Source organism: Chanos chanos, chromosome 14 (genome assembly GCF_902362185.1).
Source record: "Chanos chanos chromosome 14, fChaCha1.1, whole genome shotgun sequence".
Lineage (NCBI taxonomy): Eukaryota > Metazoa > Chordata > Actinopteri > Gonorynchiformes > Chanidae > Chanos > Chanos chanos.
In genome coordinates this window covers 19,020,653-19,092,741 of record NC_044508.1, presented here as the reverse complement: position 1 = coordinate 19,092,741, position 72,089 = coordinate 19,020,653, and the positions used below count along the sequence as shown (strand labels likewise).

At 40.4% G+C, this 72,089-nt stretch overlaps 1 protein-coding gene and 1 non-coding gene across 2 annotated transcripts; one reads left to right on the top strand and one right to left on the bottom strand.

Moving 5' to 3' along the window:
- Positions 1-8,270: 8,270 nt before the first annotated feature.
- On the top strand, positions 8,271-8,341 carry trnag-ccc (transfer RNA glycine (anticodon CCC)). Its single transcript has one exon. It is a non-coding gene; the product is annotated as a tRNA-Gly (tRNA).
- Positions 8,342-50,577: 42,236 nt separating this feature from the next.
- Positions 50,578-66,698, bottom strand: brinp3a.2 (bone morphogenetic protein/retinoic acid inducible neural-specific 3a, tandem duplicate 2). Its single transcript, XM_030791639.1, has 7 exons — positions 66,505-66,698; positions 61,750-61,940; positions 60,179-60,369; positions 55,759-55,864; positions 55,160-55,396; positions 52,851-53,073; positions 50,578-51,694 (listed from the first exon to the last, which is right to left on the bottom strand). Exons 1-7 carry the CDS (start codon positions 66,696-66,698, stop codon positions 50,578-50,580), a joined length of 2,259 nt encoding a protein of 752 aa, XP_030647499.1.
- Positions 66,699-72,089: the final 5,391 nt, after the last annotated feature.

The window sequence follows — 72,089 nt, the reverse complement described above, 5'->3', positions numbered from 1 at the left end:
ATGTCATCTGGGAGGGCACAGAATTCATTAATGAAAACACTGCCCCCCGTTCAGACACAGAAAATGAACCTTGAGACATGTGCCACTGAACACACAGTATAAAACACGCCTGTGAATCACAGCAGGCCTTTACTCCTCATCCTCCAACATGATCCTGCTTTGAGGGCTGATACAGGCTTCTGATGATGCAAGATCATCTCTAAGCCATCACTGATAACAGGAGCAGCGTGACTGTCAGCTGGATGGAGAGGAATGGGTTAACAGGCTTGATTTATAAAATATTCTGCTGGCACGGACAGACAGATTCTGAGACAAATCAAACTGATGAAGAAAGGGACCACTGCAATCACCAATTAAAGATGTTTTGATAAAACATTTTAATGTGTGACAGCCAGGAAATGAGAAAAGCTGACAGGTTTAAAAAAAGAAGCAGAGAGACACTTCAGAACATTGTATTTAATAATTAGGTGGTAATTAGAACACTGAAAAGAATCTAAGTATGTAGTGCTGTGCTCAGTTAACAGGAATAGCCATCTCACAACCAAATAGCAACGGTGGAAGGAGGACAACAATAGTATTTTCTCTATCAAATAAATAAATAAATAAATATAGATGTGTTTTTTGTATACATTATTCTCAGCTTTCACTGTTTGAAACCATGACTCATATAACATGAGATGTCAACTCTTTGTGCGTGTGTGTGTGTGTGTGTGTGTGTGTGTGTGTGTGCATTTGCTTGTGTGTCATTGCATTGCATTGAGGATTTTAAAAGCATAAGGATTTGCATACACACTTTTGAACACCTTTCCAAATTCAGCGCCATATCTGAATTTCAGTAGACGTTTTTGTTTTGCCTCTGTCTTTGTGCTGTATTTGCTGCAGATGAAAGCAGCGTTGAAGATTCCCGGAGAGCTAAGTGACAATACGAAGTTGAAATGATTCATAACATTGCAGACTAGTTTCCAATAATCCCAAAATAATAACAGCCCACGCATTTTTCAATATCTCTTATTGCCAACCACGAGGCAGAGGGCACAGTTCGATTTCTTTAACAACAGCTAAAGGGCACTGTTTAAGCTGTTCTCGTCTCAAACTTTCACTTCATAACCAGCAATTCATTTTTCATAGTGTTTCTTTGTCCATCTAACAATACAAGCATCAATTTTTTTTTTTTTTTTTTTTGTTTTCTCAGTTAATGTTGAGAAGTGTGGCTTGTTCTCGACATCTTTGAGATGTGAGCTGCAGTAATATAAAATTCTGCACCGGCTATGCTGAATAAATAATTAGCACTGTAGGGAACATTATGTTATGTAGCAATTACCTTGGCCAATAGCTTGATTAGCATAGCAAGCTTTCCTCAGGTTCAGAAAGAGCTTGACTGCTGTGTGCTGCTCTAGTTCAGCATTCATTAGCCTCTTTGAGTCCAGAACCTGGACTAAGGCTCATTAAAGGACCACATCTAATTGCTGTGGGAAGGGAAGGAAAAAAGAGAAAGAATGAGAGAAAGTGGCTATATACTTCACGAAAGGTGCTTGTAGTTTTCAAAATCTTAAATGGGCTTAGCACGAATCCTCTTTTGATATTTTGGTCACCATGTCTATTCCCAATGTAGCTTTGAAGTACGTCAAGCAACAAAATCAGCATGTGAGGGAAAAAAAAACACACACACATTAAAATGGTGTTAATTAGAGAAAAGTGCAATATTAATCTGTGAGTCATTCAACTTTTATTTCTAAGACCAGAAATGGCTGAGTTAATCACGCCCAGTGCATTTAAAAAATAATTGCAAATAAACAACTTAATGAGAGAATAACATACAGCAATTAAGGGGAAAATAGTAGTTTTTCCTATGCAGAGGAAATTTGGCCTGCAGGTTTGAAGTGAGCAGCACAAAGCCTGTGGTTTCTAAAAGAAAAAAAAAGAAAAAAAAAAAAGGCTGGTGGCATTTGTCTTTTTTCATTTGGTCCATAGAATACTGAGGGTCTTGAAGACTGTCACTGATAATTTAATCTGGCTAGCTTTGAGGTCTTTATGTCTTAAAGTTCAGAAGTTTAATTCACTTTTACTTTTTTTTTTGGTCTGCCATAAATTGGGAAGACTGTAACAATAACATCATCAACTGTCATGTGCTGTTACAGTTACAACATAAGTTACCTTGGGCTTCACAGTGGCTCAGTGGTTAGCACTGTGGCCTCACAGCAAGAAGGCCCTGGGTTTGAGTCCCAGGTGGAGTGGAGTTTGCATGTTCTCCCTGTGTTTACGTGGCTTTCCTCTGGGTGCTCTGCTTTCACCTCCCACCCTAGGCGTCATTGACATTTCTTGTCGTGGCCCATTTCATCCCCAGCACTTTTTGAAAGCCTTTAGTTAGTTGAAGTTAATGATAAATAAAATTACATTGGTACATATCTCGTCATTAAGAGAGAGACCCAACTTGCTTACTGATCGGTAAATCTAAATCGAAACACTAACGTTGCTGCTGTGCACTCTTTTACTTATGATGCAACAATGCTTTAGTTTAGACACTAACACACCCTTGGGGAGGTAACGACTGAGCAATTTCTCTGAAGTTCTGTTCAGTTCTGCAAGTTTGCTGGCCGCAATCAAAATGAAAAGCAATGTCAACAATACTTGTTTCTCCTGTGCTGCAGTATGGCTTGGAGTAGCGATATCCATAGGTCTAACACGGTCTCAGTACTTGGGAAAACATGCATAGGTGGTGTGCTTGACAGACATAACTTAGACATGTCGGTTATGTGGCTTTCATAAACTTTTTATTGTTTTATATGACAGTGACTTTCAAAACACTAGAATAAAAAAAAACAAAAAAAAAACAAATGCGTCTACCTTACCATGATATATTATGTTATCCACGTAAGCAGGTTAACATTATAGCATCGTAACACACATAAAAAGCGCAAGCAGCTTTCAAAAGCGATCCATAAAGGGGTGCCATTTACGTCTATAGGCAGCACAGGGCCCACAGAACCCGTCGTTGTCCCCAGTGCTTTTCAGAGCAAACTAACGCCCATGCCTCCCACCATCAAAGGCCTGTATCCTAGGATCAGTGACCTTGACCGAGGCATTGGCGAAAAGACCTGAGGTTGGTCCCTGGGCGCATGCAACTGCCCACTGCTCCTAGCTCTCACTGGTGAATAGGATGGGTTAAATGCAGAGGCTGCATTTTAGTGAGGCAGCTAAGAGCCAAATTGTTCAGCTGGTGAAACAAGCATCAAATTTTGCATGTGGTTCACCTTTAGGCTGCTTATTAATAAATCCAACGAAATTAATAAATCCGAACGAAAATCCAACGAAATGCCATTTTCCAAGATGGCCACCAAACTTATCTTCATACAATCAAAACAAGCTGTCCAAAATCAATATTTGAGGGGTCCTAAGCAGCAAAGGAGGCAAAAAAGTTCCAAGAGAAAATTAAAAATATCAGGACAGAAAAAGTTCAGTTTTGGTGCGACTGAGTGAAATACTTAACCGTGACGAGTCAAGTACTGGGTGGGTCATTTGCAACGGCTCGAAACATACCTTGGTTTGATCTACAAATACAGATGTAGCCTACTACTCACAATACGCTAACCTAAGACATGGTACATGGAAACACTACGCCCAGACGTAAGTCCGAATACTGCAAACGAGTACAATAGTTTGAAAGGTTTAAAGATGTCAGCCTAGTCTTCAGGCTATTGTGGAAATACCTCTTGCCATTTCCATTTTACCAAAAAAGAAGAACTTTTACTTTAAATAACTGTTTATTTGTTTAAGACCAGTTCACTTCAGTGTAATATGTTACTATATCATCACACTTACATATAGAAATAACGGTAATGTGTGATCAGGGTCACTAAATCGGAGAAAATAGTTTGTTTGGATGACTGGCAGGTGGATGATTTATGTGGATTCGGATGATGTGAGAGCTGATCCACGTATCACTATTGCAGACTATACATGCACACCACATTATTACAGACAATATACATAGATAACATTATCACATACGATATATATGTAACACTTTCACAGACTAATGAAGGATGGAATATCTCTGGAACAGGGATATCCCGATCGTTCATCCAGTGTCGTTCATGTCCCATGCGATCTGTACACCATCCGGATGACTAAAGCCCCATCATCCTTGGCTTGGCTCTCCTGCTCTGGCACATCCTGTCAATTCAGGTGCGGATATCTAACTGACACTGGGGCTAAGTAGATATCATTTGGGACACTTAACTGTATGACTTTATAGAAGCTGACACAGAACTCCATGCTGAGCTTCACAGTGGTGATGTCACCAGTGTGCCCTTGTAGTGCATGACATTCACTCATATAATTACCATTACAGGTTGATTTTCAAGTGGCTAATGTTATTTTTATATCAAGTAACCCTCGATGAGTCCCTGTGCAAAATTTGGTGTTTGCATTACAAAATGAACAATTCTGCCAGAATTTGCACTTAGCTGCCCCACTATTCACTGCTCAGTGCTCTAGTGTGTGTGTGACCAATAAAGTACTTCTTCTTCTCTTCTTTAATATTTTTCTGAGGTTAAGTACCACTTAGTGATTGTTCTAGATGTTTTGCCTTAGATTGTCTGTTTCTTGTTAAGTGATATTATTTCCTGTTAGTGATGTCATACAAGAAATTGTTAGTGTTCTGCTGCATGGAAAGTAGTTTGTCCATATCACTTACAATCCAAATCCACCTGATTACATCTTGAGCTGTTGGCAGGGTCATACATATGTATCTTATATATTTTATACTTACCTTAATATCTTTGCTAATATTTTGAAGAATTCCTACATTTTGTGAAGTTTGTAAGTAGTACTAACTGAACTATATCAACTTGGTCAGATGACCTGTCACATGCTATGTTAGCTCACTTTTAATGAATAAGTTCACTTTTATCTAGAAAATAAATGCTACAATGTTACTGAAATTCATTTATTTATCATGTTTAGTTAGTTAAGCCACTTTTACACTTCTTAACTCTGAAGTCAAGAAAGTAAGTTAAATCTGAGTTTATGATTGTGTATAATTGTTGGAACCTTGACTTGCTGTGATCGGTCAAAGTGCTTCTGTATCTCATGCTGATGGGCCTTGTTGTATGTGGATATATGGGGTGTAGGCCAATTTGTAAGCAGACCCTCCCCAGCAGAAACTAAATTCTCGCCCCAGCACGAGGAAGGCAGTTGAGCAAGTAGTGTTTCCTGAGCAGATGATTTGTACGATGCTGAGCCAGCTGACCCCTTCTGTCCCTGTCAAAGGTTTCATTCAAATGCAGATATGACCTAAGGGTGAAAATATTCTGTGTGGCTGTGGTAAGGACACTTGTTCAGGATGGTAGTGAACTCCAAGGTCACAAATTGTGGACCGTTATCTGTAGCTATTGCCGGCAGCAGCAACAGTCCCAGAGAGAGAGGAGGGAATTGAGGAAGTTCACGACTGCCTGAGCTGTGACAGAGCCCACAGAAGCCAATTCTGAGTATTCTCGGTGCGGGTTATAAACAAGGAACTGCTGGTACACTGGAACACAATGGCGTTCACTACAGATGTCTGTCTGTACCTGTTGTCAAGGCTTACCTGGCCACTCAAGTGGCCAAATTGGAGGGGGCACAAGGGAGCCCATTTTACCCTTGACAAGGAGGGTCTCATAAGCCATATCTATGGATTCAATGCCTCTCTTGACGCCTCACCACTGCCCCAGATCAAGGCATCTCTGCTTCAGTCTCCGTATTCCCTATTGTGTGGCTAGGACACATGCCCAAAGAGCACTGAGCACCCCGGTCCTCCAGCTGCACAGGTGCTGTTCCAGGAATTGAGCTCATGTTTGACAAGGTGGAATAGCATCTGCTCATCTGGGACCTTGGAGGGCCAGCCCTGCCTAATGAAGCCAAGGAGCTAGGAGACTGGAGCTGCAGAGGAGCTCCATAGTTCCTGAAGAGACACTGTGGACTGAGGCGGTGTGTGTAGCAGCTGAACTAAATTGGGTTCGGAGCACAAGGCTCTGGAGATGCAGGAATGGAGTGGGATGGCAGGTGAGCCACTACATTTTACCAGTCTGGGGTGAACTGCTGCTGAAAATTGTACTCCTGCTGAAAAGCTGCTCAGACTACTGGAGCAAACAGAGTGGGCAGTGACCTGTCCCAGAGGTAGAAAGTAGGGTACTGAGAGCCTGGTGGTTGGTGAATACACAACAATAGAGAAGCTCGCACATGCTCAAACACATGCTAAAACCTCACATTCCCCCACAGAATATTTCTGTTCTGTTTTGCCTAAGGCATGGGAGACGAAGGCAACAGAACATTTCACACCATCCTGAACTTGTGAAAACACTGCTCTAACTACAGCACTGGAGACATCACAGTGACAAGAGTTGGCCTGGAAAGGTTGAAATGGGCCAGGACACATGGTGAAGTGAGCTGATCCCTAGAGCGCTGCACGGCAGCCTAACAGTCTGTTGTCCAGTTCCAAGGAGCATCCCTCCTCAACGGCTGACGTAACGGAGCAGTGCCAGTATAGTGGTGGGGCAGACAGCGGCAGTAGAGTGCTGACGTGTTGAGGACGAGGGCAACCTCTTTCCCTGGGCTCAGGGAAGTGCTGAGTGGCACCTGTGTCGGACTGAGGAAGTGTAAGTCTGACCACTGAAAGACAAAACATCACAAATACACATTTGTCACCTTTAGGTGTGAGCTGATGGCTGGCTCGTGCCAGAAAAGCACTATCAAGGTGTTGTTTAGGAATAGCAACAGTGGGCCCATGCACCACAATGTCACAATATCATGGTATCTATGATATAGGTCACCAATCCAGGGATCTCCAGCATGACAGCTGACATTATTGTCAGGAAGCATCTGAGAGCCAAGCTCAGTCCTGAAAGCATTCAACTATAAAATCATACGTGTGTAATGTGTAATGAAAGCAGTGAGGTCCCTGCTGATCGAAGGAGTGGCACCTGAAGATGTCCCTAGCAAAGATCAACCTTGGGGAAGACTGTGAAGTCACAGAACTGGATGGAAAGTTCTTCTGACGTGGGTGGAGGATGTTTCTTCTTGTCAACCACCAGATTCAAGATGCATGGAGATATACTAACTGGTTCAATAATTCCTGCCAATAGAAGACCCCGCAGTTCTGCCAAGATGCCATTGCAGATAGCAGCACAGGGACTGGGTGATGGGATGGACTTTGTGGTCAAATATGGTTTTGTGGTTGAATGCCTCAAGACAGCCTAATCTGTCAAACAGTGCAGGCTATTGCTCCTGCTATGGAGAGCTTACTGTCAGGATTACAGAGCCACTGGCATCCAGGAGAGTAAAGTCCAGGACTGTCAAGAGGTAAAGACCCAAGAGATTGGTGCTATGGCAAGACATGTGGAGGATGAAGGCCACAAGGAGAACGGAACCATAATGCACTGGCAGCTGTAGGGAGCCTAAAACATTGGTTATTGCCATAGCAACACAGGGTGGTTGTGGGCTCAACGAGTGGCAGATGTGAGAAAGAACAAGTAACAGTGGTCATATTCAGAAATGACACAGTTACCCCTGTGTCTAGTAGCAGAGGAATGTATACATCCCAAAGCTCCAATATATGGGCTTTAAAGAAAGTGGGCCCACAACTCACATGGTGGATTGTTGGACTTTTGGGCCGAGGCTGGGAAGAAAAGGCTGTGTTGGTGCGGCTGAAGAAGCTGGTGTAGAGCAACATAATTTGGCAAAGTGGTGGTTCTTACCACATCGTGGACATATCTGACAAAGTGCAAGGCAATTCTGAGCCTTTTAATTATTATATTGAGTTGAGGGGCCCAAGTTACTACAACAGTGATGCATTTGTGTGCAAAACTCCTGTGTGTAGGGGATGTCTGACTCCTTTTTAGTGGGGCCATCAGAACTTTGCAACACCTGAGCAACCTGCTGTGTAGCAACTCCAGGTGGGGAGGAGGTGGCCAATTTAATTGCAAAATCAGCTGTGGATTCCACCTGGATTGCAATCTTGATGGCAGCAAAGAGTGTCAGGTCATCTTTCTCCAGGAGCAGTATCTCACACACCTTTGCGTTATTAGTGTGCTCTGCAAGCCGGATTATAACGAATTCGCCTTGTATGGTACCACACTTACACAAGCTGGCTAGGATTCATTAGCTGGCCACATATTGAGGCAGCAGCTTACCTGGCTGCTGACATAGCTATTTGAAGAGAATATGCCGAAGAATGATGCCAAGTTAGGGCCTTGGATAGCTCAGCTGGTAGAGTGGAGGACTGTAGTGTGTGGGCACTGCTGGTGTAGTGGTATCATGCAAGATTCCCATTCTTGCGACCCGGGTTCAATTCCCGGGCAGTGCACTGGTATTTTAAAACAAGATAGCGCAAGTGAGACCAATTACCATCGTGACTGCTCCACTTATACTGTGTTTTTTTTTTTTTTTGCATCACTGATATTACTGAAGCCAATTGCTATTAAGTAGGTGCTAAGAGATTGAAGCCAGCAAGTCCATGTTACCAGAGGCTCACTAGGTAAAGTCCATGTCACCAGAGGCTCACCAGGTAAAGTCCATGTCACCAGAGGCTCACCAGGTAAAGTCCATGTCACCAGAGGCTCACCAGGTAAACTCCATGTCACCAGGTAAAGCCGAGAACAGAAGAGGTGGTGAGGGTGAAAGTTCTGACACCCACGTTTTCATTTCTCTTGCAGAGAAAATTTGGCTTGCAGGTTTGGAGCTAGCTCTGCAAAGCATGTGGTTACTAAAAAAAAAAATGTCTTTGTCTTTTTTTTTTGGCTCATAGAATATGGGGGAGTGATATTTCTAAAGGCTATCACTGAAGACCTGTGCTGGCTGGCTTTGGGGTCTTTATGTTTTAAATTAACATGCAACAATGGTAACTTGCTTAGAGGTTTCATTTACTTTTTCTTTTTTTAGTCTGCTGTAAATCACCAATATTGCAGCCATACGTCAACAACTGTTGTGACACAATACTGTTTTAGCGTGTATACATGACAGGGTTGACCTGGTCAGACTGAAGCTGCTGTTCTGAGCACCATGCTGAGGGACAGCAAGAACAAATCAGCGGGATGAATCCATCCTGCAGAGTCGATGGCCAGATCATGTCAAGCAGAGAAGCTTGGAGGAGTTTGGAGCCTCTCCCTGGCCAATAAACTGCTCGGCAATGGAAGTAAGCTGCTGGAGCTGTCATTCAAATTCACTGAGGTGGTCGCCACAGGAAAGATGACTATGCCATCCCTCTGTGTGTGTGTGTATGTGTGTGCGTGTGTGTGTGTGCGTGCGCTCGTTAGTGCCAGAATGTGGCTTGGAAGCAGTTTGTCTCTGTGGTGCTTAGATGGGCATGGACGATGTTCTGCACATTTTGTCAGATTAGACCTGTAACAAATGTGTGGTAAGCCACTGATAAACATGGAATGGGAGACATTTTGAGAGTCCAGGATACACACAGGCAATCAAACTTTATTAGTTCAACAACCTTGTACATTTAGAAACTGCTAGTCACCCCATGCAGTCCAACTCGCAACAGGGTTTTCACAGGTGTCTTTAAATCACCGTAAAACAAGGAGACAGATAATCTGTCCAAGTCGAGTTGCTTGGTCGACACGTCTGACCGCTGTAACGGGGCGAGGAGGACTGACTGCTGAGACGCATCCAAGTGTTATGACAGAACATTCATAAATTCTATTTCTGGGAAGTGCTGCACTGTCTGTGGAAACCTTTGCACCATGACAGCAATTGCTGAGGAGAAAGCATCTCTACTTACATTCAATGAGTAAGTCCACTCTTCACTTAGCATTTTGGTCTTAATTTTCAGAAACCTTATCAAATAGTTGTTTTTTTGTGTCTTATCTCTTCATTCAAATATGTTCTCCTCCCTTTTTCATTGGCTCATCTCCTAATCTGATATTAAAGTTTGTTCAGTGTCATCAACAGATAAAGTCACATTTAAAAATAATAAAAAAAAGGATCACCATCGTAATGCAGATATTTCACCTCCCATTGTTAGACACTTCTTGTATAGTGAGCTACCTGTCTTTTAAATTGTCAAATGGGAAATAGCATTCTTATCAGGTCTTATTTGCTGATTATACTAAACAGTCCACAGGAACCTTAATGTTGTGAACTGCTCTTTGTTGCTGGCAGTGATACAAAAGGACATTTGTCAGTGGGCTAATATGTAAGCATTAGTGACAGCTGATCTGGAGAAGGTACCTTATCAGTGTGTTTCAGTGTTTCAGCCAGCATACACAATATCCCACCACAGACACCCAGCTTTTTTTTTTTCTTCAACCAACCCCGATATTCTCCGCTCTGTCATTCTGAGAGACATATCATTGTTCAGTGTGTACAAGCCAAAGATGTCAGGACTTCACAGTGTGAGCCCGTCAGAATGAAAGAGTGAGCAACGCCACGCTCTGTGATCAGAGAGAGAGAGAGAGAGAGAGATGCTGTTCATTGTGGATGGATCATATAACGGCTTCTGGTAAAATGTGAAGAAAGAGGAGATTTTTCCTTTCCTTCCTTCCGTTCCCTGTTGTATAGGTTGGAAGAGAGAGAGAGAACAGAGAGTCATTTGGTGAAAAATGGTACATCTGAGCAGTCACTCTGCCAAAGAAAGAGAGGAGAAAATGAGAACACCTGAGGGGAAGAAGAGGTATTCTGTGATCATCTCTCTTCTACTGGAGGCACTGGGAACGTGTGCCAAAAACATGTATGAAATTAGATCTTAAGATCATTCTGACTGTTTTGCTAAATCAACTTTGAATTTGAGCATTTAGGCAGAAATATAAAAGGAATAAATGTTTAAAAAAATCTCTTAGCTATAGTAATTCTGTCTGGTTAGAATCTTGGCAATGGGGTTCCATCAATCAAATGTAGGACCCATTAAAACCATCTGTATTGTGAACATGCTCAAAAAAAAAAAAAAAACATGTTGTGTGTACCATGGTTATCTCCTGAATATTCATAGCATGCATTACTGTTCTCAGGTAATGAGGAAATTATTTGTGAGAGCTGGGAGAAGCAACTATTAATTCCCTTTTCTGTGGTGTTTATGTGTAGATGAGATTGCTGTACAATACATTCATCATCTATGCACTTGTGTGCCCCCAGATATAGGTTTCTGTTAGATTTATGGACTTTCCATTTGTGTGGTGGCTCTGTCTTCCTGGTGGTAATGTTTTGTATCTAAATGATTTATTTTAAGGGTCGTTCTTTTTCTAAAGACCTATGCCACAACAGATAAATTAGGCAGAGGAGATGCTCGCAGCACAAGCTGTTTTGATGTGATTCCCTGTAGGCTGTTCTCACGTGTTTATAATTAAATGTTCATACAGGGCCATAGTTTAACAACCATAAAACTTGTCATTTATCCACGGCAGTACAAAACATTTTGGGGCTTGTCAAGGTCAAGGTTAAATGTGATCGTTTCAGGTGACAAGAGAAACGACACTGTTGGCGGTAAGGGGGGAAATAGGTTGGCCTACTGCGAGTTCATTCATTTTGTTAGGTGATAATGATGTGTGTTACACTTTGCTGATGAGGACAGACCATGTTTTTCTCTTAAAAAGTCATTGCCTCGGTCACCGTGGCAATTAGCCAAAATGTCAGAGACAACATGGCTGTGTTTGCGTGCGTTTGCCAACAATGCACAGGTGTAGTCTCAGAATGGTGTATTATACCTGCACTAGATGACCGGCATCAGCTGACCGCACAGTGACACGTTAAGACCCCACTTGTCTGATAAGTATCTTGATCATTCATTACTTAACACAGCCTTCACTACATCCAAAAAAGTATTAATTCGATTGGCTGTACAAGACACAATATTTTTTTTATTTTTTATTTTTTTTGGCATTAGAAAAAATGAATTTCAGACCACCTTGTGAAGTGCATGTTCTGTTCAAAAAACAGTCTTGTGAAACTACCCCATTAAGAATGGGCTTCCATTGGCTGTAATGAATTGTGACAGCACTCTGCCTTGTAAAATATCGATTGCACAGCGATTTCAGGAGGCGGCACATCCATGCCAACTGTAGCATGCTACAACACCTACTCACCTGGGTGCTTGAGACGTGTTACACCTGCAGGAATTTGAAACTTGGCATCTGAAATCACACACTGTCCAACAGCCAGTCCTGCACTACTTGCTGTTGCTTTTAAATGTGTTAGATTACTTCCCCTGTGTCATCACACACAGGTGAATATGCATCAGGTCAACCACCCTGAGAATCTATGTGACATAGTAGAGGTTTACAGAACCGTTATTATATGTATCTATGTATGTATCTGTAACTGTATCTGTTCAGCCAACAAAATGATCTGTATCTGTCTCTGTATTTGTATCTGTATCTGTCTCTGTTCAGCCAACAAAATGATCTGTATCTGTCTCTGTATCTGTATTCAGATAGCAGACTGGAAGTGGGTGTGGTTTATAGCGGAAGTCGTGTGAATCGGGCAAATGGTGCATCTTCTAACCTAATATTTATTGGCAATGCAATAGTTGTGCCTTAAAAGCATCAAATTGATTTAATATTGCCATATAATCAACTAGGAATTATATTTCCACATCCTCATTCTGTATTTTTCTCCCTCTGTATTTCTCTCTCTCTCTCTCTCTCTCTCTCTCTGTATTTTTATTTTTAACTAAACAAAGTTTTAAACATTGAACAATCAGAAACGAATAATAAAATAATAAAAAAAAACAGTTTTATAAATTGAGGATTCAAAGATTCAAAAAGATTATTTTTGCATTGGAAATAAAAACTATTTACAGTAAAAAAGTACACACAAATATGCTTAATTTGAACGGAATAATCTTAAATTCCAACAATGCTGCGCTCACAGATCTTGATGTGTTAATGTTACTGCAGTTCGCTAGGGAAACGTGAATTGCTATTTTACAACAGTAATTTGCGCTTGATGGGGGTGACCACAGAATATAGGAATTACTTTTCAATAATGTGTAGTAAGTGAAACGACCGTATGTTTTTTATGGAAAAAAAAAATTAGCATATACAGCTAAAGACTAAAGGTTCTAGGTTTCACTTTGATGTATAGGTTATGGGGGTAATGCTTGTCTCGCTAGGTTCTGCACCTGATTCCGTGGGGGCGACTACAGAATAGCGATCACTTTTCAACAATGTGTAGTAAATGAAACGCCTAGTTAGTGAAAACAAAGTCTTCTATTGCAAACAGAATGGGCATTTTTATCTTGTGGCCATCCACAATGATATGAATCGATTTGAAGAAACGTACTGGCTGATGCACTGACATGTTTTTTTCCCGAATAATAACGAGCAATTTCGGGTAGAAGAAATGTCTGTTTCCATCGCATTATTCGTGCTTTCCCGGATTACGTATTCGGATCCGGGTACATCTCTATTACATAGACCTCAAGGTGAGAAGCTAAGCTAAGACTAAAATTAGCTGTATGTTATACAGGCACTATACTGACTTTTCCATTGCCAAACTCCAAGCTGACTCACAAATTCTTTGTTAAGTAAGATAGCGAGTAGAACAGTATTCATTCTTTTCTCTGCTCATTCTTCAGCGAGTTGTCTTTCTCAGCCACTTACTGATATGCAACACTGACGCAAGAAGAGAAAATCACATCAGCAGAGGCAAATATATTCTGAAATGGGAGTGTGTGGTCAAGTCTTCAGTTTTGTTTTCTAAGTGCATTAGTACAGAGTTCATGTGATACGAGCGCGTGTGCGTGTGTGTGTGCGTATGTGTGCGTGTGCGCGCGCGTGTGTGTGCATATGTGTCTGTGCGTTTGTGTGCGTGCATGTGTGTGTGTGTGTGTGTGTGTTTGAGGGGGAGAGAGTGAGAGAGAAAGCCCATCAGAGGGATAGAGAAGGAGTTAGGGAGACAAAAACATTATGCCTCCAGGCAATTGCTTTTCCCCAGCTCGGTCTATGCAGTTTCAGACAGGCTTTAGACTCAAGTTCAGAGTAGCAGTGAGAGACAGTGTGTGCTCACAGCTAAAGAAGGTTTAGATGGAGCAGACTGCCACACAGCACAATGTGTAATTTCACTTCGATGCTAGAGGTTAACTCTTCCCAGATCTTGCACTAAAGCAGTGTCAAGCTGAAGTTAGGGTGTCTATGATGGATACCTCATTGGAACCCATGCCTCTGCTGGAGAAACTGGAAGCAAATCAGAAAATTCAGGAATAGGAAATCTCTTTCAGTGAAAATAGCTTTAGCCGCTACAATTTACCATACTGTCTGTGGTCACAGTGTTGCCCCTGAGTCAGGTGTGAAATTGTATTGGAAAGAAGCTAAGCTGCAACTGACACACCATTGCAAGTTTGTGTGCACAGAACCAAATCTTATTTCTAGCTGACTCTCACTACTTCAAGGAGCATGAGAAGAAAGAGAAAAGGGTTTTTTTTTTTTTTATGGATTTATACCTGTAATGTGTGGCAAGTTTTCAGAAACGTAAGATGTACACATATCAATCATAAATAGAACTGCCACAGTGTTATAAGATTACAGTGTACAACAGATTTTTGCTGGGAGTTTGTTGTTGGCATTGTCTTACCTGAAAGACTGTTCTGTTTATCATCGTAGTGAATTCTGGTCCTATACCTGACAAGTTCTCTATAAATATTGTGCTCTCTCTCTCTCTCTCTCTCTCTCTCTCTCTCTCTGCTTAAACCTCCTTCACACATTCCCTCTCTCATTTTCTTTTCAGTCACACATACACACACACACACACACACACACACAGCTCTGAATGTGTGTTTTAACAGAAAGAGTTGCGTTTCAGGAGAAAAATTGAATGCATTAAAACTTCTCTGACATGGTCGGGTTTATCTCATTTGCAATGACCCAAATTAAATTGAATTAGCGAGGCTGTAGCACAGAGAGCGGTTATGATAAGAGAGACGATTAAGGGATTTGCTGATGAGCGTGCCATTAATGATATTGTAGAGGGAGAGTATAACAGTGGATGACTAATATTTAGTCCTAAGCTTTAAATCCAAATACATATTTTAATCTTCAGATACAAGAAGATGTGAACAGTCAGATCAACTGCTTCAAACAGCACCATAGAAAAATCTGGCTGGTGTTTCAGCAAGCTAATCAGTTCTGCCAGTGTGAGGAATATTCAAGAAATAATGATGTAACTTAATGTTGGAAATGGATGTATGAATCGCTTTGCACTGCAATTGTAATAAGAGACCTTAATTAAACCTCACTTAGAACGTTACACTCAGCAGAGGGGGGAGGGGGTGGAGCCATTTGCTATGTGGTTTCATCAAACAAATGTCAATAGTAAAACAATTTCTCACACTCATATTGCAGCATGTTCTCACTGATGTCGCTCACGGCAACAAAGAAAGTCAACACAAAAGCGAAAAGTCCATATTAGTTAAAGTGACAGTTAGAGTTAGAGTGGGGTAGAGAGTAACTTTGTTCTTTTTCAGTCAGACAATTGTTATGTTTGACGTTTCATACATATCGCACGATTATGAAACAAGCATGACTCACATGTGATATGAACACGGTCGTGACTAATATATCAAATATGTTGTTTTTCTGTAAGGAACAATGTTTGAGCAGCGTGGTGGCAGATTCAGGGGACTATGCTGTGATGAAGGAGGCTCTTTACAGCCTGACGTCAGGGGTCGGTTCATGGATGTCAGGACTGAATATTTCCCATGGCCATCTTTAAGGAGCAATCCATCAATTTAAGGCCCCATCTAATACATGTGATTTGGATTCCAAGTAATGATGAGGATGGTGAATCATTCTGAGCTCAAAAAGGGTCTTTGATTAAAGGGGGAAATGCATTAGAAAATGATAACTAACATTGGTTCAATACCATATTATTCAAATCAACGTCTGCATAATACAGTTCTTACTGCCAGGTTCAAAGCATTAAGGTAATGTGCATGGGCAAAATAATATTTTTATTGTCTGTAGTGGGGTTTTTTTTTCTTATTCAGCAAATTGAATAACATGCATATATTATAATGGTTGATATGTCTGGAAAATAGAGTGAGGAAGACGGCAGACTCACTTGAGCGTAATTATCCTGAAGATTTAGATGCAGAATATCAAAGGCTCGCCTCTCTTATCACACAGCGGACCTTCACACAGTCATCTGGCGAAAATCACTCATTTCCTCAAACCCTCCCTGTTCAATCTCAGAGGACACATCTGAGGGGGTATGTGCCCAGAGCGATGGCGTAAGTCATTCTGGATCAAATGCAAATCATTCCCTGTATTTGTCGCCCGTCATTTCTCTCTGACAGCTCTGCCATAAGGGAAAATGATACACAGATTTGCATGAGTTATGGCTTTGTTTAAATTATGTAAATGGCGAGAGAAAGGGACAGACAATCTCTGGGCCTTCCTAACTATTTATGCCACCGAATACTGGAATTTTTCAGAATGTCTATTGACAACCATTGTCTTATCGCATCATTCTGTCCACTACAGATGCTTTTATAGCATTATTTGCACAGGAAACTACACTGAGTTTAGAATTACAAAAACAAACAAACAAACAAACAAAAAAACTTCATATGATATCTGAAGCGGAGAATGCAGTGTAGTGTACAAAGTTGTGACAACTCAAGCATGTGACGACTAAACCGAGAGGTGCTTTTGAAGCAGTGCTGCTGTGTTTCTAGATGCATTCATTTTTCTGTGACGGCGGGGCCGGTTGTGTTAACGAAATGATATTAATGATTCGGAAGCATGGACTGGCATAAAGGAATGCTGTTCAGGTTTCATTCAGATCTGGGTGAGTTTTTTTTTTTTTTTTTTCTTTTTTTTTTCCCAAGATTTTTGTAGCATTTGTAGTATTTACCACAAGAAGTGGCGCTAATGAGCTAAGCATAGAAGCCACTGTGTGAATATGCATGAGCTGCATTATGGAAATGTTTCAAGGCTGAGGGAACAAAAAGGTGATTGATTTCTACCACATTTATTATGCTTCGATAAGCACAGGTCTAATTTCTATCTCCAGGTAAAATATCTCCAAACAAACATCTGTTGCTCTGACCCAGCTGTGCATACACAAGATTTTGGAACAGCTGTTAGAATAATTTATTCCTCCAATTAAAAAAAAAAACAAAACAAAAACAAACAGACAAAAAAAAACCTTGTATAAAATTTCATCTTTGATTTTTTTTTTTTAAATTTCCTACACGTTCATATTGTCATTGATGCTTGCAAAAATAATACCTACAGTAACTACTGCAATCTTAATAATGATCTTAATCCTAACTATATATTTTAATATTATGCCTGACACTTTTAATTAAATTACATTTATAACTTTAACTGAGACATATAAATCAATTTACCAATTCACACCTGTGAACTGAATCTATTCATTGTTTCATTAGCTGTAAATACCTCCTTGCTGAATTCACACAAAAAATCTAAAAGCTTTTTCCAAGCCTTTTTTACGTTGTTCTAATGTGTGTATGTGTGTGTGTGTGGGTGGGTGTGTGTGTGTGTGTGAGAGAGAGAAAGAAAGTGGCACTGGCCCCGTAGCGTCACCATTAAGTCTAATTGTAATAATTGAAAAGTAATTGTTTTGGGGGAATGCCACAAATGGCTTTAATAGGAGCAGTAATTGCTTCAGAGAGAGACCGTGTGAGGAGATGGCATGGCTGCCTGTGCAGGAGTGACCTTGGAATTCAATTCACTCGCATGGCACATCACCAATCCTTAGCACACAGATGAGCTTCAAATTAGTGTTTTCAAAATGAGGTGTACAATATATGTGACCGCGAAAAAAGGAGCAAAAAGGACCCATAGAAAAAAACAAAAAAAAAGGAATAAAAAGCCCCGTCTGGAGAGATCTTGTGAAGTGTGGTGATGGTTTTACAAGAAGATGTCTACACCCACTTCCCTCTTCACTCATCAATTACGCTGTAAGTGAACCACTCATTGATAAGTCCATGAAATGCCTTCACGACATTGATTTTTTTTTTTTTCCCTCTCTGTTATCCCCTTGAGTAATACATCTCAGCAGAGATTAAGTAAGTATCTGCTTTACATTTATCACTGGTTTGTGATTATATTCAGTTTCTGTTAAAAAATGAAAAAGCCATCTGGGTTTTACCTACCGCTCACAAGGTGGATTAATCTCCTGAGGTCTATTCTAGGTAACTTAATGAATCGGTATCTTCCCATGGAAAGTCAAACAGGCTCTGTGAGTGTCATGGCTGGTTAGGAAGTCCATCCATTTGGCACAAACAGGACATGCATATTCATTGGTTCCAGAGTACATTTTCCAGCTGCAGGTAGTACCACTTGAACAAATCCATATTTTCATATGTAATGAAAAGCAGGTAAACATGAGGAATGCTGAGTACTCAGTGAGAGAGATAGCATAGGATGATATTTCTGCTTCTTCATTAATGCTCTGCAGGTTACTAATATGGAGTTTAGTGACATGACCCAGACTGTACCTGTCATCTCTAAGAATTCTTGCAGAATGACAAGACAATCGAATTCTCGAGATTAAGTAATATGAAGTGATTTTAACAACAAAACGTATTGGCTTAGATGGCTGACTTAACTTCTGTAGAAAACAGTGGCATTATTCAAGGCCCCCTGTACCAAACGTGAGCTATGGCGCCAGATGATTTGCTTTCAGTCTGCATAGCCTTCCTGCAGCATTGGGGAACACACTTCAAAGACAGAACAAAAGAAGAAGAGAAAAAAAAAATGCATGAAAACTGAGCAGCACAATAAGAAGAGCAGAACTGTTCAGAGAGCTTGAGTAGGTTTGAGACTGTTTCCATGGAGCCATTGCTTGCAGTCCATGGAGAGTCCTGCGTCATGATGAAGATTAAAATGGCCAGGAAATGAATCTCATCTCATGGTATGATTAATGTCCATGAAGTGTAATTAAAGACTTTTAGTTAATTCTCTTGTCTTTGGTTTTTTAGCCGGTTTTAATCATCCCTACAGACCGGTCATGCATAAATGGAAAAGCCTCAAAAGAGCAGTAGAGAAAAAAAATACTAGCTTATAGAGCAAATCCCGCAGAATGTACATAGAACTCACTTTTATTATAATATAAATTAAATGCTTTAAATAAATACATAGAATCTACGTAACGAGTATTTCTGTATTTATAAATGTTGTTTCCTCAATTTTCAAAAATTTCTAATTAATTTTAATTTAATTTCTATTGCCTCAGTTGATTAGGTCTAACTTGTGTCCATCCGAAGTACTGGGTAGATGAACTCTGGTCTGGGTTTACATTCCAAGGGTGGAACTGTTTTTGATAATAGGGTTCTCTTTGGTTGTAGAGTTATCTTTGGGTGGGGACCTGTCATTGGTTGTAGAGTTATCTTTGGAATTGGAGCTGTCCTTCAGCTTGGAGAAGTCTGTGGTTATGTGCTTATCCTTTGTTGTAGAGTTGTTTTTTTTTGTGATGGGGCTATCCTTTGTTGTAGAGTTGTCTTTGGTAGTGGAGCTGTGCTTGGTTGTAGAGCTGTCTTGAGAAACAGAGCTGTCTTCAGTAAGATGATTAACCTTTGTTGTTGAGTTGTCTTTGGTAGTGTGGTTATCTTTTGTTGTAGAGTTGTCCTCGGTTGTGGAGCTGTGCTTTCTTCTGAGCCTGTCTTCGAAAATCGAACCATCTTTGTAACTGAGATTGTCTTTGGTGGTGACCTCAAGGTTGTCTTAGTTGTCATTGGAGTAGAATAATGCCTCTGTGATCTGAATCTAATTTTTACAACAGCTGGAGTGGCTTTCTTTGGACAGTGGACGCACTTTGGACCACCAGAATCTTCTTATCAGTGTGCCTTCTCATCAGTTCTCTCCCTCAAGATTCAGTTTCCAGGAGCTTTGGAAAGGAAGGTTCTCTTCCTCTGCACTGCAGTATGTTAATTACAATGTTAATCTCATTTGAAAACATCATGGCAAGCTCATTGTCTTAACTGAATCAAGTAGATATTATGATCTTAATTCAAATTAAGCTGAATTTGCACAAACCTATCTTGCATTACTGCTGCTGAACATTGTTGTTTGGTTTAGCAGATACTGTTTCCCAGATGCTGTCCTATTCCATCTGCTGTGAAGGGTACTCTGCCTTCTGTGTTCTCATTTGCTGTGCTTGTATCTGTTCATTTTATGGTGTCGGGCTTCTCTTTCTTTAATGAATGTTGTTCATTTACATTTAGTGTATTTGTCCTTGGCCACAAACCCAGTGCTACAGACTGAATGCCTCTACCTTCAGATGTAGTTGTTAAACTAACTGTCATTTAGTGTTATCAGTAGTGATTCTGCATTTATTCATTCTTCTCAGAAGATCAGTTTCCTGATTGGTGCCCTATTCAACCAGAAACAATTGTGTTAACGCACCAATCGAGTTTATACAGTAAATAAACTCTTAGTTTGAGTGCAGATTATTCTGAGATGATTTTAATGTTGTTTGTTTTTAATTAAGACAAATAATTATCAGTGGATTATTTTCTTTATAGAGCTCAGAGTGGCGTTATATTTTACCCCATTTTATTTTGCCCCTGTAAGCTGGGGGCCATTTAAATGAAATATCTGTTCAACAGTTCAATTAGGCAAAAAAAAGTGCCCTTAAGCTGGTTAATCAGATTCCTCATTGGCTATATTCACAGAACTTTAGACTCAAAGAAAATTACTTTTTTTGGCCTTCACTGCTTGAAGACCCTTTCCAAATTAAATCTCAGAATCTAAGAAATTGACATGCAACATGTAGTCTTAGACTTCTCCCATTATGTTTCAATCATATTACACTCTACACACATAAATTCAATTGAAGGATAAATCTATGGTTTAGATCCTAATGGGGGAGTTAATCAGATAAGAGTTAAAGCTGTAACCTCATTGACCTGGTGAATAGTTCCAGTGATTAGAGGCTTGTGTAAGAAAGCTTTGTTTTATCCTCTCAGAGTAATCAGTGCACCAGCTCCTGCAGCTGAGTAAAATTATCACTTGAGAATTACTAGTGCCTCTTAATTGCATTCTGCTCACAGCTTTGGGGCTTGAAGTGACCCCCTTCTGAGACCTGTGTGGTGACTAGCACTGAATGTCCTTTTCCACCGACTTTCACTGGCAAATTATATAACACACGCTCCTCAGCCCCGGCCCCAGTAATGAGGACCTCAGAAAAGAAAGGGAAATATCCAGTCTTTCTGAGCTCGGAATTTAGAATTGGAGGCGGTTACGGCTGAACGTATCTTTTGACTCTAACATCAGTGCCACGGCGCTGCATGGTTTTGGATTATTTCTCTGAAACTTTATGTCCCCAAGTCAATGTGAAAAGACAGCCCTTTTGTAGCCCTGGTTTTCATTGCTATTAGATCTGAGGTAAGACCTATTTCATACTGAAATACTTTAACACTTTTGAACACGCTATGGGGTTTGTGCTCCAGGAACTATTAATCGTAAATTACCTACAATATCAGCTCGGATTGGATGGGGGTTCTACAGGAATATTGTGCAGACTGAGATTCAGTGAAGCTGGATTTGAGATTTGTAGTGGTATTCTTACATGATCTTTTTTCACATTACTCTGAGCTTCCTTTGTTCAGGGTTGTTTATTTTATCCATTAACAGCAAGACTGTTTCAAGCTCGCTACAAACTCTTTCATTCAAAGAATATGATCGACTTTAACAATCTGTCATAAATATGTTGAGGGATTAATGATTCATAAATATTATGCTACCTGTCTCGCCAAAGTATTACCATCATCTGGCTAGATTTGAAGTTTTAAATTCAAAGGACATTGTTTCAGAGGAAAGTAATAGGTCTGGTGCAGAGGTGCCTAAGACACGTTCCTAATTAAAATGAAATGGGGCAGATAAGAACTTCTAAAAGCATATCAGACATTAAATGAGCCTGTTATTTACAGTGAAAGGGAATTCTCTCTCTCTCTCTCCCCCTCACCTTTTTTTTTTTTTTAGTTTTCTCTGGCTGTAAGGCCGGCCCGCTTTTGGCCTGAACAGATCTATATTGATATGAATAAGCAGAGAATGATGTGAGCAGATGAAGACCATTTAGGCTGTATAAGTGCCCCCTGAGGGGATGGGCTCATATTGCCTTGACTGAGGACGATGTGAATGCTCAGTGCCACATAGCTTACATTATTACTGATTTTTTTTACCTCTCTTTAATGCTCAGAATGCCACTCTCTGCCTTTAGAAAGCAGATCAAGGGGAAAATGACAGAGCAACTGATGCACTAATAGTTCTGTCCAAAACTGCTTTGTCTTCATACGTTCAATCACAGCGATGGATAATGCATCGCAGTAACAAAAAGCAGTGACTAATCAAAGCAGGCCATGCTAGCTATGGGAATTATTTGTTTCTCCCTAAGCCCCAGTCGTAAACATGTTAATGCCGAAAGAATCATGTCTGAATCAGGAGCACAACTGGAGTGTGCCTACTGAAAATTCCTGGTAAACACAACAGCTCTTCTGGGTAAACACAACTATTCTTCTTGTTGTTTTGTAATTTTGTAATTTTTCATTTTATAGTATTCCTACTATTCAGGTGAAGCAATATGATTTCAGCTCACTCCATTTCCTTCTCCCTGAGTAATCATGACAACCACCACTCTCTCCCGCTCTCTCTCTCTCTCTCTCTCTCTCTCTCCCTCTCTCTCTCTTTCTTTCTCTCTCTCTCTCTCCCGCTCTCTCTCTCTCCCTCTCTCTCTCTCTCTCTCTCTCTCTCTCCTTCTCTCTCATTCCCCTTCTCTCCCCCACTTTGGAAATCAAAATCTCAATTAGGGCACGGAAATTATCGAACAGGAATTCAGCGAGGTTCCCTGCCTTGCCGCTTTATTAATGAGAATACTTCTAGCTCCTTCTCCAGATTTAGTCTGGTCTCGGTGGAAATAACTAATGTGACTAGAGGTTTTTTTTTTTTTTTTTTTGAGGGGTGAGGGAATGGTGATTTATATACTGAGGAGAACCAATTAGAGTAAAACAGAGTGAGGCATTACGGACTACATGACAAAAAGAGGGCAGAGGTGCTCAATGACTTGCTTGACTGCAAGTGTAACTGGTGGCTCCATCGATCAAGCCCAGATCTTTATGTTTGAGTGATTTTGGCTGTCATTGTTAGTGTTGTCAGGGAACAGAGCAGAGAAGTGGGTCAAAAGCAGGGTCCTAATGGATGGACACCGCAGGGGATCACACACATCAGCTAATTGCCTTTTTTTTTTTCCCCTTTCCACTGAAAAGTCATTTTCACACCCATTGTATTTAAGATTGGAAAAAAGAAAAGATGGGGACAAATAGAGAATTAAAAGGTGTAGTGTCAACCCACGTGGGAGGAAAAAAAAGAAAAAAAAATGTTAACACACCGGCACTCTCTGGAGTGTATGGACTGATTTTACCATTACACACACTCTCTCTCTCTCTCTCTCTCTCTCTCTCTCTCTCTCTCTCTCTCTCTTTCTCTCTCTCTCGCACACCATACATTTTTATTCCACATATACGAAAGAATACGAAGAACAATCGTCTCTGAGAACAGAAATGTTACTGCTGGCCAAGCCAGGGGCCTTTTGTTGATTTATGGTTATAGCAGATTAGAGAATTTCTTGCTATTTCTGGGGCATAACTTGCTGTTATGAGGCGAAGCCTCAACCTTTCATCCACCTCCCAGCTCTAAACTTCTTCTTCTGTTATTTATCCTTTGGCACTTATTACGGTGTTTCTCTACTGCTGACATGGAACATTGTGTGCTTGGGAGCAATTAATGCTCAAGTGATGTTCCTGTTATTTTCTTTCTTTCTCTCTCAATTTCTCTCTCTCTCTCTCTCTCTCTCTCTCTCTCTCACACACACACACACACACACACACTCAGGATCTCTCTCTCTCTCTCTCTCTCTCTCTCTCTCGGCATGACTATCTAAAGGTCGGCCTGGGTGTTTATGATGGTGGTGTTCCATTACTCATTTTGATGCTGCTGTTTGACATGGCTGTCTTGCTGGAGCCCCTGGGACCTCATTTTGAGTAAAGTGGAGATGCACAGACGCAAACATGCGGTGAATAGGCTGGCCAGGAGCACTCGCATCTCCGTAAGAAGCTGAGTGCAGGTGCTTTTCGCCATCTGATGGTGTGTCATTTGTTTGCCTCTGAGAGGATCGCTGGTGGGGCTTTTGTTTTGCCCGGGGGCTTGATGAGCAAGCAATTTCAAAGACAGGTGTCTGGTGTCGTTTTTCATGTCCTATAAATAGTTGCCGGTTAATAGAACCAGTCTACATTGTAAACTCTTCTACAGTTCAAGTGTCCAGTATGTTTGAGGTGTTCATAATTTTTGAGATACATCAAAACAAGCCTGGAAATGGGATGAAAATTTCATTTAATTATGCGCATTTACAGTTTGCATGATTTGCAAGTGTCAAAGAAAAATTTTGCCGTATACATAAAACGCATTTTGCTTGAACCAGCTTCTCTGTCTTGCATTTGATCTGCAGTTGAGTCAGACCTCTTTACACCACATCAATCTAATTGTTTTCACTGGGATGCACACACACACACACACACACACACACAGTGCGACTGTGAATGCCACAGGCAAGTACTAGCAATTTATTAAAAATGCTCTTCATTTATTTAGCTGGGGTTGAATTGAAATAGTAATGAATTTGTTTGAGGCAGGTGCTGTGTCATCATTAGCTCTCTGAGGCTTCATTATGCTTTATGGTTATGAGTACAGTGAATGCTGAAAGGCCGTGATGTTTAATAATGTCAGAGTTACGCTCCACATTTAAGATAATGCAATTCACTGTGAGTCAGTAATGATTATATTTAAATCAGTAGACAGTGGACACACTTTATATGCAAAATGCACTTATCGTCAGAACAGTGCAGGTTTCACCAAAGCACAGTAGTTTACCTTAATGTTGTTCTTTTTCTGACATTGGTTAGGGAAAGGACAAGCAATACACCCTAATCCCATGCGTTTTGTTTTTTTTTTTTTCAGAGAGAGAATGGAGTTGGCACGGAGGACAAGTAGGACATTGTGGTGAAGGGTGAACCGCTGGCATGAGGCAAAGGCCCCTCCCACCTGTGAACTACCCACACATGTAAAAATGAGGATGAGGTAGGTATCCACCCTGATGATGAATGCCACCCATGTTGCTGTGCCCTCGGACAACTGAAAGACCCCACAGCGTCAGCTCCACGATGGATACGGCTCCTTCTCCAGCCCCCCTGACCTCTGCACATACAGAAGACTATTACTGTGGTATGGTTGATTGCATGGCATCTCTCTGGGTTGTTGAAGATCAGCACGACACACAAGTCATCTCTTATCTAAACAAGTCCAGCCTCTCCTGCTGTCCACAGATTCACCCTCTCCCTACTGTGGCGTTAAAAACAAAACAAAACAAAGCTTCATATTTTAGTTCAGTAAAAACATCCCATGATTCAACAAACTGAAAAAAAAGACTCTATTCATTTGGCTATCACATGTATGAGTCGTTTAATTACTGTTAGATAATAACTGTTAAATGAATGATGTGTGTTTCTCCAGGAGAATCATGTAAACACTTGAAAGTTGAGCATGCAGTGAAGCAATCATTATCTCGGTCACAGACAGAGGGGCAGCAGACACACACTGACATCAGGTAAAAGCTTCATAATTGCTTTGGCTTAGACATTGATGGATTTCAGAGGTTAAACATTCACTGCGGTTCCAGTCAAGGTAAGCTAGATACACTAATTGGTTCAGTGGTTGCTTGTTTGCAAAAAAAAAAAAAAAGGAAAAAAAAAAAAAAAGAGAGAGAACAACATATATGAGGGTATATGGTTTACCACTGAACAATAAAGTTACTGCCAGGTGGACGTATTCAGATATGATCATATCATTACACAGGGGGTTTCTAAACGTTTATCTAAAAGCCTTTTTTTTTTTGGAGTTTCGTCTGAACACTGGACCTTTTGCGGATTAAATCAGAGCTGTTTGTGCAGGGATCAGATATGTCTCCCGTTTCAGGTGCCAATTATCCTCCCGCCCACCAGACAGAAACAGACAAAGGTTAGTAGTGACTTTTTCTGCCTTAGCCTCTACTTGAACAATTAGACGGTGCTCCAGTGGAGAGGCCAGCGTTGGCTGGCTCCTGTGGAAATGCCATCTGTCATTAGGACACACTTCATGAAACGCCACGCTCTGCTGTCGCTCCACCGTTTCCTTCAGGGGGTTCACCAGGATCGTTCGAGTTGAATGAGTCTCACAGAAAACAATAAATTGTTTGCTCAAGAGAAATGATTTGGCAGAGGCCGGGAAAAAAGGGGCTGGGCGGGGGGTTGGGGGGGGGGGGGTGTGAGGGATGGGGGTAGGGTGTTAGCATGTGTTTCAGAGTGGGGACGTGCTCTTTTGGAGCTTGATAATACCACATACCAAAATAGATGCACACCTAGACACGTACATGAGGAATGAGCATTTAGGTCATGATCACATGCCAACAGACAATATGGTCTTTAAATAACAAAACAGAACAGAAAAAAAGGTTACCCACTTAAAAATGGTACTACTCATTGCAGTTTGCTTAACGTTGTTTTAGAGAGCATTTCGAAATGTGATCATACTGCCACCTATATTTTTTTTTTTCAATCAGGCATCTCATAAGCTTTAAATATGTGCTAAATATGTTTTACATTGATGGATGTACTTATTTAAATGTAAGCATTATTATGCAATTACACTTTGTATGCTTGGTCCAAAAATTAAGGCTAAAAGAAAAGAAAAATCCATACAGAGAGCATATGTTTCTAAGAGGGTTTCCCAAAAACACTCTCAACATTCCTCAGCACACATGGTAGCTTCTCTGATGTTCACCTTAACTGCCACACAAGCTTACACAAGCTGTCAGAGCAACAGGCACCAGTAAGAGATTTCCAGTTTGTAAATGTATATATAGGCTAGAGAAAGAGAGATGTGTGTGGATGTGTGTGTGTGTGTGTGTGTGTGTGTGCGCGCGCATGTGCGAAAGTATGTCTGTGTTTGTGCATGCATGTGTGTGTGTGTCTTTGTGTGTGTGTGCACACGCGTGTGTGTGTGTTTATGTGTGTGTGTGTGTGTGTGTGTGTTTATGTGTGTGTGTGTGTGTGTGTGTGTGTGAGCCTGCGTGAGTGTGCGTACCATACACAGTCATTAGCGGCCATCTCGGAACCTCACAGGATGGACCTTAACCAAGGTCAGATGGTGTGAGTCGGACTTGTCAGCTCTCCCTCAGCCAGGCCAGATGGTCCCCTCTGCCCATTATGCCTTCTGCCCATACCAGTCTGAAGGTTACAACACTGAAAGTGGCACTCAGACCCCCGGTGTCTCCACTCAACGTCAAAGCGCACCAGTATGAAACAGGGGGGCAGGTTAAGGTAAACACAGTGCTGGAAGTCAAAGATTTAGCTAGTGTCTGGGTCACACTGTGTGACCTCGCTTCTGACAGCTTCCTCATTTTTTGTTCTCATTTGAATGTATTTACAAGTTAAATGTATTAAATATTTAACATATTAAAATGTTAAAATACGTGTTCTAGTGTCTCCTGAGACATTAGACTACTTATGGAGTCTAATCCAAACCATTTGTATTTTAGATGACCCGTAATTATTTATTTCATAATGTGACTCTCAATTTCCAAACCCAAGAGTCTGAGATATGGTTCTCTCTCTCTAAATCTTCCCAGCATTCTATGGATTTCTATTTATCACTTGGGAGATGTTAGCTCATACTTTAGTAACTCAGGCTGAGATAGATACACCTATTACTCACGCTTGGTTACATCATATATTCTCTGTTTCTCTCCCTCTCTCTCTCTAGCTTCCTGTGCATTTAGGTATGCTACGGAAAGTGACATTTGGTGGAGACGATCACCCTCCCACCGGTGACAGAATCTCAAACAGGCGAGCAGTCTCCCTGACGTTCAGTGATGAAGCCGTACCTGTTCACGTGGGTAAATGTGATATTTATTTCACTTACACATCACAGGGAAGAACTGGCTTCTCCTGGTGTGTGTGAAAAAAAACATCATCAATTGCAAAAAGAAACACACAAAGTTCAGCTTGACATCAGTGAAAGAGAGAAAATGTATTAAGAGTGTTACACTTCCTTTGATGTGTGTGTGTGTGTGTGTGTGTGTGTCTGTGTGTGTGTGTGTCCACAAGTGAAACCATTCTGTTGGGTTATGATGAAAGTATGCAGGCTAGTTTTAGCAGCTGCTTTTAAGTCTTGATCACATTTGACTGTGTAAATCCAATTTGTTTTCCCTGTGCTGCAAGTGCTGAAAACCCAGTAATCCTTCCTCTGCAATTTGTAAATTACATCTTCAGAGTTTTTGTGTATGTGCGTGTTCATGAGTGAAGACCATTTTAGAGGCAAATGCATCTTCTGACTGGGCACTAACGTGAGGAGGAGAAGTTTCCTCCACTAGTTTTCCCATTTTGACTATGCATGACCAAATCACTCTATAAAATTATATGAAAAAAAAATTAAGTAAATAAAAAAAGCTGAGACTCCTGACATGATGAAGACTGGGACTTAATTAGTATTTAACATGGCCAGGCCCCATTCACAAAGATGTTTACTCAAGACAAGACAGGTGTACTGGGAAAATCACAAGTTAGGAACACTAATAATTAGCAATAAACAATTGTCTTACTACTTTCTAGACAGATTCTATTTTATTTATTTATTTATTTATTTTTACACATTTTAAATCCAGACTAGAATTTTTGACAGATATTAAAGAATATCAGATTTCAACGAATCTTAAATGAAAGCTCACAGTGTGAGATTTTGAGGGATGTCTAAGACGGATATATTACGCATGCATACATGCTCTCCAAAGGCACCTTCAGTATGGGGTGGTCTTTTCTAAGCCTCAGCTGTCTTGTCATCTGTCTGGACAAGGACTCTGTGTAGTTCCAGTTTCCAATAATCCTGATCCTTCAGTTAACCTTATGTGCAGCTTGCTTCCTCCGTCCTCTCTGATACGTTAGGTTAAATTTATCTGCGTGCCGCTCTCTGTACCCATCCAGAAGACCTGTCCTGTCACTCTGTGGAGAAGTCTTTGAATTCTTTGCTCTTCCGCGGACATGTAAAAGAGATGGAGTGAGTCTGAAAAGTTTGTAATTATGAGTGAATTATCAGTCAATTAGACCGATGTCTGGGCCTTTGTGGTTGTGAGAACAGAGGGTTAAAATGGCTAATTGAGTTAAAGGCCTTCCCATTCGAAAAGAGATGGTGCATTATTCTGGTTATAGAATGAGCTCAAATGATGTGAACTAAAATAAAAAAAAAAAAATAAAAAAAAAAAATAAAAGGCTGTCTTAAATGTGTTGATACAAAGACTTTTTTTCCACTTTCCTACAATTTTCTGATAACATTGAGACCATTTCTTTTTTTTTTTTTCCCCTGTCCTTTGGGAGAGAGAAAGAAACCTGGTTGAAGGCGTGTTCAAGCTACCAGGACATTTCTTCCTCTTCTTGTCTCTCTTTTTTTTTTTTTTTCGGGAGAGAGAGCCCGCCTGCAGACGGAGATAAAGCGACAGAAGGTGACAAATTCATAACCGCTTTGTGTTCACAAAAATTCTAGCGGATTCGCAAGGCTGGTCTCAAAGAAGGTGACGTTTCTGACAGTGGTTTCATCTCCGTGAACCCGTAACACCATTAAAAAGAGACTGGTAGTGACAAGTGTGCGTCCTGGAAAGTCAAATGTGAAGGAATGTTTTCAGCACTTTCAGATAAGCCTCCTCTGAGAGCTGTTTAAATGTCTTGTGCAATATTGAGCAGATTAAAAACAATTACTGGGTTTGCGAGGTCAGTTATTGTCCCTTGGACAAGTATAGCAATTCATTTAGTAATACAGCTCATCTACCAGCCAACATAGCCCCACAGAGAATGCATTTCAATATGACCATGTCACTATTTATACAGGCACAAGGCACAAGGCATAAAGTTAAACTCTGCTATGGCACTGCTTGAAAAGAGAATTAAATTGAAAAATAAATAAAAATAAAAATGAAAAAATAAATAAATAAATCACATTCCTGTGTTTACAAAGTAAATGATATTTGTTCTTAATTCGTCGGTAAGTGCAAATTTGTTTTAAGTAACACCAGTTTCATGGATTTGTCAAGTAGCTGCACCATTGGAATAATATGAATAGAGTAGAATAAGATTATACAATACTATGAACGAATTAATATAGTTTAAAAAAACATACTGCAAGGCCACACTGATGACTTTATTACCAAAGATAACATGAATTCATATTTTGCTGCACAAAATCACTTGCCTTACATACTGCACACTCAAGGACAACACAATGTTGCTTGTTTACTAGCAAAGAAGTGGCAGATTTGAGTCTATTCCAGTGACATACAAAGACATTCAAAATTGTCCTTTTGTAGAGGACAACCACCTGTTGTGTTTCCAGACAGATTTTGCTTCAAAGTCACACTGTCGAATGCCGTTAAGAGGGTCATTTGGAAGAGCTCTGGCATCGCTCCCGTAATGAGTACATTAGAGATTTCCCATCTCACTCAGCAGGCATCTGCAGATGGATAAATGCATTCACACATCTCTGTGGAAGTAGAAAAAAAAAGGTTAATTTTCAAAAAAAAACAACAAAAAAAATCAACAGTTCCCTAAAATCTGGGTGCTTCTTAAACTGCATGCATCTCTCCTGGGCTTCCACTGGTGTTTACAAACAGCCAAAGGATTCCTTTTCACACTTCATGAAGTTTTTGTCAAGAGGCTTGGCACTCACTGGCCTCTGTCATTGTTTGACTTGCATCACATCACCTTGGCGAACAGTAGGAACAATACCCACTGTTAGACATTCCAGAGAGACAACAACTCTCTGCATATCCATGCTGTCTAGAGATTCTTTGTCAAAGGCAGAAACAAAAAAGGCAAACCACCCCCCCCCCCCAAAAAAAAACCCCTGAAATTCTTCATGCAGTTTTTTTTTTTTTTTTGTATCTCTAGTGGAGACATGAAGGTTATTTTTGAATTATTTCAATGAAGGTGTCTGGCTTCAGATCTGGAACAGCGACGGTGGGTCTACTATTTCTTTTTCATATCAGGTTCCTCAATGCCTGCATGTCACTGTCTCACTACCAGCAACATGAAAGATGTGTCTCAGCCCCAGCTCCACTGTTTCACGTTTCACCCTGTGTTCTCAGCAAGCCAGAGGGTGAGAAGGTGTTTGAACCTCCTATTTGGCGGATTTCATCAGACTCCGACCCAGGTGCTGGTCTCGCTGCTTTGAGCGCTGAAAGCACATTTAGCAAAGCGCTAGCACTTTCCAAAGAAAGACTAATAAACAAGTCAGAGAAGCTCACAGTAATGAAAACAAATAATCGCTAAGCGTTGCTTAAAGTGGTGCATGGAGCAGTGCTTGGTGATAGTAGCCTGTTTTAAATGACCTGCACTAATTTGCAGGGTTCATTACAGGAGGGTCTCTCGTAAGGACAAACTTGCCTGGAGTATTCTGCTTAATAGGGACATTTGCATTGTAATGACCCAGGAGTCAGTTTTCACAGAATGTCTTTTTATGGTTTGTAATACATCACTACCTAAAATAAGGACCCCCTCGTTTATGTGTTTCACTGGGATTTGAAACTAAGCGAACTGAAGATGATCTTGAGGCCAAGTAACCCCCAAAACGATATATTATTATGTCTTCTGAAAGTGTCAGCTATGTTTACAGCTTCATATGCAGGACCTAACCACTGGGAAGCAGACTCTTATTCTGTTATTTTATCCTTGTGTATTATTTTGTAGCAGTGATTTTGGCTGTGAAGATCATGAAGTTGGATTTTTCTCTGAGTTTCATACCTTGGGTAACCACTGGTGTCTTTGAAGGGGACACTTTTGTGATATACTGTTCGAAATCTCTTTGTTCCAGATTTGTTATTATCACAGGGTGCTTGTCAGATTCGCTTTCACTGCTGCTCTGGACCTCAGCTGAACCAATGCATCCATTGTTTAAGCTCTTTGACAACTGGTGCTGCAGCATTGATAACCACTTGTGCAATTTTCATTAGTTTGCTCTACAATGGAATCAGAACCCTGTCTCTGCCTGATGCTCTCTTGTCCTGTTCTCTCTCTTTGTCTCTCTCTCTCTGTCTCTCTCTCTCTCTCTGTCTCTCTCTCTCTCTGTCTCTCTCTCTCTCTCTTTGTCTCTCTCTCTCTCTCACACACACACACACACACACTGGCTATCTCTATCTCTCTCTTTTTTATGTTAAAGGTCTATGCAGGATTTTGGATTAGGTCCTCTCTGTATTACATTGTAGTTTGACAGACTGGATGCGGGCACCCCTGGACCCTTGTGTCTTATAGAGGTGAAATTTCGTTGCCCACGTGATGTGGTGTCTCAAATGAGTCTGAAGGGTGATGGAGAGAGGGTGACAACTATCAATGCATACAGACCCCAGCAATCAGTCAAACAGTGCCTTCATGAACAAACAAGCACAGTTTCAGGGTTTGATGGACAACAGAGCCTTTTCTGAGTAGGCACGTTGGTTCAGATTTGGATGGAATCATGACTCATGTAATATACTTTATAATTACAATATAATGAACCCTTACAGTAATGTGTTACTAAGTTGTTATAGAACCTTTTGTTTCACGTTTCACTTTTGTCCAACTGTAACCCTGACTGTACATTATTGATTGTAATATCTAAAACCCACAGCTATAACACACACACACACACACACACACACACACACACACATATATAAGTGTGTGTGTGTGTGTGTGTGTGTGTGTATATATATATATATATATATATATATATATATATATATATATAAAATCAATGTGGGTGTGTGGGTGTGTGTGTGTGTATATATATATATTTTTTTTTTGTTTTTTGTTTGTTTGTTTGGTTTTTTTGTTTTTGTAATTAAGATGCGTAATGGCATATTGGCTTTCTCCTTCCCTAATTCCAGTTAAAGACCTCAGGACACCTATGTGTAGTATGTAATAGAGAACATTCACATTAGTACCTAAAAACTGTTTAAACAGTGCATGCTGTTATGTTACATGTCATGTCATGTGGTGTCATTCACATCTTCTCTTAAACTGAATCTGCTTATTCAAATGAAACTGTTATGTGCTGTACGCCATCCAGAAACAAAGAATTAAACATGCGCTGCTCTGAGGTCATGCATTCATATTTAAATCTGATAAGCCTTTAGACCTTTGGCATATTTTTAATCGAGCGAACAATTGAGCATGTGTTAATATGTTAAATCTCCACATTTTAAGAAGTGCAGTCCTATTTTGCTATTGCAGTGGTTTCCATTATTTTGCCATTTATCAGTCTGATTGAAAAGTAATTTAACTTAGTTGTCTTGTAAGTCCTGACCCTATGCTGATCCTCTTTAGCTATGGAACTATTCCATCTGAAATCTGACAACACACATAATTACTGGTGGGTCCCATCAATGGGCTTGCAGTGGTGTGTGGTCCCCTGTATTTGTATTCGGTTTACTGTTCGATATCTATCGAGCCGCAGAGAGGGGTCTCTCAATATAAAGCCTTAGATTTATTGAGGCCCCATATCTGATATAGCTAATCAAATGCAATTAATCTCCATTGTGAGGATGTATCTTGGCCGTAATGTGGTTCAGTCTCTTTGCGTCATTACACACTTGGATGGCCTGCTGCTTTTTAAAGGGTGTTAGGCGCTCCATTTGTTCATCAGACCATGCAATGTACAAGCAGGGCCAGAGACATTACCCTTGCTTTGTGTCTTGACATCCCCCTCATCAAAATAACACATTGGAAGCTCTTTTCACGCTGGGATAATCTGTACCGCAATTCACTGGTCACGTCCCGAAAGTCTGCTATAGTTTGGGTATCTCTTGTGTATCTGGTGTGCAGTGCTTTGGCTGCGAGGACCGTGTAAATAGCTCAGAAGTTTTACTGCATGGTGTGGCAGCGTAGAAAATGAGTCTCTGTTCGAGTTAGACATTTACATATTGTATGAAGCACTTTTGTTTTAGAAAGCATTCATGCATGTAATTGCGTTTTCGCAAGCACCATCGAGAGAGATGCCAGCCACTGTTCCAAACAGCACCTGACTTGGCCCATATCTGTAACAAGTTCTGATCTTAAGACGTTGTCACAATCTGATAAATCTGCAGTTATATTACAGAGATTATATGGCTTTGGAGCAAATTAGCGTATTTCTCATTTTATACTTAAATAATAATGCTTATAAGCTTATATGCTTATAAGTTAGAGTATGCTAATCACGCTAAATAACGCTCACTCTTTCTTCCGATGAGCCCAAAACATCATTTAACAATTCAGCCTTATCTGCTTGGAAAAATCACCATGCAACACTCATTATCATTGCTTTCATGCTTGAATGAAGGAAAAGCAATATAAAAAAATAAAGAAAGAGAGAAAGAAAAAAACTTGTGTTTTTGTAATGCAATGTAAATTGACCTGCTCATCCATAAAATCAGAGAGGGATTATGAAAAATGCTGATGCAAATATTTCCTTTTACAATACATTAACCTCAGACATATTCATGGCAAATGGTATTCCACACATGGGAATAAAAGCCCCAATCAGAAAACCAAGGCGGCAAAAAAAAAAAAAAAAAAAAAAGGTTTTTAGAGGGTGGACCGGTCGTGAAGTGGTGGATCCATTTCTGAGATGATGAACCGGTAGAAGTACAATTGGCAGATGGAAAATGCCTCTTTCATCATCATAAAGGGACGGAGACAAAAGCTCCATTAATCAGGGAGCGCTGCAAGGCTGCCTGCCTCAGGTGATGAGGCGCTGGAGTGGTGGTGGTTGCTGCACTCCTGACGCAGCTGTACTTCTCCAGACAGGGATAAAGAGATCGAGGCGGAGAGCAAACCTCTGAGAAATGGAGGGTTTGGGGAATAGAGGTTGGGGGGGTTGGGGCAGAGGGGGCTAATCTGCAGGGAAAAGAAAAAGGTGAACGGAATATGATGGAGGTCAAGGTTCACGGTACAGGCTGAAGGCCAGAAAGTCGACTTTTCTGTGATGTGCGCTCAGAAGATGTAGAGATCATGCAGGGGTGAGGAGAGGATAGACAAAACGATAAAAGAATAGGTTGGCCGTTTCTTTTGATATAAAGAGATTCAGGTGTGAATGATAGCAAAGCATTGATTCATGCCGAGGGCTACGTATCCCTACCCGTGTCAACTCCAGAATGTCTTATTCAATCAGGGGAAATGACTCAGACAGGAACCTCCTGCAGTATCTTGAGTAGAAATAACCTGCATGCTTCATGTTGTGTAACGGTTTAATACCCAGCATCATCCACAGTCTTTACTGATTTATCTTAAACTTATAAAATAAGCTCAAAATGATTTTATGACCCTGAGGTCAAACTTTTTTTTATATGTACTGGATTACACTACAGAGGAATATTCCCATGCTGCGGACAAGGAGGGGAAAAAGACAAAAAAAAAAAAAAAAAAAAAAAGGACACCTTTAGCTCAAGAGAATGACAAGTGAACCAACTTTTGCATAATTTCATTTTAATTCATTCTGATACAGGTTCTCCGCCACCTTGTCGGGATTAAAACAATTCCCACAGCAGGGTGTTGCTGGGTGAGTTCTTACGTGAGCACCAAGACCACCTTCCGTCTTGTGTAGATAACATTTCTCTGATTTCCCAAGGCTTGGCAACGGAGCGCTCCAGAAGGTGTAAATTGACGAAACCTAAAAGAAAGGGGGGGGGGGGTTGGCGGGGGGGTACGTTCAGGTCTGTTGTCCCTCCAGACTGCATTGCAAACTTTGCTATGGTAAAACTAATTTAGCCCAGGGCAAACTCCACCTGCTCCAAACGGGCACAATAAATATAGATGGTAAATATCTTGAGGTATTCCCACTCCTGCAAACCTCAGGTAAATATACAGTGACGTGAGCAAGCACCGTCCTCGAAGGGACTGTGGGAGCATCAGTGTGACTCTCCAGTTTCCTCTGTATAACAATTACAAATGTCACAGAAGAAAAATAACAAGCAACGCTGGTTCTTTTATCACTTTTCATTCCCCTTTTCTCTTTAGAGGTGGAGGGGGACCGTGTAGTGTTGTAGGTACACCACAATTTTCAGTATTAATGCTGCCTTATAACCAGGTTTTCTCAATCCTCGACGGGCCGAAGCAAGCGCAATTTTACAGACTAAAGGACTTTTAAACAAATTAGTTCATACAAATGATGAAGCTTATGCGTTCGCACTTCAGCTACCATTGCACTGAGCTAAAAAGCACTTTGGAAATGACTTAATTTGTCATGTTGGAATTGGTGTGCTTTCGTTAAGACATCAGTAAAAGAAGGCTTATGTCTAGTGGTCATTTAAGGCTGGCTGTTATTTATTTATTTACACCCCCCCCCCCCATTTGTCCCTCGAACACACATAGGTCATTCGAGATTAATTAGCCTTCTGGAACCTTCACAGCACATGTCAAGGTAATCTTGGCTTGCAGACCACCAAGGTCAAGGCAATCCCAATCCTCCAGATGAAAAGCGAACTCCCAGAATCCACTGTGAGGATATTGGAACCCCAATCAGTCACCAACACGTCCAAATCACTCAACGTAAAAACTCAGAACCACTCCATTTTGGCTCCGGCCCCATTCCTTTAAGAAGGACTTTCAGAACTGGGTCATCCCAAAGAGGAACATAAATGCCTGTTTGGAAGAGCTCAGAAATATATTCTGAATCTATGTCTCCTACTTATCCTTCACAGCGGTGACCTGAAGTCAATTTAAATAGTTATGTTCATTATAAAACTACAGAAGGACTAGTTGTGAGACAAATAATCATGAAATATTATTCAAAATTCAAAACTTTTATACAAAATGTTTTCAGAAGGTTGCTAGAACTTATTGGCTCTTCTCTCATTTCTCTCAGTGTACAGAGTATTTTATTAATTACCAGAGAGAAACATTCCTACAATGTTCATTTTGAAATTTTTGAAGCATAAAAAATCAACTAAAGAACAAATTCTCTTTTAAATACCCGGTTATGCTTGTTTGTTGGATGACCAATTTTGTGTGTGGTATAAGCCATAAAATCCATGCATGTAGCCTGCTCATCATTTGAATAATGGGCGAATCTTTTCACTGTGACCAGATGAAGTACCGAATGTTCACTCTCTCTCTAGCTTGCGAACGAGACCACGCACCTAACACGACACCAGAATTAGCCGCGCCGCATGGGATCCGACTCTAAGGGCTTTTGGTCGTGTTCACGGCCATCAGGAAGTTTAAGGCTCCATTTTCTGCCTATTGGCAAAGAGATACATTGTGCTGTCTCTCTCATCTCTTTCCACAGACTGACCCCTCTGGTGTGCGCGGGCAGCCCTCTCCGCAGTAGCATGCTGCTAATGATTCAGAAAATGCAGTCAGACACTCGTTCTCCACAGGAGGCCCCCAAACGAACACCATTAACAGCCTGTGTGCTCTGTTTAATAAGCAGGGATGGCACTTAAAATTCAGGCCTCATCAAACCCAGCAATTAATATGTTTAGAGTAACCTTGATGGGAAAAAATGTATTTTAATGAATGCCTCGCGTGGCGACAGGAAGGAACGGCGCGCTTCTGCCGGGCTGAGAAATGTGTTAAAGTGAAAGGGTTTCAACAAGTAACATCTAAAGTTGTCTAAAATCTTGTGAAATTTGGTCCTCGGGTATTTCAAAGTCATGAAAATAATGGATAATGCGATGTAGACTGCAAGATTAAAAAAAATGTGCTCTTTCTCTCTCTTTCTTTCTTTCTCTCTCTCTCTCTCCTCTCTTTCCTTCCTCTCTCTCTCCCTCTCTCTTTCCTTCCCCTCTCTCTCTCTCTCTCTCTCTCTCTCTCTCTCTCTCTCTGATGTTACTATTTTATGCGCTGGCAGCCCAGTTGTGATTCAGACTTTTTAATGGGTTGGTGTTTTCCACTCACTTGGGAAATGTCACGTCCATCTCCTAGCTGTCTAAAAGCTACTAATGCCCATGCACTTCCTGCAAGCAGTGACCTGTCAGACTGCAAAGCTCCTTCTCTCACTCTGATAACACAATCGATGAAATAGAGGTTCCCGTTTATCCCCCTCAGTTCGGACTGCACAGTCCACGGCCGTGTCCCTCACACTTCTGTTCATATGGATGACTTATGGGGCAGATGTATGGATAATAAAACAGAGCTATTAACCTTAGAGGGAAAGAAGCAGTTAATTAGTGGAGCACCCTTATTGTCTCAATTCTCTGTCTCATCTTATGGGTTTGACCTGTCCTTGAGCCTCAAGGTCATGGGCGGAGGCTTGGTCAAACATCTCTCGCTTTCTTTCTCTCTTTCACTCTCTTTCTGCGTGCGTGCGTGCGAGTGTGCGTTTGCCTGTACATGCCTGTGTGAATTTGTGTGTATGTAAGTGACCTTGTATGTGTGTATGGATATGTGCATATGCATATGTGCGTGTTAATGAGGTGGATTAACATATTCAGGATATCATCTTTATTCAGAAAACCCTAGCACATATATAGAGTGTTTGCACCTGTGCTGTCTTTTCCTTTCTTCTTCCCTGCATGAAACATTATACAATCAGATGTATACATATGACGTGCTGTTGTGTATGTAAGGAAATGATAAGGGAACTCCTTTAAATATTTAATTGGAAAACATGGCATGTTTTTTTTTTCTCCCAGGTTGAGGCCATACGACCCAGTTTAACAGCCAGGGCACAATGTAGAATTGCTTTTAGTCTCCTGCACTGAACAAACTCCCATTTCTCAAAGCTTTGGTCGGTCAGAGTGCCTCTCAGTGGGCTATGAGCCATACGAAAGCTCAGCGGTGCTCCGTCTATCTGCACCAGACAGAGGAAAACGAGTGTTGTTGGTATTTTTTTTTTTCTTTTGGTTCTCTGTGAACAAGGTCTTTCTTTTCTTTGAGTGTTTTCTCCTTGTGAAAAAGAGGAAGAAAGCAAGTGACTTTTTAGCTCATGACCATCCAGTTCTCTCCCTGGCTCATTTACATAGCACAGCTTGCCCTTTGCCCCCCCCCCCCCCCCCTTAAAGAGCCCCGATTCCAAAAGTATTTCGAGAGTGTTTGAACGTTAGAAGAAATCATTGTTCGAAGTCTTCAGGCTTGTAATACATGTGAGAGAAATATTCAAGAGAAAGTGACTTTTTAAACAGAAAAGCGAGATAACTGATGAAATAGAAAACTTGATCAGAAAACCTTTGGATAAGGAATACTCTGTAAGTATAATAAAATCTTTTCTTCCTTTTTTCTTTTTCTTTTTTTTGTTCAAAATGACATGGCTTCTGTATCTTGATAAGATAACATCAGTAGGCTTTCCTACAATGTTACAGCTGAAGATTATAAGCAATGATTTGCCACTGTTAAGCAATACACACACACACACACACACACACACACACGTGTGCAAGCACACAAAAGTTTCATACAAGGGTAGCCAAGGGAAGAGGGAAGTCATACAAGGGAGGACAAAGAAAAGATAAAACTGACAAAATCAAGATTCAGTGACTGCTGGAGACTTACAGTGAAAGATACTGAAAGGCCACCCAGTGGAGATGAGGAAAACATCATTTCTTTCATATTATCAATATATAAAGTCACTTGAGACACGAGTTTGCAATAAAAAAATAAAAAATGAAAAATAGAGGATTACAAGAAAACATACTCTATATAAATTTATAGAAAGACATTCTGTTTTCTATCTAATAGAAACTGCAAGACAGTTACAAGAATTTCTGTCCTTGTGGTTATGTAAGAATAAATAGATTTTATAAGTTCAACACCAACATCAGAATAAAACTTTCATGACTAGTTTTGGAACAGGGAAATTTTTTTTAGTACTTTGAGTTCAATAGTTCTCTCAAAATCCCCAGCAGAAACTTTGCTGAGAAACTACACACGTTTATTTGTCAAATCATAAATCTTTTGCATCTGTTCAAAAGCGTGACAGATATGTTTAACAGATCTTCGTTTAGCCAATTTTAGATTAGGAGCATACAGATTATGAGCATACAGAACCCATTATTAACTGCTCTTAAGCCATTACAGTAATGCTTAATGATGGAAAAAACAAAACAAAACAAAAAAACCATAAAGCTGCGGCTATGGTGTTATACCATTTAAACTGAAAGTCAGTGGTATTTTCAGTCAGACATAGGTAGGAACTCAGTGGGCAGTGACAAAGGTCTGATCCATTTGAAGGGTTCCAGTGAGTAACTTGTAAGAAGGAGGCAATCAAAGCATGATGGATTGCTTTTGCATTAGAGTCAAGCTCACTGCCTCGCAGCAACATACCCCGTGCTATTCAATCATACTTTACCACAGTGAAGGAACAAATATGGATGCGAATGCCTAAGCAATCTTTCATGTTAGGCTATTCATATCGGGGACCAATTACCTTTAACCAGACCTCATCTAAGTGAGAGACCATTCGTTATTTATAATGAGAGGTGGGGGGTGGGGTGGGGTGGGGTGGGGGGGTCAAATCGTTCATGTCAAAACGCTGATAACCCTGACTCCCAGTTACCTTGGGAAAAATAGGTACAACCATCTCCATCATGTCCAGAAATTTTCCAAAGACATCAACATCACTTCCTGATGTGACATTGTGTTTGGTTAGATAAGGAGTCAGCTAGGCCTCTTCTACTGGCACAGTGGTATCGGTGATTTTAAAGCGTTTTTCTTTTTTTTTTTGAAAAACCCTTTGAGTTAGCCCGAATGATGGAAACACAGACCCTAAGGCTTTGCCCTTCAGTTATCTTTAGATATAAGTCTCTAAGGCAGCTCTGTTCCTGATAGAGGAAAAGCACCATTAGATACAGTTTAATACTCTTGAGAGTTAAGTACCACTAATCTCCTTGTTCTTTCTCAGTGAATAAAATCACAGTATGAAAAGGTATGGGACTCAAATACAGGGATTATCTCCTTTAAACACAGCATTATAAAAATGCTCAATAGACGCCTGTTTTCCATTTCACTTGCCGGTTTATTTCGGAATCTGACCTCACTGCGGAACTTTGATTCAAAGGTGATGAATTCATAATGCTTGAAAATTAAGTTGTCCTTCAACAAAAGGTCAATACCATCAAAACCACGGCCTTGAGAGCCTTTGACATCGTCTCTGTGCTGTTTCCAGAAGATTCTATAAACCAGACTGATATAAATCCTTCCTCTGTGAAAACTCATTTCCCAGTAGAGACAGAGCTTGGAGTGAACATTCTTCTTAAAGTTTCACATTCAAAATAACCTTGTTATTGGTCAGAGATGAATTAATTACAGAGGAGAGGGATTGTTGGGTAAGAGCCAGAAGTTTGCCCTATCGAAATCAAAAATAATTGGATGGTGGAGAGATATCCGAGGACGAGGCTGCACTTTTCAAATGTTCCTCATGCCGATGACCAGCTCCCAAATGAGAACTTTTAAGCCCATGACAAGATGAGTGAATCAATAAGAGGGGGAAGAATCATAAGAAACATCTTGTATGTCTATGTTTAAGAAATAAAAGCTGGCCTAGGAAGTCGTATGACTTTTTCAACACTCACTCTGCTGTGCTGAGTACGAACCAGGGATCGTAGCTGTGCTGCCATTCAAATAAGGCTGGCAAAAAAGTATCTCCTTCATTTGACTCATTTACAAAACAGGATACTGCACACAGTTAACTGATGAAACACTCTAACCTTTGCCCTAGTGCACAGATTTATAATGTTTTATTATATTGGTGAGTCCCACATCCAAAAACAAACAAATAACAAAACAAAACAAAAAAAATACTTCACTGAGTGGACATTCTTGCACATATTCATGTTTAACTTTGCACATGTTTCATATCTTGTGATGCAATAAGCTTTATTTCAAAGACAGAATGATAAAGCCTGTTTAACATCAGCAGAAATCTTCATTCAGGGGGCATAAGCACAATCTGAGATCATTTCCCCATAGACAGAGTTATAAAAGTCCATGCTTGCCTTATCAGCATTCTGGAAGCATCTTAAACTGCCATAAACAGATGGCATTTCCACTCTCTTAACCTAAATGCATGAGGAGCAGCGACTGGCCTGGCATACAAAGTACACAGCAGAGGGGCGTAATGGCACTCCATAATGACCAAATTCCTGATGAATTTGGTCTTTTAATGGATCTATAATTAATGATTAGAAGTTGCTGATGGCAATGGTCCCACACGAAAGATAACGTTCTCTTAACCACTGAATAATTTTAGACGGCTTCAAATCAGCAGAGGTTCAAATAACGATGAGAAGATTTAGATCAGAGACCCCTAGCATACGAAACATCCATCGTCAAACTCTCAATCTGCCTGTTCTGCTGAGAGCATCGTTTGTCTTGTGCATCAGAGGCACTTGACATTAAAGGCAATCGTATGCACATTGCTACGAGAAGCTGGCCAAGTTGAAGCCAGATCTTTTAAACTCTACGACCTGAATCACATCGCTTAGAGTTGACACCAATTAAAGTTCCCCCAAGATTACTTGACTTTGGATCAACAGCCAAACACAAAGCGATTGTCTACACTCTTACCAAAAACTGCCAAACACAAAGGGATTGTCTACGCTCTTAAACAAAAACAGCCAAACACAAAGGGATTGTCTACACTCTTAAACAAAAACAGTCAAACACTGTCAACACTCTTAAACAAAAACAGCCAAACACAAAGTGATTGTCTACATTCTTAGACAAAAACAGCCAAACACAAAGGGATTGTCTACACTCTTAAACAAAAACATTCAAACACTGTCAACACTCTTAAACAAAAACAGCCAAACACAAAGGGACTGTCTACATTCTTAAACAAAAACAGTCAAACACTGTCAACACTCTTAAACAAAAACAGCCAAACACAAAGGGATTGTCTACACTCTTAACCAAAAACAGCCAAACACAAAGGGACTGTCTACACTCTTAAACAAAAATAAAAAGAAGAAAAAAAAGTAGGGCAGAAGCTTAAAGCTGAAAGATTTCACATTGGTACACACATCAGGAAAAAAAACAAAACAAAAACAAAACAAAACAAAAAACAAACAAACAAACAAAAAACAGAATCAAGTTAAATTATTTTTCACCCCTTAGCTCATTTCATTCTGGTTTTCTGAAGGCTGAGCATTACATATGTTTCTTTTTTATATGTACTTTTTATTTCTGCCCCTGTTTTGACCTTTTGCCATGAAAAATGCTTTTAGTCCTCGGTTTAATACAGGCTACTTTTCTATTCAGTTCACAGTCCAGACAACCTCCAGGTAAGTGACACATGCCCAGCAAAAACACAAATAAAGACTTCACATTTGTACACATCAATCTCACACATGTGATGTCAAAAATGATACATGTCTCAGCATTAAACACATGTGTGGAGCATATGCATCCGCCTGCGTTTGCACACAACAGTTTTGATGCATCCTGATTTTGATATATGACCAATTTTCTCTGTAGAGCCACTTTGATCAGATTGTGTCACATGCAATCACAGACAAAAAACATAGTCTTTCTAGATGCCTGAAGACAGCTCCCTGTGATCTGATTTCTTTCCCCTTGACAGAGAGAATACGGAAATTTACACAGCTAATAAGCATTCTCCTCAGCCTAACTGAAATGTGAGATAACACATATTGCATGCCACACATCTAATTTACGTTAGAACACATTGTGTATATTCTGATCCATACTAACATGTCACAGTGCCGTGCTCCTCCTTACCAGTCTTTTCATCAGTTCGATTTGGGTTTAGCATACCATCCCAACTCTCTCAGGACAGATTAAATATGCCATACACACACACACACACACACACACACACACACACTCACACACACACACACACACATACGCACACACTCACACACATATATTAGGCCAAAGTAAAACAAGCTTGACACACAACACAAATATCTCCAGTTAGACTTAGCTAATGAATGCTTGCAACGTCCATTCTGAGGCAAATTGGTTCATTGAGTTGCTGTGCCTAGGCTGTCCATTTTATTATTTCATTCAAGGAAAGGTGCAATTTCTAAGCCTGTCAGATGTGAATAAATGGACAGAGACAGAAAGCACTCCTTTCAAAGGGGGCTATCAGTGGTTTTGCTGATACACTGAAGTTGTGAATAACGAGCTGATGGACAAAAGCTAGTTCTGTCACAAAGAGGTAGCTTTCAGAGACACTCCAGTCAACTGAATGAACTGATTCATAATTCTGATAAGTGGCTTTAACGAACCCTGAGAACTTCCTCTCACACACGTAGCACGAAATATCTCCATTTGGAATCGCTGCAAGGTCTCACAATTAATTTCCAATGAACAGTGCACAGCATGCACGTGTCTGTTGCAAAACAGGTGTGCTGTGAAATTGTTATTAATTAAAATTGATTCTACAATCTGGGACACATGGATCATTAATTTCTAATCTTTCCTCGATCAATAAGTTTCTCACATTTATCCGATTCAGCTTCAGCCTCTTCTTTTTAGTGTCAGACTCTCCCTTATTCGAAATAAAACAGTAAATTATCCTACTTTACTGTGAAGTGGATTTTCTTAAAAGAGATTCAGCCAGAGCAGCTCATGAAATGACCATTCTCTGGGTTTTGCCACTGGATTCAAAGCACTTGCACCAACCAGTTTATTAGAAACAGCATAAGACAGTCTTGGCTTAACCCCAAGATCTGGTCCTTTCACCTGCATCAAATCTGGAGAGAAACTCATGGTCAATAAACATTGATTGCATCTAGACCGAGTAAATTTTGAGGGCCTTCAATGTGTCTTATGAAATAGAATAATTCATTCATATCTACTGCGAACTTGTTGTGAGACCCTCATAGAGTGGACAGAATAGAAATGAAGGAACTGAGAGAAGAACAGTACACTCTTGACTTTCCTCGACTTTTTTTTTCACCTGTTGTCTCACTTACTGCTTGTTTCAAAAAGACAAAATTATTCACAAGGCTCCTGCCTCGGGACTGGCCAAGTTCCCTTATCCACTGCTGCCAAAAGCCATGCAGTGAGGGCACAGAGCTAGGATGTCTGAAAAGCTGCTTTGCCGTAATTCAATTTGACTGATTAAATGATTGATTTTAAAACCTTGTTTAATGCCTTGTCACAGAATGTTAATGCAATATATTAGGGTTGTAATATTTCCACAACAACAAGCGTGGAAACCTGCTACAAATCAGTAGAGAACATATATTTTGTCTAGACAGGGTTTAATGTCTGAAATAATATCAAAGTTGTACTGTTTTGTTTGTTTGTTTTTCCTGAACAGAAATATTTACTCATAGTCATTTTTTATGAAAAGTGAATTTTGTTGTTTGGCATGCTTTTCACTTCTCAGTTATTGCACTGTTCTTGTTGGAAATGGGTTAAAGATGCCAGTTCCCTTAGTGGTGGAAGTGCTCTTCTGATCTCTTTTACTGGCAGAAAATGTTTCACTTGTTTTTTGTTTTTGTTTTTTTCTTCTTCTTCTTTTTGTCAGCTGTCCCTTTCAGATTAGTACGAACCCAGATGCATTAGAAAATTATTCAAATCCATATCATTCTGTCTCTCCACATGATAGTCTATTAAAAATAAAATGCAATTCCCTCTGTAATACACCATAGACATGACAAATGAAGAGAACTGGTCTGGTGAGAAAACCAATAACATATTTCATGCATGTCAAACAGCCTGCAGAGTCATCCTGATTGTCCTGTTTGAGTGTCGAATAAATTATTGATTTTGATTTTCCTCGGGAGAATTAAACTGTAAATAGATCATGCAGGAACTTTTTGATATCTTCCTGGAGAAGAAATTCGAGCCGTGTTACCTACGCCAGCGAGTCAAATCATACCAGTAATTTCATATTTTAAAATAATCACCAACAAAAAAGATAAACACGCTCTCTTCTGTTCACACATTATTGGACAGTTGGATACCACAAAATGATCGTACACCAGATGAAACTCATGTGACTTCTCTCGGCAGTTTCCCCATAATTCAACTCTAATTCTTCACAAAATCTGATTTCCACACCAGTTCTCCAGTGCCCTGCCAAGAGGAATCTCAAGCTGGGACAGAGATGGAAGAGAAAGTGAGGAAACCCAGTACTTCACAAATGCCTTATCCCAGTCAGGCAGCTGAGTTTTCTGATGGCCATAGGTTGGGTGCTTGGAAACACTCAAAGGCCAGCCAGAGAGGGCATCAAAGCGATCCTTGGGTAATTTGTGTCACGGCACAGGCAGAGTTCTTGGTGGGCCAGGGCCTGAGTGGCCCAGGTTTTCACTCACTCTTTTTTGTTTTTTGATATTTTTTTTGGTTTGTCTGGTCAGCTTTGATTTTGAAAATGCTTACACACAGAGTAAGGCCCAGACTTTTCCCATTTCAGTTATCTTAGTATACCTCCGGAAAAGACGTCCGCTCTGCCCGGTCATTTTTTTTTTATGTCTAAGAAAACATTTGGTTTGTTTTCTGTAGTTGTTGTCATACAGAAAACAATCACTGAGAATGGAACATTAAGAAAAAAAAAAGAAAAGAAAAAAAAATCGGTCAAGGTGAAGGTTTTTGTTAATATCAAATGGAACTAAAGAAAACATGACAGATGCAGTCTCTGAAAACCCAGGGAATTAAGACATAAAGTGTGTTTTTAAATCCAACAGCATCAGCATCTTAGAAATGTCTCATAAAGTCAGTTGGGTACAGCTTACAACAGAACACCATGCATGCACTTTAAGTGTGTACACAGTAATCTCTCTCTCTCTCTCTCTCTTTGTTTGGGTATAAAGCGGCTTTACGAGAGCACTCTGGGGATTGTATGCAAATGCTTCTCTCTCTTTGACTCTTCATTACAGAAGTGCTCATCAGACACCTGGGCTTCAGACAGTTGGAAGGCTCTCTCCTTTGGGACGTCTCCTGCTTGTTGTGATCAAGAGAGATAATATAATACAGGAATAGATTTATCCCCAAAATTGCCTTTGACTTTGTTCTTTTTCATGTTAAATCTTCTAAATGCACAGGAAAACAAACACTTAGGTGAGCTTAAGTAGGCTTTTTGGGAATACTTTTTTTTTCTTCTTTTTCCGCTTCTTTTTTTTTCTTTTTTAATAGCAAATTAATGTTGGAAATAGCCATCTTCTCTAAGTGGGATTTTCAAGGCTGTGTATAGTGAGGTTCTGAAAACCCCTTCTTTCTTCCAAACTCCTTCAGATTGTTTTCTTTTTTAGATGGCATTTTTTCTTTGAAAAATAGCTATAATACTAGTAATTTTTTTAATTACATTCCAGATTTAGTGACATTAAAATGGCTGATGTTACTCTTTGTCAGCTTGGTCAGTTTGAATTTAAATTGCCTTTCAAATTTAAAATTTTCACATCTCTCAAACTCAAGATTGTCTAAACAACATAAGCTGTATATAAGCAAAAAAGTCTCCATCTACAGACAGGATATGTGGACATACACATTCATAATACCTTTCTGACAACAGTTTATCATTCACTTCATCATCAGCGGAGACTATGAAGAAGTACCCATACACAAAATGATGGACACAGTACAATTCAGTCACGCTGTCAGCCCGCACGGAAACGACCATGGCAGCACTTGACAACGGCTACTAATTAGAGGTAAAAGTCAGAATGTGTTTTGTGCTCATACAGAAGACGCCAGGCAGAAAACATAAACCTAGTAATAAATGGTTGCTGAGGCAAGACCTTGGACTGGGATGAAATGCCAGCAGTTTGAGCATCAGTGACCCAAACAGAGCTGGCATTGATTTCCCTGTTGGGGCCTTTTCTCTATCAGGTAATAAAGTCCCATATAGATTTATTGGCAGAAGATGGTTACCTTTCTCTTCTTCTTCTTCTGTTCTCTGCAGCCTTTGCTCTCTACTCCCAGCAAATCTTCCAGGCCAACACATAGACACACAGAGCCACACACAAATTCACAAAACAGCATGTATGTATTGGGACAAACCCAGTTGGAATGTAATGCATTCTGACCAAAAACATGGTCAGTGAAGGGGTAGATCAGAGAAAAAAGGGAAAAAAAAGCAACCCTTACCCAGTTTAACGTCTGCAGTGTTTTTTGACATTTTACAGCCACTATGCGAAGTTCACAACCTCTTAAGAGACCTGTACATATGTGCAATCAGCAGTCTCTCTTGAGCTGCAGCCATTGCTGATTGCTTTAAAATAGTGTGGCAAATAGTTTTTTTTTGTCAGGTGGGAGAAAGATTACTTCTTTAATGTCATACAATGCCTCACAGTCATATTTGTTCTGACAACTTTGTTTTAGCTTATTCCAGCAAAACCGACAAGCAGAGGTTTTCACTGACTCTCCAAGGTGGTCTCAAAGCCGTGATTGCTTGGTTATGAAGTTACTCGGGTACATATAGACTGACACTAATGGCTCCCTGGCAAATCACGTTCAGCAGAATGATTGTCCCGTCGAGAAGTGTTTGAATGCAGAGACGTTGCACTTAAAACACTGCAGTGTGAACCATCAGCAAGACCCACCTCTTGCACCAGCACTGTGTCTGAACTCACTCACATTTCTGAGAATTTACTGCAGCATAACTCAACATAATTCTCACACAAACACCACAAAGCCACTCCACAAAACCTATTATACATGGACTGTGCCTGTTCCCAGCATACGAGTTCCACACATCCTATGCATACATCCATAATGAATTCATAATCACACGTCATAAATATACAAGTACCTATGCTTAGTACACAGTTAGCATGGGCTTTTTATATATAGTGTGTCACAGTTAATCATGAGGTGAGAGATTATTTTTTTTTATCCATCTTCAAAAAGTTCTTTGACTTTTGCATGACATTATTTAACATGAATTACATGCATTTATGACAACGTCAATCAAGCAGAATATTGGCTTCAGAGAGACACTGTACCAACAATACAAGGCATAAAATGTGCTCAGGAACATCTAGTTTTCCCTACCTACATCCCATCACTGACAGCCTGCAAAAGGTCAAAACCCTCAAGATCAAAGTATATTTCTTCCAGCCTGAACTTGAATTTCAAAGAAGACCAGGAAAAAAAAAGTTGAAATACGAATGAGAAGTACTTACAGGAACATAATCATGGCTAATGGTAGGCTTTCTCTGCAAGACGGTATTTTAAACCAGAGCTGTGTAATTACTGGATGAACAGAGGGTTATTAAACTTAATAATGATGAGTCCCTACCTGCAGATCTCTTCTCTTGCTGAGCTACAGTCAAAATGAGTCTCTGCAATCCATATTCCACAAGATGCTTCTGTTTCTACCTGGACAAGGAATGTTTCCTGCTGTCTCCATTAGCCTGCTGTGACTTTGAAAACGACAGCTTGATTTATGTAGAAACAGATAAAGCTCACTTGATTATACTAATTAGGACAAATAAATGTCGGATAAACAGCTCATTTTCAGGTGATTGAAGTCCTCTTTTCTGTTGGTGCTATAGGGATGGTCTAATATTCTTCTAATATCATTAATATAATTGGATTTAACTCTCAATAAAATTTTGGGTGCATTTTCAGACTTGCTGAGTGCAAAAATTAAAATGTAACAACTTCATGAATCCTTAGAAGGCAAAGACACTAATTGTACAATTCTGGGTGCCAAATATGGTGTTCTAGAACTTTCTAATAAATTCTGGTTAAGGCACTAGGTCATAGCTTCAGAGGTTGGAACCAAATGGTTCCAAGTTACATTCTGAGACAAAACATTTATTAACCATGTTTTATATGTAAACTGTAGACAATAGCACCTTTAGATCCATGATGAGGTTATTTTGACACAAAACACTTAAATATCACTCGTCCTGTACAGTGGTAGCAGGTGAAAAAGAAAACACGAATCAGACTTATCACCATGCATAGAGTGCTAATTAAAAAAAAAAAAAATCTTTTAATTTTTTTTTTTTTTAAGGGCCATTCTAGTTCCAAGTCTGCATGGTTAAATCATTGATATATCTGCGACTAAATCCTCCAATCATATTAAATATGATTTCTTTATGAAGAAGACTATGACAGAGCTTAACAAACCATAATCGTTAATGAATCTGATTCATTATCATTTGATCAAACTCCTATATCACTTTTAATCCAATTTACCTCTTCACTAAGTGGTCTCGGCTGCAGAAAGAAAATGTTAATATAATCTCCCAATAAAACCAAATTGCTGCTTTGGCTCCACTGAAATAGTCTGATTAATAATGAAAACAATTGCTCTGTTATTACATGGTGTTTTAATAACAATTTATCTACAAAATGTACTGACATCAATGTATTCTCTTTATGGAAAGTGCACTGTCACTGAAGCAAAAGAACATATAAAAGTTACAAACAAACATCCCATATGTTGTAAAAGCTCCCTCTTTTAGGCCTCTGTGCTCTACATACAGTAGAAATGAGTTAATTTCACTTAAACAGGATCATCTAGTCATGAATATAATTCTGCACAATTTAGCATTACAGTTTTTTCTTCAATGTTCCTGAACATGTCAACCACAAAGAATCGGTACCTTGCAGCCACAGGTCCTAAGTTGCTTCCTTTTGTGCGGTTACTGTTTTACTGTAAGCTCTCAGCAATGCAGTTTTGGCCGTTAGCTACACAGTTTAGTTGTCTCATAATCCAGAGAATTGGGGAGCCGAGCACTAAAGGCTTGCAAGGATGCATGGATGCGCACCACTTCGCTGGCGGTGAGTTTGAGTCTGTGGCGTAACAGGCAAGAAAACAGGTCCAGCGGCTGCTGGCCGGGCGGGGAGAGACGGTTAACCCGGTCTCGGATCTCCAGCAGCTGCAGAAGGGCCGAATCCTGCGAGCCCTGAGTGTACGGGTAGTCCAGCTGCAGGATCAAGTCTCGGATCGCCTCGGGATCAAAGTGCATACTGTAACCAAAGACCTGGATGCTGTTAATCTTCATGTAGCCCAGGTTTCTAGAAGGGTCTGCCATCTCCAGTGGTTCCAGGTAAACGCTGTCATTGCCTCCTGTGCCTACCGTTTTGATACGGCTCCTCAGATAAATGTGGATAGTCTCGAAAAAGGTCTTCCATTTGTTGCCCAGAGTCAAGGTCCAGTTAAAACACTCCAGGGGCAAGTCCAGCTTGGTGGACTGCCAGTCTGGGAAACTGTTCTCATTAACTGGTATTAACCAACTCTCCGAATGGCTGCCTCCAAAGGGGTTGATGAAAAGCGTGAGGGCGGGCTCCAGGGTGCTGTTCTTGGTTAGGCAGATCTGAAGAGAGATCCCCAGGAGCATATGCACCAGATTGGACTTGTATTTGTTGCTTTTCAGTGTCAGGAGCATCCTCTTCCTCCACGAAGGGTCGAACCAGCTGTTCAGGCGCATGTCATTGCTGATGAAGATGGCGTGGACTTCAAGGCGACGGTCAGCCCTCTGGAGAAGGTAGCGTAGCTCCAGGTCCTGCAGGTCTGTCTCAAATCCCAAGTAGTTCTCCGTGGAATCTGCCACCATGGGTCGACAAATCCCTTGACTTAGCATGTAGCCCACATTGCAGCTGCCGCACCGGGTGAGGTTGTCGCTGGCACAGGTGGCACAGCCTGGTCCCTCACCCACAGAGCACGGGGTAGGAACCTGGCAGGAACTGTGGTCGTACGCACATATGCAGGTGTGCAGCTCCTCGGAGAATGAGCCCAGCTGATTGTTCTCTGAGCAGTAGAGCAAAGACTGTAAATAGTTCAGCCAATATGCCTGTGGCCTGCATATGAAAAGAGCACAGACATATGCTAGTGATTTAATGTGAATGCAGTTCCACTTATTTAAAAAAAATACTCACAGTCAAACACGAAATGTACGGTGTGCGGGAGGACAGCTTATTCAAACACTCCTACACACTTTCCCTTCCCATTGAGCTATTTTTTTCACATTTCATGCTCACATAATCAACGGCTAATGGCCTAGATATGCAAATTCTAAAGGCCCTGTCTTGAAAAATAAATAGCTAATTTTTTAAGCCTTTGATGGCATAGGGATATCATGCTTTCTTGGAATGTTGCTTCTTCTTTTTTTTTTTTCTTTTTTTTTTTTTTGGCTGTATCTTCATGTCTTCAAAACATCACTGCATTTTTAAAACAAATTCAAACCAATTTCTCAAAGCTTCTTACTTCAAGTCTTGAACATGTGTACACAGTCTGCAAGAGTACTGGTAATACTATTTGGAAAAAAAACTTCAAAAAGAATCTTTGAAAATAAAAATTTAAAAAAAAGACATCACAAAGCAAAAACAGATGCGTATTTTGAAATGGTTCGTGAGGTTAACATATACGGCCTCAAAAATAAAAATATGACACGACAAACATCATTTTTGTTACACCAACGACATAACAAATTGTAATATTATTCTCTGTCAAACCAAAAGAAAACTGTGTCCCATACATCCCACAAGAAAGAAAACCCCAAAAGCAGAACACACCATGCAGAGGGAATGTTGAAAGTTTGAGAAAATTGCATCCCAAAACCAGCTCTGAGGTCTACTTATTATTTCTGGGTTAAGACTGAACTGTCATCTCCCTGCAGATTTTTTGGCATAATTGTCAGCTGTGTGAAACTGGCCTGGGGAGCAGAAATCAATCACACACGGCTCGTTTGGGTGAAACGCTCGCAAACGAGTTGTAGAGAAGTCTTTCAAGTGCTCCGTGTTTCTTCGAGGCAAACTGACAAACATTCCTCTTCGCAACCCATTGAGATTACAGTTCCGGAAAGAAGAAAAAGGCCACTTCTGTGAGCTAGCAATCACTTCATAAACATAAGACAAAAACTTCCTCACATAAAGAGGACAAAAACGCATTACAAAGGAAAGGATTACTTTATTGTTTGGTAGCATGTAAAAAAGGAAATTAATTAACTGTGCTCACCTCTCGCGAGGTAGGATTATATGGGGTTGTTTCTGGCACCTCTTGCTGAGGCTGAAGAGCTTATACACCACTCTCTGAGCTCTGCGAAACAACCCTTTCATGCTAGCCTCCAGCTGCTCATAGCGTCTCTGAAACACGCTGTCCAGTGACCACAAATGTTGGATTGTCGAAGTGTTGAGAAAAAAGTTCTGGGGCAGCCTTGTCAGGAACATCTTGAATTCATCTGTTAAAAATAGAAAAGTCCAGGAGAAAGGAGAGATGTAGCAAATCAAACATGTTATATTGAATGCATCAGTCAGAGTTGGTTAGCAATCAGTTACTTTTGTTCGGATAGATGTGCTTGACTGAAATTTGAAAGAATTTGTCCTGTTCTGAGCGTTGCCTGCCAGCAATACGTTTCACTGTGCTCAAGAACTCTGTTTTGTATTCAGTTACATCACATGTCTGGTCATTTCCTTAATATCTGACTGTCAGTTATATTACTTCATTAAACCCAGCAGGCATAGTCCATTGTGACAACTTTTACTGTGGACAAATAACAAGGTCTGGCATCATAGAGGAGGAGGCATGTTGAACATCTGAGGAACACACCTAGAAGCATGCTCTCCTGTCACCATCTCTTTCCAAACCTACCAGAGCAACAACAAAACTACTATTAAATGTCAGTTGTCTATCTCAGTCGGTTCTGGTTTGCCCAGAAGACGGTGGGAAATGGCATTTATGTACATACCCTGTCCCATGCTGAGTGAGGTGGTTTAACTTTGAGACCTCCCTGATGCTCATTTAGTTGTCTGTCTCTGGCCCTTGTGCAGTTCCCTGGTTTATACTGATATATGAAGCCAGTGAAATGATCAGATCACTCATGAGTCTGGTTTTGGTTACAGCTGTCCTTCTGTGACTGCTGATAGGCTAAAACAATTGTAGTCCTCTTTTACACTTTAAAAAGACAATGAATTTCACCAGGCATTCTTTTTTTTTGCCCAACATTTGCATATGTTGTAGATGTGTTGGCAGTTTAGGCTGTGAGTCGGCATTTGTTTAGCCTATCAGTTTATTTTGTCAGGTCTAAAATGGATTTTGATTGTTTTTGGTTTCAGCCTGAAAGCGGTGATGCTGCATGGTAAGATGTTTCTGAGCATTCATTATCAAAGTTCAGTGCTTATCAGATTTGCTGGCACATTAACGACAAACAGGGACGTCATGTCAGCGGCAAATGGAAGCGAAAATGGCCCTGTGTCCCACCTGCTCAGATTTTCCTGGCACTGGATCTGATATCTGCAATACATATGCAATACAAAAAAACTCTCTCTGATCAAACATTGACTCTACTATATAATTATTCCACTTACAAGCACAGCATGGTAATCATTTAGCACATACCATTCTATATCTTGTACATCTTCAACCAGCTACATTTTTACATATCATCTTGTCAGCTGTGCATGATTCTGGTGATAGTTCAGAATAAAGTGGATCATATGAAAATGAACTTGTAATGTGGTGCCCGAGTATTTACTCATTTATTTTATCACTCTTTGCTTACTGCAGAACAGGAAAAGAGAGAGAACATATTCCCCTACATTTTCACCGTAGATATGTTCGTGAAACATTTGGTTTTAGCTGACGGAACAGAACATTGTATGTCTTTGAGATCCTTCAGTGAAGGACATGTTTATGATGCCTGAGAAACTATTTATACATAGCACTTCCTGCACTTTCAGCTAGTGCTCAATAACACAAAGTTTGAAAGTAATTGCACTCCCACACATTACCGAAAGTTGAAGGAAAAAAAAATGAAAGAAATAGAAAGAAACACCGGGGAGGAAAAAAAAGCAATCCATTTTAATTTCCTTACAGCAATAATGGTCGATGCTGGGTGACCTCGGCAGGCAGTAATACCTAAACATTATGCTAAGTGCTCTTATTCATATGCTGTTACTAGGGGCAATGAGAACTGCTGGACAGGCAATAAAAGGCATTTTATGAGTGATTAATCTTGGTAGACATACTGTAAACTACCTGTTGGCGGATGTGGTAATTTTTTTTAATCCGGTCCTGTCAAACTGTTGATTTACTGAGAGCGCACACTGTGCCAAGGTTCAATTTTCACCGAACGTCATAAATGTTCGCTTGGTCGAACGTATAAATCACCACGTCTCACAAGTATGAAGGAATAGCATTTCTAATTGCATGACATATGATCAAACACCTCATTTATCTTTGTTACATGCCCCCCCCCCCCCCCCCCCCTTCAACGCACCTACCCCCCCTCACCCCCTGACCCCCTGCCTTTCCAGGTATTTTCTTACCTGACTCCTCAAATTCCTTATAGAGGGTCGCCCATGACTCTGAAATCCGAAGCAGGCTCTCCTCCATGGCCTGGATATCCATATAAGGACAGTTGCATTCTGGGAATTTCAGATCACACTTACACCAGCAGTCGTTGTCTCGGCAGACAAAACTCCCCTCGCCGTTGCAGGCAATGTAACTAAGGGCAGCCTGGACGAAAGTGTCTCTGAGGTAGTCTGGCAGAATGACCTGCAAACCTTCGAATGAAACCAAGAAAAAACATCACAAACACGACTAATGTTAATGGCCAGCTTCAGACAGTTTGCTGTATCATTTGTCTCAATAACAGTGATTTCCTGAAATTTTCTACACAGTCAGTAATAACACACGTTGTTTATGAACAGGTCGGAAAGAGAGCTTATTGTTAACCTGGTTTTATACTGACCAGTACGTACAATTCACACTAAATTTTATCTGTGGGGTAGCATGATTTTTATTGTGTGGCTTTTGAACCAGATCAGTTATTACAGAACATTAAAATAAAATTGTGAAACACAATGAGACCGCACGCAGTACGGGCTAATGCATGGCATTCATGACAAAACTCCTGCTAACTTACCTTGCAAGTGAACTTTGTTTTCAGGGCTCTGAACCAGCACAGAACTCACAGAATCGAGGTTGTCATAGTTACTGCAACCAAGAGGGCCAGTTCTTGTTTCAGTTACCTGGGCAACGACGGACAGACTGTGAAATTATGGATTTGCCATAAAATTGGACATTCTCCAGCTTACACAAACATGGTAAACAACATGGATCTAAAGTGTTTAAAAAGTTTTACACATTTACAGGTACCATATAAAAAAAAGAAAGAAAAAAAAGAGGAGAAACGGTGTGTCGAAGAGGACTGACTTTAAGTACTTCCATTGCATGGAGTGACTGTGACGGAATGCCTGCTCTCTCAATGGTAATCATCCACCTCTCCATATGGATTCTGACTAAGCAGTTTGAAAGAGATCCACATAGACCAAGACACAATATCCTATTTTATGGTCTCTTTTCACCCTCTGGCCACTTCTCCATTAATTAGCCTGCTTGTTAGAGACATAGTTCTCTATCCAAAATGAAGGAAATTAGCCCTTGTTTCCTCCTAGCTGAAGCACAGGCTTCTGATGATGGCTAGACCTCTAGCTGAAGTATTGACTAAGGCATCTCAGATGAACTTTCCTGAAACTAGCCCTCCATTTTTTGTCTTCTCTTGCATTCACAATACGAGATCACTGCAACAAAATCACCCCCTGATTTTCTTCTAACTCAATCCAGTAAGTCTCTACATCACACAGGATTTACCTATTCTACCTGTGGGGAATAAGGTTAGCATACATTTCCTAGCATGTGTTTTTATTTGTTTTGTTTTTTGTTTTTTTTGTTTGGTTATTTGTTTGTCTTTTCATGCCACATGTAGTGTGTTATTGGTAACTGATATTACATGTAATGATGTCTGTGTCTACATACGTGCTTGACTGTCCACCCCACAGTGGTAGAATCTATCATAGTCATAGCCGACTCACCCACCCAAAGAAACGGGTCAAATTATGTTCTCCTGGTCCCTCAACAACATTTGGCAAGTATAGCACAGCTGGGATTCAAACCCTGAATCTATGGTCCATGATACAGAATTGTTTGACATTAGCTTACACCTGGATCTGCCACTGTTTTTTCACTTTCTTTCAGTTGTGGTGATGCAAGCAAAATTTATCACCAGCCCAAATATGCACCCCACCAGCACAACCCGTGCCTCCACCCACCCCTGAATACTCAGCCAGTGCTGGCACACCTTCATCAACCTTGTGATCTTTTTCCATTCTACTCAACAGATCTCATCCAGGTTGACGGGGAGATACGAAAGGGGACGATTTCACCATGCTGTCACAAAACCACTCAGGGTCAGACAGAGAAGACCTCTGGGACATATTGCCACGAACACACACACACGCACGCACACACACAGGCACACACATGCACACAAGCACACGCACACACACACACACATGCATACGCACACACACACACACGTGCACACACAAGCACACGCACACACACACACATGCACACGCACACACACACACAGGCGCACACACAGACACACACACACACACACACACACACACACAGGCGCACACAAGCACACACACACACTCACACACACACACATTCACACGCACACGCAAAAGCACACACACACACACACAAACACGTGTGCGCGCACGTGCACACACATGCGCACACACACACACACAGAGTCACTTTGCAAATTTATGTGTTCGCTGTGGAGTCTATAATAGTAGATATTTCAAAGTTTGACCTTTACAGAAATGGTTTGAAAGGTATCTCCAGGCTTCAACAGTGAGCAAACGCTCAGTTTTCTTCCTTATTTTGTCGCCTATCTTCATGCAAAATGCAAGTGTAGTTCTGGGCTAGACTTAATTACTGTCTGAGAAACGAGCCTTTGTGTGCCAGAGATTTGCACTCGTTTAATGTTTCATGATAGACAAATGAGTGACAGGCATGACCAGACTTTGTATCTACAACTACAGAGGTCTTTATTGATCATAGGATGATGTTGCATTTCACTGATCATTGATTAATTGATCGATTGATAATTTATTCTTTATTTGCTTTAAGTAAGCGAGGAAAATCATACAAAGATATTTCAAACAGTGTCAATAAGTGCTTTAACTGAGCAAAATCCAATTTATTAAAACATTCAATTGCCTGGCATTCCCAAAAATGACTAGCAGTGTTTGAAGATGACGTCAGTCCCTCGCTTACTCTGAGACAATAAAGCACCCATTAGTTCCACTTGGTTTAAATGATTCTAACGCATTTGATTCAAATTTAAAATGTTACTTGACAGTTCTAAAAATTGCTGCAGACACTCTAGAATGATTCATCAAATAATTATCTATTCTGAGCAGTCCGTTACTTCTGCAATTGTACTTTATTTGATGTGACCAGAAGCTCGGACTCAAAAGCTCATTGAGGAAAATTAGTCTAATTCTCCTGGATTAAAAAAAAAAAAAAAGAGAGAGAGAGAGAGAATTACATCAAGTCCATATAGATCATTATTTAATACGCCATATGACTCTCCATATGCTAAGCAATGGTGACTAATGCAACATATGATAAGAAATATTCTTTATAAATTGCAGCTGCTATTCGTGGCAAACACTTAATGGTATAGTACAGAACGACAAATGACACATTATTACCTATATTGTCCCCCCTGTGTTTCAGATCTGTTTGGGTTTTAATTCTTGGTGCAAGCAATCTGTACTTCATCCACACACTCTCCAGACTGCAGCTGTCCTTGGAAATTCATTTGGCCATATTACAACAGCTCAGCGTGGTGTTTTTTCTTCTTATTTAAACAGCTTTAGAAACTTTGACTGCACTGACTGGGAACTAAAATATGGACTATGTTGGACACACAATAAGCTAAGCAGTATTCAGTGTCTTAACCTCTTTCCACTGAACTTCTGTACTTCTGTACTCCACCAAATTTTGAGATTTACCCCCCTCTGTTTGTGTTAGTGGAAGCCTGAGGAAAAGCAATGCAATGGGCAGAGCACACTGGTTTTAAAAGAAAATCCACAGAAGAATGGTTGTCAGCATGGTGTTAAAAAGTTCTGACATGGTTTTGCTTTCAGAAGACATTTCTTTAATCTCCAAAGTAGTGTTATCCAGCAGGGTGAAAGGGTCGTTGTATCACCGCTGTCGTTTGGGGAAAATTACTGAATCAGACACAAAAATGATCCCTGCTGCAAACAGCTTGAGTTATTACATATTACACAAACAACCTGAGCAAGCACTGCACCTCTGGGATGCTTAGTGATTCTCTGAAGGGCCCACACCATTTTTCCCCATTAATGCAGCGTATCCATAACACTAACAGTCTTTTCCTCCAAAAAAAAAAGAGGGAACAACACACACACACACACACACACACACACACACACACATTTGCTGAATTTCTGTCTCAGCAGACACGGGCAGGAAGAATACAAAGAAAGCCTCATCCTTTGTTCAAGTCCTCCCTCTTTCAATTTCAGGATCTTTACTGCGGAACATTCTCTTCTGTCTCTCCTGGAACCACACAGGGCCAGCGCCCCATGGAAACCATGCATGTATCTAACGGCTCTAGCTCCATCTCCGTGATTCAGCCTTTCCTGCCAACGGGCCTGAACAAGCCTGTCTCAGAGTCTGCACCTGTCACTCAACAAGCTTGTCTGGATTTCTCACTTGAAAGCGTACAACCAAAAAAGAACAACTTTCACAGAGACAAACGCAACCTCGGCACTCGAGAGGCAGCCTCCCCTCAGCTGTAATAAAAATGTCTAAACTGTAGAACAGCTAGGTAGTGAGAGATACACCGTTTTATTTAATGGCATGGGGAGGAATCATCAAAGTGTACCCAGAAAGCAAAGAGAGACACGGGACTACGATTGTTTGGAGGATTTGGGAAGGCTTTAGGTGTCCAATTTGCGGCGAGATATTAATGGCTGACACTTTGCAAACAACAAATGCAACACTCTAGCAACTGAAAAGCCATGTAAGCCTCACTCATTATAACAGGATAACAGCTAGAAATCTCAATCAACAGCGAGCAGCTGACGATGGCTCCTGCTGATATGAGTTATGTGTGTTAAGAAACAAGCTGAAATAACGGAGTTTGGTAGGTATTTTGTCAACACTTGACATACGGCAATTACATACCAATACATATTTTATACATATGTAATAACATATGTTCTTCTCATTTAAGGACTTCAGTGTCGGAATACGCACCACTCTGAAATACAAATGACTGCTTTTTCCAAACACACCATTTAGTATGACATTTCCCACTTCGAGCCAGCATAACGTCATAGTACGGGCTCCAGCATTTCAATACGACCATATTAACTAGAAAATATCTGAGGCCTTTGTCCTGTGGGTGCGTTCATTCGATAGAGGAGCTGTGAACTTGGCGGATGGCTCACCTTAATGGCGTTGGAGGCGATCTGGAGGTGGTGCAGTTTGCGCAGTGTGCTCTCCCGGTCGATGAAGTAAGAGGCGGCCAACTGGTGCAGGGCCTCCAGAGTCACGGCCGTGTTGTTACTGGTGTAGTCACTCACCTCTGCTTTCTTACTCAGCCTCCTCTTGTCCACAAATATGGTCAAAGCCTCTTCTCCTACAAGGCACATAACAGCATTACCTGCCATAGCACAATATGGAGTCACCGTCAGCCAAGCGTGAGCAATAATGAGTCTAGCATAGAAGTCACACAGTACTTCACGTGTTGACTCTATCGCTGCTGTTTAATAAGAAGGCAGTCAGGGCGACAGTCGGATCTCTTTAATAGGACAAATGACTGGTGTCAGCTTGGGCTCTGATAATTCACTGTAGCACACTTCAAGCAGGGATATTACTTAAGCTGCTGGGATGCTAAAGACAATATATTTTCTTCAGCCAATACACAGCAATACACTTTTTACTTTTTTAGTTGAGTTGTCCACCATCCAGTCGAGGTGATACTGTTTAATCCTTGCCGTAACACGTCATAAAAAGTCATGACACGTAAGGTCATATCGTGACATTTGGATTAACTCTGTCCTGCCCTGTTACTGCTCTCTGACTAACACAGTTTAACACGTCTTGTCATTTGTACGGTCAAAGTGTTTTGATAAACTCTTTCCACAAAAAGTCCCTTTAAACAGTGACACCTCAGAGGGAGACATGACAGTGAGAGGAATGCAAGGTTGATGTGTTAAGGCAGGGGTTGTTGTTTACACCCTGTGTGAAAGTGCCAGATGTTCTTTTCTTTTCTTCTCTCTGTGGTCCCTGTCCTGCCACAGCAGTGGGTGAGAGACTTCTCCATCCATTTCTACCCACAGCATGTTTTCACTGTGCATTTATGTATTCCCTGAAGTTCTTATGTTTCCAAGCGAGAGACAAGCAATCAGTTTATAGTAGCGCCCACATCTCTGACGCAAGGTCGAGACCAGGCTTTTCATTTTCACGTTCATACAGGGCCATGATATCAGTTGTTTGGCTGAGTGTGGAGCACACATCACATGCCACCGCCGGGTGTTTTGCATTATGTGGAGACACTTGTGTACGTGACTTTCTGTGATCACAGACAGGACAGAACACTCCAGAGGTGTAGCTTTTTTATCAAAAAAAAAAAGTCCACATATGGTCCAGAACCTTTTTACAATAACAATACCATCTATTTTTATATATGCTCCACAATATGGTTTTGAGACAACATTATGGAACAAATATATAGCAGATGGACACCACATTTGTCTCCAGTCAAATTTTCTCAGGTCTGATGGAAAGAGAAAAAGAAAGAGAGAGAGAGAGGGGAATGAATATACGCGCTCTCTTTCTGTCATTGATATTTGGCTACGAAAGAACGATCGCGCACACTGGAATCTTGCACGTGGAATTTACTTTAAAGAATATGAAATGGCGAAATGTTTTCACACTTTTGGTTTGAGCTTAAATGAACCGTTCTGAGAGAGTGTAAGTGTAAAATGCAGCGTGGTATTGGGTAAGTGTTCTCTACCTCCCAGTGTGGCTGACAGAAGAAAATGAGTCCCATATTTCTTGATCAGATTGTCAGTAATTTGCTGCATGGTGGGGCGGCGGCCCAGGAGGCGAATGTTTCGGACAAATTCGGGAGTGAGGGGCAGGGGGGAGTCCAGGAAGTCTTTTCGCTCCACGGCCAAGTTGTTCACCTTCCAGCGCCCAAACTCTCTGCAGAAGAGGAAGAAAAAAGGCAGGGAGGGGTGGGGGGTGGGGGGGGGGGGGGGCAGAGAAACACAGGACTAATGATCTGTTTATATTAATATACTCGTCCTGAAGTGAAGAGGGACAGGCAAGTCTTTTGGGGCCAGGGAGGGTTTGCTGTCTCACATCATCATTAGCATAAAGTTGTTGGAGCAGATACCATTTGGAAGATGAATATTCTGCAAAGCATGTGAAAGCACAGCACAAAGCTGACAGGTCTCGGTCTTCAAAAGCACATCAGAACAGAAGCACGCTTAGACAGGGGAACTCACACAAACCTGCCCACCCCTAACATCCATTATGTTTCATAACGGAAAGGAGTCCATTGTCATTTACAAACAAGACATCTCCATTAAGAATCAGAGGCACACTAGGTTTTGTACCCATAAAGAGCTGTGAGTACATTAAGCCTACAGTCTGCAGCCAGTCAAGTAATTAGAATGCATGAATGCTTCCTTTGCAATTTCCTATGAGTCATAAGTATTTTACGTACATTTTTTTTTCTGAGTTAGGGTCAAAGTAAACACTTTTCTCTATGTTTTTTTTGTTTTTCTTTTTTTCTACTTATTGTTCAGTTTGAGGCTGGTTTGAAACGTCTGCCTTGAATTGCATTAAAACATGAGTTGATGAAGTTACAGGAAATGAAAAGAACAAATCATATTATACACTTCCTTTTATCTGCTCTCTCTCTCTCTCTCTCTCTCTCTCTTTCTTTTTTTGATCTTGTTTTCTGGCTCCCTCTCTCTCTCTCCTGTGCTTCTACACCAGGACACAAAAACCATGGACACACACCAACACAAACCACCTTTCAATGCTGACGGTTGTACACTCTCAAGTCAGCCCCTTGCCACCTCCCCCCCCTCACACACACACACACACACACACACACATCTGATACAGTCTGCCCGGCTCTAAGAGCAAAGTGTTCAGTCATCAGAGCGAGCTGGCTAACCTTCTGCAAAGGTGATGGATGTGCATGGGCCGGCCTTTTGAAAGGAGATCTATCACATTAAATCAGGAGTAATGACACAAGCCGCCCGGCCCAGATGTTTGATTGATTCATTCCAGCCAAAGCCTTTAATTCCATCTGCTACTCTGCAATTCATGAGGGCAATGGAGGTACAATTATGTGAAATTATGTAATGAAACAAAACAAAACAAAAAAAAAAACACAGACTAGACTTAAGTATGGCCAAGCTGTCACTGGACGTGAATCTGAGGAAATTTGATATTTTAATAAGTTTCAGACTCAGATGTGATCCGTGCTTTTAGGCATGGAGTATTAAGAACTATGGGAGCCAAGAAGGCACAGTTGTGTGGCGTGCGACGAGTGTTTGATGATGATTCCTGGCTTCTCCTCACGCCACCGCGCTAAGCCCCTGTCTTCAGCTTCAGCACGGAATTTCTTCTCAGGGTGGAGTTTCTGTGGTGGTTCTGTGAGCTGCTCAAATGCACAGAGGGAATAAGAAAGCAGATGGAAAGAAAAATCCACCCTGTCATCCTACCTGCTCACTCTCAGCCCACCACAATAAGCTTCTCGCCTCTTATCTTAAACTCTGCTTAAGTCAGCCTGGATTGAGACCCAATGGGGAGAGAATTATGTTGTTTGAGGGCCTACTGGAGACTTACGGTGTGCATTCAACCCGCTGGTCATTTTATGTACACCATCATCATCATCATCATCATCATCATCACTACCATCATCATTGCTACTCTCTTTTAGCTCACATGAAACCCATCCTTCCCAGTTTGATATGTGTGTTTGCGTGCGGCACAAATCATGAATATGTTTCTAAACTTTGCTCTCCTACAAACTATCTTCAGATGAGAGACTCAGGGCTAAACTCATAAATCAGTGGGGATGTTTTGTTTTTTTTTTTTCTTTTTGTTCTACTGACTTTTATGTGGAGAGAGATTCACACACACACACACACACACACACACACACACACACACACACACACATATATATATATATATATATATATATATCCTTTTTTTTTTTAAGAAAACAAAGCACAAAATGATTTCAGAAAAAGTTTTGAGTACACTAGCAGACCCCCTTGAGCCTGTCATCGCAAAGTGAAATAGCATTCTGTTTCATGACCTTTTCTATCTAATTTAGGGGCACATTTCCTCACTGATAAAACCCAGACATGACCAAGGAGCCGCTGATGTTTAATTTGAAAGTAGGTTTCTGTTTCTGTCAGAATGCCACCTTTGTCACTGATATTCTACATGGCAACTTCTCTAAACAAAAAAAAAAAAAAAAAGAAACCCATTTCCAACAAAGAACTCATTAAAATTCTTTCAAATTCAATCAAGGGGAAAGGTGGAAAATTGGACGAGGGATGTGACTGTGCACTTTCATTACCCAGACGATGCTGGTGCAAACCACTGTAACTAGGAGGACCACTTCTGGTAATTCATCTTCTCCGTGTCATTGCAGATTATTGGAATTTAGCAGAGCAACAAAACTGTGCTCCACAGGAGGCCTGGCCAACCTCCTGAAAATAATTTTGTCACTTTTAATCTCTCCAGCTCTGTTGTGTGCTAGATTTATTATTTGTTATTGGCAAGGGGATGGACTTGGAGGAAGTGAAGTGATTTGAGTGAGAACAGACAGAACTGCTTCTGGGTTCTGGTCCACAGAACTTTTCATTCGTATATTTTCTTTGAGAATCAGATGTTGAAGAACAGAGTGAAACTTTTTTTTTTTTTTTGATAAGGGGTAAGGCAGCGCTCTCAAAAAATTCCCATGTTTAATCCGCTTTTCCTTCTTCTAGCCATAAATCTCAGGAAAAAAAAAACAAAAAACAAAAAAGGGAATTAAAAAAAGGAAAAAACAAAACAAAACAAAACAAAACAAAACTGAGAGATGAAGTAGAATCAGACAAGTGATTAGGGGGTTTGGACTGTCTTTGATAGTCTGTTTGTTTAGCAGTGGGGAACTGGCCTGCCTTTAGAAGCTCTCCTTGGGAGATTGTAAGAAAAGTGAACACACTCTGAATGTGGTAAAGTGAGGTGAAAAATGAGTTCATGGTCTAAAACCATTTGTTCACTGAGTAGCTGTTGTACTCCCTTTCAACCAGCGTGTTTCTCAAATTCAGTTCACAGGGCCAAAATTTTAGCCCAGTAGTAAAACATCCGATTTACCATGTCAAGTACTTGGTGACATGCAGACTATTAAGTTGAATCAGTTATATTAGACAAGGGGCAGCAATGAGAATGCTGCCAAGTGGGTGCCAAAGTCTAGAGATCAGAAATACTTCTTTAAGTCTTTAGTTGGCATCCACAACAATTCTCTGTTTGGATTAAATTGCAGTCTAAATGGCAGTTCTCTGTTCAAAATGTCATTGACTCAAAAACTAATTTTAATCCTCGTCCAGGAAAATGGCCCTGTGTCTTTGACCCAAAAATGGAGACACTCTGGCAAATCTGTGCCAGTATTGGGCTCCGACTCCTGTCAATGCCTACGTTTCAACATGGCATGAATGAGATCCTGGTGAAAACGGTAGAGTAACATTAGTCTTAATCAAAGCTGGCATTAACCTTCCCAGGTTTCAATTGCTAAATGTTACCTGGCCACTGACAGGAGACTCTTGAGGAAAAGAGCTCTAATGTAGAGTAATGAGCATTAAGAAACCACTAATCAGTTATCCACACGATAAGACTATTAATTTAACGCGGGGTGTAGTCACTCTCTGATGTGCCAGCTCTCTTGAACAGACAGGGAAAAATGAACTACTGTTTAAATGGTGAGCCAATCACCAAAAACCTATTTTCAAACAATTCCACAGACGTCAACAACCTGGTTCGGTGAAAGATGTTCTATAACTGTCTGCTAAACGAGGTATAGGATTTATGATGGGCTGTCTCTAACTCAGAGGCGAGAATATCTGCTTATGTACACTCAAATGATCTGCTATTTCATTCACAGCACAGATTACATTCATATGTCTGCTCGTATGTTGTAATACTGATACGTCTGGTCTGCCTGTTTGTTTAAAATCCACCAATATCAGAGGCACAAGGAAATGAACAATCCATCACAATTTGTCCCGGAAATGCATTGAGGTGACACAATTGCCATTGAACTCTCAGAGCGTTCTGATTCTAAATAAGATCTTAGTTTGTGCAATAATCGTACACAAAGTCTATTGGGGATGGATCTATTTGTTGTGAATGCACTAAAGAGCAAAACAAAGAGAGTGACATGAATAAATGAATAGCTCACAATATCAAGATAATGCAGTTCAGTGCAAAGTGTAGAGAACTGTACCCAATGAGAGGCAAACCATCCAGTCATTAAGACTTTGGAAGGCATGGTAGCCTAATACCCTATAATTGAAGTAATTCATCAAATAACTTCTAATCCATGGACAATTGACCAAACCGTCTACCTCCCCCAATACATGGCTAATTTTTTTTTTCCCTCCCGGACAAGTACACAATTTACAAAAACAGCAATAAAAGCAAAGTTTCTCTTGTGTAAACCACAGACACATCTTTCTACCCCACCCCTCTTCACCTGTATATCTTGTATCTGGTGGAGAAGCCCTGTCTGTTTCTCTCCACAAAATCAGTGTATTCCTGGGAGTGGTGGAAAGGGCCCTTATCAGAGAGCAGCCAGTCCAGGGGTCCTCCGGGGCCATCTTCAGCGAGGCTGGCTGAAGCGATGATCCAGCAGTGGAGGGTCACAGTCAGGACTTCCCATAGCGCCATAGGAAAGAGAGCCATGGCTTCAGCAGAAGCACAGGGACACAAGCTCATTCCACCACTGAGCACTGGCCATCTGCATGCTTTCCACTCTCAATGTGCATCTGGGACAGGGAGGGATGGAACACAGACAAATGCATAGCCCATAAATACAAATAAACACACACACACACACACACACACATATAACCCTGCAAAAACCTATATACGAGTACAAACTGCTATCAGCAGAGGAAGACACAAATACATATATACCCATAAACACACACACACACACACACACACAACCACAAACAACTAATTAACACTTCCACACTATTACACAGACACACACACACACCTCTATGAATAAATCCATGCACACATGTCCCCATAAACACACATAAACATATTTATCCCTTCATACAGCCCTGCCACATGCCAAGCATCCCTTAACCATTTGCATACACACACACACACACGCAGGCAATTAGCAAGAAACACCGTCTCCTTGAGGCCATGAAAACTATTTCAAGACCACAGAGACATCTTGTCAACAGTCAGAAGAAAGAAAAGTAAGTTTATTCATTGTGGGAATAGTATGCTAATTGTCTGTAACTGAGAAATGTAATATATTCATTAAAATGCTTTCTGAATGATAATGGGCATTTAGTACATCAGAGAAACAGGGTCTTCCTGGATTAACCATGAAAAATGTGAGGTGTAAAAATAAATAAATAAGTAAATAAATAAATAAAAATTCTCATCCAGCCTCTATGCCACTCCGTTACAGTTTTGAGTTGAGACAGTATGAAGTGCAAAGTATTTCCAGCAAGATGAGATGAGATGCACCACATGAAAAACCTTCATGATTTTTATACTTTCCAAGCTATTTCAGTCCAGTCAAACGTATTTCATCATACCGCATTTGGCAAACACAACAGCTTTTGTCTTAACAAATCTTTGTTTATTTAATTATTTTTATGCACTAGCAATCATGCACTTCTGGTAGTCTGCTTTAAATTTCTCCCTTCTGTGCTGCCTCTTGTTTTGGCTGTCCTGCATTGTCATATTTCCGTAAGTGAAGTCAATCACTCCACAGACATGACTATAGCAGATGCCGGGACAGAATCTCGTTACTATGTTTTGATGACAGTCTGTCAAATGTTGTTTTCCATTAGGCCATATGTGAAGACAGCAACTAAAGTACATTTGTCTAATGCAGAATGGAGAGCAGGACCCAGAGTGTGTTTGGATGCATACATCCTAATCAGGACTAATTGTTAAGGTCTGTTATACAATACTCTCACGAAGCACATACATGTCATCGATTAGTGATTTAAAGTTCACCTGTGATTCAGTGAAATGTGACTGCGAAATGGAAAAGAGCTGTCACAAGCTCAGACTATATATGAAGTTTAATAAACACGATGCATGTCTAGTCCACCACAACCACAAATACTGTGTGTCCAATACAGTTAATGGGATAATGGGATAATGGTGTCTGCATCGCTCCAGTGTCATTTTTTCTTATGTGTAAATATAAATAAATAAATATATATATATATATATATATATATATATATATATATATATATATATATATATATATATATATATATATATATATATATACACATGCACACACACACACACACACACATACATACATACATACATACATACATATATATATATATATTTTTTTTCTTTTAGTAATTTTTTAAAACCCAGTTTAAAGACTGAATCTTTGCACTATAATCTCCAGTTATATGTTATAGTTCTATGTCGTTATAGACATTTCACCTCCAGCATGAATACTGATAAGTGACTGGCCATGAAGATTTATGCGGAAAACCCAGTAACCCAATGAGATCAACTAAAGAGAGAAAAGCAAGGCTTCAAACTTTCCGAAAACAGATTGCTTTAGGCTTGTCCTCAATCACAGACTTACAGCTCTTCAGTCTTTCAAATTTCATATTACTACATTGTTTACATGTTTGTGCAAGAACAAAGCATTGTTATTCAGTTTGTGCACTGACTTATTTTCAGAGGATTTGTTCTGAATTAAAGAAAGAAACTTATCTACGCTTGTGGCTGTTTTCCAAGAAAAACAACGCTTGATCATGTTTTGGGTAAAAAACATACTCTAACATAAAAAGAGAGAGAGAGAGAGAGAGAGAGAGGGAAGGGAGGTGCATATGGGCAAGCTAGGCCATATTGTAGAGGGCCAGGACAATACCAGGCAAAATGAAAAGTTCCCTGTAGGTGGTTCACTTATCACATTTCTCCTATCAGTGTTCAGGAGGCAAATCTATAAACATCTGATCTATTCCGAATAGTGTTCGACTAGGGGCAAACTGGTGCGGTAATCACGTTAACACCATATACAGACAGCAGTAACAGGATTTTTGATTATCAAAGACTGATATAACATTAGGTAGGTGTCATGTCATCTTCAGTTCACCACACAGGTACCAGAGAAGTTTGGATTTCTATAAAGAGCATATTTCAATAAATACTGTTAAAATGATCAGCCCAGAATTTAGGCATAAGCTTAAAAAGAAAGAAGAAATGGAGGGAGTGGTCTTAGAGTGAAACACAGTTTAATCCCGTCACATACAGGAGGCGGAGAAATGCAGCGTAAGCCAGAAGTCACCTTCGTCTGTACTGAGACGCTGCATGAGGACCAATTCTGCGTGTTCCTACAACACCCAACAGAAAAAAAAAAAAGTATCAAATAATGTCAAATTGAAAAATGAGTCTGTGTGTGGGATGAATTGTAAAGAAAGAGAGAGAGAGAGAGAGAGAGAGAGAGAGAGAGAACAACAGTTTATAACAAAAATGAAAATAAATCAATTGTCTTATCCATGAAGGAATATTTTTCCTTCTATTCCGACACCACTTTTTTTGTTTTTAATTGTTCTCCAGGGTAATTTATAGACAACTAACACTACAATACTTGATCACTTTAGCCTTGTTTGCTGACACATGATTTGTCATTTGAATTTGGTGTTCTCAGAGTGTTTGAACGTAAGCCCCACAAGGTTTCCACTGACTTTGAAAGCGCAAATATTGTAATTTGTCATTTAAATGGTAACTATGACAAGGTCCTGTGTGTTCCCCTTGAGAAAAAAAATGCTTTATGAAAAAAAAAAGAAATGGTCCAGTTTTAGCAATAAGGAGGGAATATTTCATACCAGGATCCGTCCAAACGACAAAAGGCCAATCGGCTTTTAAGCCATACAACATTCCGTTCAGAGGCATTTTAATTGGTTACGGCTGCAGACGAGTGCAGAGAGTCAGTCTTGTTAGGTTAAAGTTAATTAAAAGATGAGATCTTAGAGTTCAGAATTCATTTGAGAATAAAGCTGGGGCTACAGAGGAGACTGCATGTTTGGTTTTGTAGATTAAAAAATGAGGGGAAAAATAAAATTAAACAATCAGATATAAAATACAAAACAACACATAGAGGGAAAAAACGGGAAAAAAAGAGATTTGAAGATGTTCATATCAATATTACATACACAGAATGAACAGAATATTTTAGTGGTGCAGACATTCAAGGTCTGAAATTGGCCCAGGGGTTAACTGCACTATGCAGACCCATGACAAAAGATTAAAACAGATAGTGAAGCATTGGAGATTTTTATACTGATCCTCATCCTGAATGATGTTCAGATAATTGAAGTCAGTCAATATCTAGTTGCGTTTCTTTACTCAGCCCCGCACACCCAGGAATATCAGATTCAGATTAGCCCTGCAATCACTAGAATCGCTCTCTCAGAAGAGATGCTGCAGGATTACATAAGTGAAAGCCATGACTAACAAACTAGATCATTATTAAACATGAATGTGAAGCAATCCGCAGGATATTATGAAAACAGGCCACAGTTCAGAACCCCTTAACACACGACATTCTGGTGCGAGTCTTCACTCAAATCCACATCCACAAAGTAAACAGGTTTCATTTTCTATCAGATGTCCTGAGGTCACTCACAAACCAGAGGATCAGATTTTTAATAACATATCCACTCATAGTCATATTTTTTTTTTTTATTGCTTCACCACAGAAGTATTTGTCTGGTTATATTTGTTTTGCAGCATAACAAATGTAGTAAACATTGCCTGTTTTTCTTTTCGTCATATCAGCAAAGTAATCCTCCAGTTCAGATTATGCAGCCAGAGGTTGTCACTGTCCATGCCAGAGAGGCATTTGGAGCAAACAGTGCTGGGTTAACTCTAATTTCTCCATCAGTCTCTGTACTGTTACTGCAAACATGCGTCATCGCTAAGGTACCCTCCCTGTTACGCCCTGTTGAAACCCATGTGGTCTCAGACACACCGGGCGCTGGCTGTTACACAGGTGTTCACACCTAATGACTGACACATCATTTCCGTCTTTTCTGTCAGACCAGTGGGTCATATCCACCTCACACAGTGTTTAACAGCGCTCGCAGACGCGTCCAAGAGAAACTGGTTCAATGAGACTTCAGAGTTTCCGAAACTGCGCTGTTAACTCAACTGATTTCACTGACACACAAACACACACACACACACACAGACACAAGCCTTTATTCATATGCTAGTGGGGACTTCCCATTGACTCCCATTGTCCTGTAATTAAAGAATGCTAACCTATCCCGTACCCTAACCCTAACCCTAACATCAGCCAAAGAAATGTTTTGACGCTTCTGTTTTATCAATAACAACAACATAGTTTAGAAAAATGTTGTTCTCCTTGTGAGGACCAGCATTTTGGTCCCCACCAGGCACTTTTGTCAGATTATGCTATCTTACTGGGGACTTACGGTCACGTGGTACATGGTGCACACACACACACACACACACACACACTGTGCTTAACGACCCAAAACATCTGTTCAGCAATTTTCAGACCACATATTTGCCACGGACATGACACCACGCACTAATTCAAAACAGGACGTCCCTTTTTTGATACCTCCATCTCTTCAAACCCATTAGAAGGTGTTTGATTAAATGGTTTCATTAGAATTTCTACAACAGGGTCCAATTTGTAATGGTGGCACATTCAACCGTGTCTCCAAGCTATCCCCGAAACCATCTTCAAAGTTGGAGAGAGGAAACTGATAAACTATACATTCTTTCCTTCTTCACTGACTGATGGGGGTTTTTTTTAGTCCTAATTAACTCACTTATCTTGCAACCCACGACAGTCAACAATACCTTTTATTGGAGGACAGAGTAATGCATGTCTGTGAAAATTATACGTCTCTGGGGCATAATTATTTATCCATCCGGCACAAGATGAGAACAAAGAAAAAAAAAAAAAGGGATATGTACAAAGAGATATATGGCAGTGTTGCTTTCTGAGCATCAAAGGGAAATCATCACCACAAAGGCTTTAAGACAATTATGAAACACAAAATGTCAACA

Coding starts and splice junctions, on each gene's coding strand:
- brinp3a.2 (XM_030791639.1), bottom strand. CDS start 66,698: ATGGCGCTATGGGAAGTCCTGACTGTGACCCTCCACTGCTGGATCATC. Junction 55,397..55,758: donor AAACAAAGTTCACTTGCAAG/GTAAGTTAGCAG, acceptor TTTCATTCGAAG/GTTTGCAGGTCATTCTGCCA. Junction 51,695..52,850: donor ATAATCCTACCTCGCGAGAG/GTGAGCACAGTT, acceptor TTTCATATGCAG/GCCACAGGCATATTGGCTGA.